The sequence below is a fragment of the Euphorbia lathyris genome, chromosome 5, assembly GCF_963576675.1.
Source record: "Euphorbia lathyris chromosome 5, ddEupLath1.1, whole genome shotgun sequence".
Classification (NCBI taxonomy): Eukaryota; Viridiplantae; Streptophyta; class Magnoliopsida; order Malpighiales; family Euphorbiaceae; genus Euphorbia; species Euphorbia lathyris.
In genome coordinates this window covers 83874019-83946107 of record NC_088914.1, presented here as the reverse complement: position 1 = coordinate 83946107, position 72089 = coordinate 83874019, and the positions used below count along the sequence as shown (strand labels likewise).

At 35.6% G+C, this 72089-nt stretch overlaps 2 protein-coding genes and 1 non-coding gene across 3 annotated transcripts in view; 1 reads left to right on the top strand and 2 right to left on the bottom strand.

The window, feature by feature from the left end:
- The first annotated feature begins 43399 nt into the window (after positions 1-43399).
- On the top strand, positions 43400-59673 carry LOC136229979 (homeobox-DDT domain protein RLT2). Its single transcript, XM_066018867.1, has 19 exons — positions 43400-43735; positions 44041-44250; positions 44540-45031; positions 48879-48952; positions 50337-50765; positions 50844-50933; positions 51020-51184; positions 51273-51495; positions 51761-51861; positions 52569-52655; positions 52750-52902; positions 52993-53148; positions 53905-54114; positions 54196-54885; positions 54958-55512; positions 55830-56459; positions 56544-56648; positions 56939-57202; positions 58632-59673. The coding sequence occupies exons 2-19, from the start codon at positions 44124-44126 to the stop codon at positions 59454-59456; spliced, it is 5376 nt and encodes a 1791-aa protein (XP_065874939.1). The 5' UTR covers positions 43400-43735; positions 44041-44123; the 3' UTR covers positions 59457-59673.
- A 1668-nt stretch (positions 59674-61341) lies between these two features.
- LOC136229317 (uncharacterized) lies at positions 61342-66250 on the bottom strand. Its single transcript, XM_066018014.1, has 3 exons — positions 65894-66250; positions 63854-64293; positions 61342-61967 (listed from the first exon to the last, which is right to left on the bottom strand). The coding sequence occupies exons 1-3, from the start codon at positions 66056-66058 to the stop codon at positions 61529-61531; spliced, it is 1044 nt and encodes a 347-aa protein (XP_065874086.1). The 5' UTR covers positions 66059-66250; the 3' UTR covers positions 61342-61528.
- A 5741-nt stretch (positions 66251-71991) lies between these two features.
- The window catches only part of LOC136231438 (small nucleolar RNA R71), a 107-nt gene continuing 9 nt past the window's right edge, over positions 71992-72089 (bottom strand). The window contains exon 1 of the small nucleolar RNA XR_010689823.1: positions 71992-72089. This exon is cut by the window's right edge and continues 9 nt beyond it. This is a non-coding gene — a small nucleolar RNA (small nucleolar RNA R71).

The window sequence follows — 72089 nt, the reverse complement described above, 5'->3', positions numbered from 1 at the left end:
ATGTGTCATGTGACTCCCAGGTATCCACTATAGTGGTTTCCACTTGGATTGGGTCGACCATAAGCTTGGCAAACGCCCCTCTTGTGATGACATTGCACGAACTCCCAGTATCGATCATCACTCTTTTCATCTCCCAGCCTTCCACCATCATAGTAATGACTAGGGCATCTGCATGAGGTGAGATCTCAAGACCGGCATCTCCAAAAGGGCGATTAAGTGAGGCTCTATCCAGAGCGGAGGTTTTGGCTTTTTTCAACATAGGTTGGTACCCAGGTCTGCCTACTATGACATTGATGGTTCCCTTTGCCCTCGTTTTCTGATCATCTCGTGATCTGTCACCATCCCCTCTCTTATTATCATTTTGAACGAACCTGTCTAACTTGCCTCTCTCGATAAGCCTTTCTATTTCTCTGGCCAACTCCCAGCATGCGTCCGTGTCATGACCATTCTTTCTATGGTATTTACAATAATTTTTGGGATTCTTCCCGGTGTTGGTGTACTCTCCCCCTTTGGTTCGGGGTATGAAATGCTCCGCTTGTGCTGGCTGTTCTCTATCCACATTAGCACTTCGCTATTAGAAGCATTGAGTGGCGTAAATGATGACACGAATGCCAATTTGTTCTTGGAATTCCTCCGCCGACCTCTAGAGGATGAATCTTGGTGCTTATCTTTCTCCCTCTCCTGACGGCGAGATTCGCCTTTGTCCTTTTTGAGCGGAGAAACTGATTCTCGGCGGATATCATCCACCTCCATGAAGTCTTTGCAGCGTTCCATCAATTCTGCCATGCTTTTGGGCTTCTTCCGAATTAGATCCTCCTGTAAACTCTTACATGTTGTGTTCTTTACCAGAGATTCCACTGCCATGGAGATATCCACATCAATAATTTGTATACACAATTTGTTAAAATTGTTTACATACTCTCGAAGGGATTCGTTCGCCTTCTGCTTTAATTCAAAAAGCTTCCGTGACTTGACCACTAGAGGGATACATCCGGCGAATTTAGCACAAAACTCTCTGCTTAGTTGATCCCAACTGTCTATCGATCCAGGAGGTAAAGATTGGAACCAGTCATAAGCGGGACCCCCTAATATGGTGATAAACATCTTGCATAGCACCGGTTCCGTTGCACGGTTAAGGCGAAGCAGTATTCGATACTTTCTGGCGTGGGCCTCTGGGTTGTCAGCACCCGTGTATATTGGGAGATTAGGTATTTTAAAATGCCTATCCGTTTCCTCTGCTTTGATCCAAGCCGTGAAGGGCGAATCTCTATTGGCGAATGGATTATGCCTGGCATTCTCCTCGTTCATGTGGAGCACCGCTGCTCTAACGCGATCATTGAAACTTAACGGTCCAGCTCTGGGGCGTCCATCTTGTGGTGGCCTATGTGGAGGTCTTCGAGGGGGAGATCGACTCGGAGAAGAGGAGGAGTTGGAGTCGGATGACGGATCTGATGGTGAACACCCTCCTCTGGCGTTGCCATTACCTCCTCCGCCGTTGCCATTACCTCCTCCGCCGTTGCCATTACCCCCAGGGGGTGCTTGTCCATTACCACCATATTGACCTCCTTGAGGAGTAAACCGATCCTCCCCTTGATTCGCTGATGGTGCTGATCTGTCCGAACGAGGCGTATCCACTAGCCTCTTGCTTTGTCTCCTACCGGAGGCTGGGGGCGATCTACCTCGACGTGAGGATCTGTGCTTAGGAGATGAAGGTGAGTTTGACCGCCTACTTTTCTCCTTTCGGCGCTTTTTGTGCCTTCGGCCTTCCGATCCGCCCTCAGGGAGGCTCGACCGCGGGCGGCTTGGATTACCTGATCCGCCCAGATTCATCCTTTGACTTCCACCAGCTTCATCAGAAAATAATTGCCGATTGAGTGGCGGGTTATTACCAGCTACGGTAGTAGTCACTATGGAATCCGTGGGTTGAGCTTGGAAGAATGAAGAATCAAGGGCGCCAGATCCAACAATGGCTTGTTGTTGCCATTGAGATGACGTAGGGTTGGTGCGCCGAAGCTCTAGTACTATCATGAATGACCTTAGGCGTCTCTCCATATCAGGACCAAACGCTCTTCCTATGGCTCCCGCACATGTTTCAACGAATGCATCTGGCGACAGACTCCTTCCTTCCTGAGTTGCCGGAGTGCTCCCATCAACGCGTCCAGCGCTTGATTCAGGTTGGCTAGAGGGTGTTGCCAAGGGCGTTTCAACCCCTGAGTACGGGTTCTGCTCTCCATTTGTCATATCTTTTCTAATGTGAATGGAAACCCTTTATTTGATTGAGGATTCCACCTTCACCGCACCAATTGATGACTCGTGGAGAATTTCCTATGAACTTCCGTCTCTGTGGGGGCGTCGTTGGGTTCGACGGGGGGAAGCTCCGATGCCAAAGTCAGTAAGGAAGAACAAGAGAGCAAACTGAATTGAAAAAGGGCAAGTGAATGTGTACCTTGATAGCCTGAGACACAGGCTATATATAGTTATGAAGTTGTAACTTTCAGTAACTAGAAAGTCTCCATTAATGTCCCATTAATGGCGGTTACAGGTTACCTTTAAGTTGGCGTTTAGCTAATTGATAGCTCATTAATGGTCTTTATTGCCGGATCGGCCCAGCCGTTCTAATGGCGGATTGAGTGTTTATGGAGATTCGCCTCACAGGTTCGCCCGCGGGTCTCTTTTGGTGAGTTCTTAGTGATCCGCCCGCCGGATCTCTTTGCTTCAATACGTCGTGGTATTTCCGTATTAGGTGACCAACACGTGACGTTCTTAGGCGAATATCTCTTTTGATCCTTGAGATAATATCACAATGTTATCATAAAATATTATTACATATATTTTAGAGGTGTTTGGTTAGATAATTTTTTTTTATATAGGAAATGAGAATGGAAATGATTAATTACCTTTTTTAATGTTTGGTTTTATAAAAAAAAAAAAAAAAATTAACCAATCAGAATCACATTAATTATTGATTCCTCCCTCTCTTCCCATTAATCAAATTGCATTGCCATTCTTTCTAAAATTTAATTAAAATAAATTGATTTTCACTATTTATTTGTGCAATTAAAAAAACCCACGTTTTATGTACATAATATTGAAACCACTTCAAATGCCTCCACTAACTACCATATATATTTTTATAAATAAAATAATTAAAAAAAACTACATGTATACACATATTAATTCATATCAATTGATCCTTTTTAAACAAGTTTTATGTAAAATATGATATACTATTATTTTTTTTATTAGTTTTAAATAAATAAATTTTAATTTTGTTCCACTTTGATTTTGATTTTTATTTCGATTCCGAAATTCGAACCAAACAATTTTAAAAATAATTAGATTTTGATTCCGGATTAAACCAAACAAAACAAATAAATAGTCATTCTGATTCTAATTCCTATTCCGATTCCGAAGTTTGAACCAAACGCTTTCTTAGAATATGTAAGTGGTTTTTTTTATAATAAGTGGTTTTATTTGTTTATTACTTAATATACGTAAGGATTTTTTTTGTAAATAAAAAGAAAGGAAGTTACAACTTTGACATTTAAACTAGGATAGGAGGTTACGGTTTTGGCAAGCACTTTACAAAAGAAAAAAAAAACTATTGGAGATTTTAGGGATTTATCTTTTGTCAAGTTGTTATTGGTACCATTAATTTGTTGTACACTTTTCCAAAATAGAATTTCTTAGGTATAGATCTAATCCATATTTTTCTTCTTCTTTTGGGTCTAAACAAACTTTAAAACTGTAATATTTTAATATTTTAATCGGATGTTTTTTCCATGTAGTTTGATTATTATCATTGCTATATATTGTTGTCAGTAGAATTATAAATTTAATCATTGCTATATATTGTTGTCAGTAGAATTATAAATTTTGACTTGGTACTTATGTATTTATATCAAATTAAAGTTCTAGAACTCTTAATTTAGAGGGTTTATTTCTTTTAAATTATGGTAAACTATTAATTATGTAAATATATTGAATAACGTGTTAGAAATTATGGTATATATAGGATATGAGGATCAAGCGGACGATAGAATTGGAAAAAATAGTTAGTTAGATTTTCTGCAAGTGTTATAGGTGAGTAGTTAATTAAATATACGGTACCTTTGATTGTATGTTTGTTGCTATATTGACTAATTGATATAAATTGTTTAATTGGTTTGATCTTTGTGTTTGACATGTATATATGATACATTGATGACGATCATGTTGGTAGAAAAATATTTGAGAATGATATTAACATGAGAATGAGAAATGTATCTATGGTAAATGTAAATTTGATTATAGAAAATGTCAGGGATATGAGAATAAGAACTTAAACTAAGATAGTATATTCAATGGTTGCGATTGAAATAAAAAAAGTGAATATTGTGATTACATGAAATATTGACACCGAGTATTTGTTACGATAGAGTGTCTGGTACCGAGTATTTGTTACAATAGGATATGCCCATGATATAGATACTATGACCATGCAACCATTGAGTATTACTAGACTAGGGTAAACAGGGCCCTTAAATTAAATGACTATTAAATTGCAATTTGTTGTACATGTTGCTTGATAACCTATTGTTAGCGATATTTTCGAAATATGCTAATTTCAACCTTGTCACGTGTGGTTAGGGTGCGAGCGTGCCAGAAAAATTATTTCTCAATTATTAAAGACGGTTAAGTTTGTGAAATTATGCGTCGAAAACATGAATTCTAATCGAAGCGATTGACGAGAGACGCAAGGATTGAAAAAGTCTCTCTTGGGTCTCTAGCGCCGTTATAAAAACTTTGCTAGATTAATTATTTTGATTTAAACTAAGCGTATAAATTGAAGACGGGTAAAATAAAGAAATTAAAGGTGTGAAATTGACACGAGATTTGGTGAAAATTTGGTATTTTATTGATTTGATCAAGGTTTGAATACATATGTTTAAAAAGCATGAAATTGAAAATGAATTAGAATTGAAACATTTCTATACTAAACATATACACAATCAATTGAATTGGAAAAAACAAATCAATACAAGGAATTGAAATGCAATTAAAATAAAATTGAAATTCAACGACAAACTCGGAGCCACAATAGCTATCTCAGCTGGACGTTGAACTTTGATGTCGGCTTGAAATTCTCGGATGCACCATGGTCGGTTGGGCCCATATGGTATACGATCTTGGCAATATCAAAACGTGTGGTAGGCAAATGGGGTAGATTTAACCCTTGACTTCGGTGGGATCGATTGAGTGCTTAAGAACCCGAAATTGGACGAGTAAATAGGCTAAACTTAATTTCAGAAAGTGAGGAACAAACTTCTATAAGGGACCGAAGGCTAAAACAGACTCTAAATGGACGAAATTGGGAGTTGAAAATAACTGGTCAAATCTGGGAAATTCTGGAAACATAATATCTACAAGAATTTGGGTTGTAAAGATTGGCTTGTAACTATAGTTTCTGAGCACGGAATTGGGAAAATAAAACACTTATAAGTCCATATATTTCGGAATATTTTACCTGAAATGCACGTAAAATGTTATTGAAATGCTGTTTAATTATAGTCATATTCATGCCCAACAGAAACTATCAGCTATAAAAACCAACTTTATTTAACATAGCTACATATATACATTTATAAAGGGATTTAATCAAAACTTTATAAAATATACTCAAAACGTAAGTTCATATAAATTTATATATATAATGCATCTTATCAAAACAAATCAAAACAAACAAACGTTTTATCAAACCAATTCATAATCAAATAAATGTTTTATCAAACCAACTTGCAATCAAATAAGTGTTTTATCAAACCAACTCGTAATCAATCAAACATAAAACCTTATATCAAAATCAATCATAACTGAAAACATAACCCAAATGAACTTAAAATATTGTATCCATCCTCGAGTTTCTCCTCTTAAGTATCAATCCATAACCACATATATAGTCGAGACGTCTCTTAACATTGCCTATCCCATATGGTCTTACCCAACACTTCGCTGCCATACCCAATAGGTCTTCAGACTGTGTACACAGGCCATGTCCCTCACTGAACATGGTCTTCAAATATAAAACCACCGATCCGGATAACTCTAGATGGATATAAAATCATAAAATCATAACGTGCTCAAATTTCCTTTCACAATCAAATTTCAAACTATTTCATAACCATAAATCATTTGACTTCAATTAGCTCTTTTGTAAAAATAACCAAAGTTAATCAATCAAATTAAGCCTTAAATCAACATAATCAAGTTAAATCTGAAATTCACATAGAAGCATAGTCAATAACTTCATTTTAACCATAATTCACAATAAAAAGCAAAATCATGAAAAACCCCAATTGTACAAAATTTTTGCATAACCCTAAAATATCACTTTCTGAAAATTCTTTGATTATATATATATATAACTCAAAATATAGTTGATAGTTACTTACCTTGGTTACTAATTGTAGAAAATACACACGTTCAATTTTTCTCTAAATTCTGTCTAAGATGTTTCCCTCCAAACATTGCCGAAACTCAAAAACTCTTCAGTTAGGACCGAGATCTATGCATAAGGATGCTATGTTTTAAATTTCGAGTGATTCAGACGGTCGAATCTCCGTAAATCAAAGAAATAGTGGAGAAACGATTCGGAGAAAACTGATGATAAGAATGAAAGAAAAAGAAAAAGAAATGAAAATAAAAGAGATAATGATGATGGAGCATTTAGATATCATCGGGAAGATTTGAAGAAAATTTTGATAAATATCACGTTTGATCCTCCATTTTTATATAATCTTTTAAAAATTATCTTAAACTTTTAATTTACACATAAAACCATCGAATTAACTCCAAACTTTTCCTATAGCACCGAATAAAAATCACACACCTAATAATTATAATATATATTACTATCAAGGTATAAATTCTAGAAATTTAGACACGGACGTGACATTTGTGGTTAAGCTAAAAACACAAAAAATGTCCCACTGGGCGTGCCAAAAATTGTTAGCATTAGCTAATAAATTTTGGTAAAGCGGAAGTGGGGCAAAAAAAATATGATATGAAAAAAGGTTATGGAAGAAAACAGGTACAAAAACGGGTTCTAAATTTTTTGGCAAAGCTTAAAAATCAAAAGGTCCCACTGGGCGTGCCAAATATTGTTAGCGTTAGCTAATAAATTTTGGTAAAGTGAAAGTGGGATAATGAGTGTAAAAAAATTAAGGACTTAAAAAACGGGTATAGACATAATTTTTGGTAGCTAAAAAAAAAGGTCCCACTGGGCGTGCCAAAAATTATTAGCGTTAGCTAATAAATTTTGGTAAGGTAAAGTGGGGCGAGAAAAATGCAAAATGAGATCCGAAAAATAATAAATTGTGTAAAAAAAAAGTTTTAGGTCCTATATGCAATTTTTGGTAGCCTAAAAAAACAAAAGGTCCCACTGGACGTACCAAAAATTGTTAGCGATATTTTCGAAATATGCTAATTTCAACCTTGTCACGTGTGGTTAGGGTGCGGGCGTGCCAGAGAAATTATTTCTCAATTATTAAAGAAAGTTTAAGTTTGTGAAATTGTGCGTCGAAAACATGAATTCTAATCAAAGCGATTGGCGAGGGACGCAAGGATTGAAAAAGTCCCTCTTGGGTCTCTAGCGCCGTTATAAAAACTTTGCTAGATTAATTATTTTGATTTAAGCTAAGCGTATAAATTGAAGACGGGTAAAATAAATAAATTAAAGGTGTGAAATTGACACGAGATTTGGTGAAAATTTGGTATTTTATTGATTTGATCAAGGTTTGAATACATATGTTTAAAAAGCATGAAATTGAAAATGAATTAGAATTGAAAGATTTCTATACTAAACATATACATAATCAATTGAATTGGAAAAAACAAATTAATACAAGGAATTGAAATGCAATTAAAATAAAATTGAAATTCAACGACAAACTCGGAGCCACAATAGCTATCTCGGCTGGACGTTGAACTTTGATGTCGGCTTGAAATCCTCGGATGCACCACGGTCGGTTGGGCCCGTATGGTATACGATCTTGGCAATATCAAAACGTGTGGTAGGCAAATGGGGTAGATTTAACCCTTGACTTCGGTAGGATCGATTGAGTGCTTAAGAACCCGAAATTGGACGAGTAAATAGGCTAAACTTAATTTCAGAAAGTGAGGAACAAACTTCTATAAGGGACCAAAGGCTAAAACGGACTCTAAATAGACGAAATTGGGAGTTGAAAATAACTGGTCGAATCTGGGAAATTCTGGAAACAGAATATCTACAAGAATTTGGGCTGTAAAGATTGGCTTGTAACTATAGTTTATGAGTACGGAATTGGGAAAATAAATATACTAAATTGAACCTCAGGACGTCAGAAACAACTTTATTGAAGGGATCGAAAGCAAAAAATGAATTTAAATGGACGAAATCGGGCTTTGAAAATACTTGGACGAATCTGGAAAAATTAACTTGCAAAATAATTATAGCTAAGGAGTTGAGTAAACTAAAGGCTTAGGAATGCTAAATTGAATCGAAAAACTTGAAAAGAGGCTTGAATTAAAGCTAAAGCACACTAAAAGAGCTAGAAAAAGGAAAGGAGAACTAAGAACTTGAAGAACAAAGAACAAAAACTAGGAATTAAACGTTGGAGCTTTGAGAATGATTAAATCTTAATTTGGGGTAATTTCTATAAAAAATTATCCTATAAGATCTGGTTGGGAAATTTTTCCCTAAAATGGGCTGTTTCCCAACCAAGGTTAAACTTATTGTTTTTTTTTTACTAATGGCAGGAATCCCATCATTTGGGATTCCTGCCAAATAAGTGGGGGCAGTGGCTTCACGTCACTGCCCCTAACAATTATATAAAAAAAAGAAAAAAATTTATTATTTTATAAAAATATAAATAAATTTTATAAAAATAAATTAATTTATTATTTTATAAATATAAAAATAAATTTATTTATTATTTTATAAAAATAAATTATACCGTCGTATTTGTATAATTTTCAATCAAAATCAATTTTAACCATATATTACCGAAAATTTGAAAAGACTTGTTTAACTGTTATTTAACTACATTGAACCTTCTAAATTAGTTTGTCGATAAATTAAATCAGTTTTATATAAAAAATTTTTGTAACTATATTAATAATACAGTAAAATATTGTAGGCAGTTTAAAAAAAATAAACCTGCTACATATAAATTAATCACAGTTTTATTTAAATTGTCTAAAATATTTTACTGTGTACTACATTAAATATTTTTTTGTTAGTAATACATTAAATATTTAATCTTAACGTTTCAAGCGAAGTGCAGATTAACGTATGAAATTGTGCAAATTTAACATTAACGTTTCCAAACAAGATTAATTTTAACCATACGATACTGAAAATTTGAAAATACTTGGTTGACTGTTATTTAGCCACATCGGTCATTCTAAATCAGTTTGTAAATAAATTGAAGCAGTTTCGTACATTTTTTTTGTAACTGCCAATGTTAGGGGTAAAATTGCATCATTTTAGACATTAGAGGTATTTTTGTATCTTATCACATATTAGTAATAAAGTAAAATATTTTAGACAATTTCAATTATGACTATATTGCTCTTGACTGCCATATTAATAATCACATATAGATTCTTACCAAAAAAAAAAAATAATCACATATAGATTAAATTTATGTTTTATAAATTATTATGGCTAAATCTGCACTTTGCTTGAAATTATCTAAGATATTTTACTGTGTTGTTAACGTACTAAATATATTTTTTTGTCAGTAACGCACTAAATATTTAGCCTTAACACTTCAAGCGAAATACAGATTTAACCTTAACATATGAAATTGAGGTAAATTACATACGTGGTGTACAACATTTACCTGTTATCACATTTTGGTGTACAACTTTTAATTTTGCACACTAAAATATACAACCTTCCGTTGACTTCCCACTAAAGTGTACAGCAGGTAAAAATGACCGGTCAACCCTGTTAACCACTTGGTCAACATGACACCTCATCAATTTTCACTACTTAAAAATTAAATGTGGTCCCTACATATTATTAAATTACTTTTATACCCTTGATAAAAATAAATTTCCCAATTCCATCTTTTCTATTTTTTCACATTTTCTCCCCAAACTTTATTTCTTTTAATCCATCCTCCCACTGATTATATAGCTATCTCTCTCTAAAACCCCTCTCTCTCCTCTCTCCGGCTGCCATGGTCAAAATCAACTCCGACTGCTTCTCCCGGTCCAGTTGTCACTTTACATGGTAGATTTGAGATTTTACCACTTGCTGGATCATTCTTGCCACCACCAGCGCCGCCTGCTGCCACTGGGTTGACTATATATTTAGCCGGCGGACAAGGGCAAGTGGTCGGGGGAAGTGTTGTTGGTAGTTTGATTGCTTCTGGTCCGGTGGTGATTATGGCTGCTTCGTTTAGTAACGCTGCTTATGAAAGGTTGCCGTTGGAAGAAGATGAAGCGCCGCTGCCTATGCAAGGCGGAGGAATGGGATTTCCGGGACCCGTAGGAGGAGGAGGAGGGCAGCAGAATCAGAAGCAACAACAGCAGGTTTTAGGAGAAGCAAATGCTCAGTTATTTCATGGATTGCAGCCTAATCTTCTAAATTCAATTCAGTTACCAACTGAGGCTTATTGGGCAACTGGTCGTCCTCCTTACTAATTATTCTCCTTTTCTTCTTCTTTTTGGAATATTGTTGTTCTTGCATTTGATGATTATTAACTTATTATAATTATATTGCTGGAGGACTGTAAATTTTAAGGCTTGATTTCATGTTAATAATTGCTGCAAAATTTCCCCCAATTCTCCTCAAACTAGAAGAAGAGAAAGCTATTGTTTGAGCTTAATCTAATACAGATTTTATGAAAAGAATACATATAGTTTTTATGAGGTCAGCGGCGGCGGAGGCACAGGCACAGGAAAGCAGTCGGAGTTGATTTTGAAGCAACTTCCATGGCAGCCGTAGAGAGGAGAGAGAAAGGTTTTAGAGAGAGATAGATATATAATCAGTGGGAGGATGTATTAAAAGAAATAAAGTTTAGGAAGAGAATGTGAAAAAATAGAAAAGATGGAAATGTGAAATTTATTTTTTTATTAAGGGTATAAAAGTAATTTAATAATATGTAGGGATCATATTTAATTTTTAAGTAGTGAAAATTGGCGAGGTGTCACGTTGACCAAGTGGTTAACAGGGCTGACTGGTCATTTTTACCTGCTGTACACTTTAGTGGGAAGTTAACAAAAGGTTGTACATTTTAGTGTGCAAAATTAAAGGTTGTACACCAAAGTGTGATAACAGGTAAATGTTGTACACCACATATGTAATTTACCCTATAAAATTGTGCAAACTTAATCCTAACGTTTCCAAGCAGGGTTAAATTTAATTTTAATCAAAATTTTATAAAGTATAAATTTAATCCACATCATTATAATTTATATGTAATTTTATTTTTATAATATAATAAATAAATAAAATAAAAAAGATATATTAATAATTCAAAATATTAATATATATTTGTTTGAGTAGTGGCGTGAAGCCACTACCCATTAAAACAGTGACCATTCCGGCGCACCTAGCGCCGGAATGGTTACTAACTTACTTTGCACAACTTGTGTAAACAATAACAGTAACCATTCTGGCGTACCTGGCGCCGGAATGGTTATATTTGTTAACCATAGTTCAAAAACAGCCCCTTTTTTGAAAATAAATTTCAACCCAACCCAACTTTATAATAATTTATAATTTAAGCCCCAAACAAAGGTTTAATCCCTTTGAGGGGGGGTTTGTGTATTGAATGAGTGTGATTTTTATGAGAGTGAGATGGTCTATTTATAGTTTTTTGGAAGGACATTTTGGGTAATTAATTATCAACTAACCCTTATTTTTCTCTCTAACTTTCCCACTAACTTGTCACCTCACTAACTTCCTCAACCTCCACCAACCACTACCAACTTCCATGCCACATCATCCCACTACCTTGTGGTTAGAGAGAATTCTAAGGCTTGGGCCTAGGTGTGGGGATGGGCTAGGCTTCGTAGGTTAGCTCGTGGTTGTGTTCGGGTAAGTTTGGAGAAGTCGGGTGGACCGAAACGGGCTCCGGGCGAGGACTGATCTCTCGTTCGCCGTACTGACTTCCACCTCGCCGAGCTAGAGGTTAGTTTACATATATATTTATTATTTTTATTTTTCATCATTTTTATTTCTTTTATTTAGAAAAATAGAAACTATACCCTAAAATTAAATATAAGCTTTCTATATACATGAAAATAAAATTTATTTATTTTGGGCCAACAATTGCTCCCCCCTCTTTTGTGTATAAATTGACTAGGATTGAAAATTTGTACACAAAAGAATGTATTTAGGATTTTTTTAACCAATTTTTTTTCTTTTTCTTTCTTTTTTTTTTTTATTTTGAGGATTTTTTTTAACCATTTTCTTTCTTTCTTTCTTTCTTTTTTTAATTTTGCTTAGTTTTTTTATAAGAGCCTCATTTGAGCTCATGTAATTTTTTTTTTGTGAAAATGTGAGAAATAAAGCAGGAAAATTACAAAGTAATATGTACGACGAAATTAATGGAGATAATTGTGCAAAAATAAATAAATATTAACAAACTTGACCTCGTGACTGATGAATGGTCTGAGATCAAAACAGTTGTTTGATGGGATTAAATTTGATTAAGATCAAATAAATACCAAAAGTTTGGTTCTGAGATAATTGATACTTTAGAATCAGAGATTGCTTCTGGAAATGATATGGAAATGGCTTGAAGGATTTCAGGTTAATGAAAAAATAACTTGAAGCTATGATGATGATGAAAATTAATTCGGACACGATTGCCTTGAATTGAGGAGTGTATAATGTTTATCTAAGCTAAATGGACTTCTAGAATAATCAGATTGGAATTTGTTGAATTGGACGTAGAAATTGGACGTGTCAGAATCATTTTAAAATTTGAAGGAATCGAATGAAAATTTGCCAATTAATTGAAAAATAACTACACGAGTTATCTGATGTAAGAAAAATCAAATGACAATAGGGTGATTTTGAGTGAGAAAATTGAGGTTATAGGAAATCGTTTTGAACAAAACAAAAGTTGAGAGTTATAATTTGGATATCAACAAAGAGATTGGTTTTGAAGGAAAATGTGGCTTATGGCGGCCGAAATCAATTTTGAAAAAAAAAGGCTAACCAGAACAATTGTTTGATGGAAATTGTGATTTTGAAATCAATAATTACCAAAAGCTTGGTGCTGGGTATTTTAATTAACCGAAATCAACTAATAGATTACAAATACGATTTAGAAATGATAATAATTGAGTATTCCGATTTGTGAGTTAGAGTTTGAAGCAAATGAAGAAGATGGAAAAACAAAAGTAGAAACATGAACATAAATAATTTATTTTGAAAACTGAAATATATATATATATATATTTTTTTATGATTCTTTTTTTTTGTGCTGGCAAAAATGCCAACTTATTTTGGCCATGAATGGTCTTATGGGGTATGTTGTAAGTATAAAATCATGTTATAGCCTCATATAATAAGATGCCCAATAATATTTCTACAAGAGGGATGCGAGTTTCCATGTCGATGATCTTATTTTTATGACTTTCTTTCCGCTTAATAAAGTATAATTGTAAACTAGAGTTTATATAAATAAACAAGGTTAAGAAGTAGAAACCTCGTGACTTGTCCGGATGGTAGGAAAGTTGAAGTAGACTGGCGAAAAGAAGAATCATGGCCTGCAAACTTGGTCCCCTATTTGAGTTAACAAATTTCATAGTGATCACAGGCTCTGGAAAAACATGAGTTGTTGGAAGAATCATTGGAGGTATTTCTGGGGTGGATTCTCGATTAATCTCTTGATCTTGACTGCCCCCCAAATCAAGATCATAGAAGTTTTCTTCATCCTGAATGAGTTGCGAATTACAGTCGTAGAAAATATCTTCCTTATTTTCCTGAGTCTCTGAAGCCGCTTCTTCTTCAATATCACAAATTTTCATATAATCTTCTGATTTTAAAGACTTCACAAGAATGAGAGATTCTTCTAGAATAAATTCTTGCACCTCTTCCAGTTGGATGCCCCCCGAGTTGGATATCTCATCCTCTTGACTAGATTCTGAATCATAGCTCCAAGAAACGTCTTCCTCATCTTCTTGAATTTCTACAGGTCCTTCGTGGATTCCCTCCGAGTTAGAAGTGTTTGATGGGTCGTCACCCTCCCGACTGAAATCTAAATTGAGGTTATGAGATATATTTTCCTCCTTTTCCTGGGCTTGTACAACTGTCTTATTGTTCACGTCAGGACTCCCTGGAAATTCTATTGACTTTGGGGGATTTGCATCTATGGGCAATACTTCTAGAGTAGGTTCTTACTGAATTGCTTCCTCTTTACTGCCCCCCGAATTAAGATCATTGGACATGACATCATCCTCTTCGTTGGATTGTGAAACACAGGTCCTAGAAATACCTCCTTCATCTTCTTGAATTTCTATAGGTGCTTTGTGGATGCCCCCGAATCAAGATCATTGGAATCATTGTCATCCTCTTCCCTATACTCAGAATCATAGTCGTTGGAGTCGTCTTCATCCTCTTGACTTTCTATTGGCATCTCATCATTACGAATCTTTGTTTTTGGAGGAGTTGGGCCTGTGGGAGATGCCTCTAACTTCGTACTGTGATGAAATTCTCCTTTTTGGATGCCCCTCCAATAGCTTTCAATGCAGGCTCTTAAAGAAGCTGCTTTATTAGCCATCTGTTTCTCGAGTTGATCCATTCTTTGATGATATTCATCATCCGCTGATTGTTTCTCCTCCATAAGTAATGATTCTCCATCATCCTCGACAATTTGGTCTGCTTCCACCTTTGCTACATGACTGGAATCCTCGAGAGAATTTTGGTCGTAGCTTATTTTAGAGCACACAATATTTTCATATGTCTTATGCTCGACTGAAGCCATGACCATACTTCTTTCAAAGCAAGATTGCCGACAAGGACGATGAAAATGGAGGTTCTCATCCCTATAATTACAAATATAACTATTTCGGCAATAAGGATTACTCATCCGTAGATGCTCCCATACTTCAACATAATCAGGACCATGTAGATTTTTATGGGACTCCTGGACTTTCTCCACATAACAACCATATCGATCATCATAGAATGATGTAGTTTGAACATAAGCACGACACTTGAAGTCAATATTATGTTTGTCACTATGAATGAACTGAATATAGCCATCATTGTAGCATATAAAGACGGTGTACCAATGGACCCACAATCTAGTTGCACTTATTATAAAATGTCGATCTCGATTGAAACCACCAAAATACACCGGTATTGTAGCATCCCTTGCATCTTCATATGTTGTCCTCGTCATGGTTTGATTGCTTTGCACCTATTGATATTCAGAGGCATTCTCCGTGAATAATGGTAAAAAAAATGATGAAATTGAATTAGTAATTGGAATTAAGCAAGAACATAGACAAATAAATAACTACTTATTAATGCAATAATAAAGTAAAGCATGAATAACAAGCTAAAAAAAGGTTTTAAAATTTGTTGTCACACCCGACCCTAGACGACCTTAATCGGCATCGGGCGTGAAATAGAAAGATCATAATCAAAACTTAGGAGTCTCCAATTTATCCAAATATCATAATATCATATTTATTTATTTATTTTGGCCTTCCTCTTCAATATATATTCTAAAATAATTCATATTCCTACTACCTTAGTTATTCGAGGACCTCAACATATATGTACCAACTCCATTATATTACAATTGAAATACCAAAGTTCTAACCATAATTCTATCAATAAGTAACCAACGTCCAAACCTTGCCTAAACGGTCGGTAACCTTCTCTATATCCTGTACTTTCTCACCTAAAAATATTAAAACATTTAAAAATGTGAGACAAAAATCTCAGTAAGAAACTGTTGTCCTCAGAATAAACTCTAGCAAGTGCACTAGATACAAGTAATAAAATGATAAGTCCAGTATCGTATCCACAGGGATTGAGGATCAAAGTTTACAAGAAATACTTTGTAGAACAGGGTGTGTGGTGTGTGTCAATTCTTTAATTTGAGAGGTGTTGTTCAAACATAAACAAGATCAAAGCTTTAGTTGATTTCAAGAGAACTTAATGATAAAAAGGCAGAACAGGTCAAGCACAGCAGAACAGGTTACTTTCAGTCTCTAAACACCCTATTTATTCATGAATGACGTAAAGTGAAGTCAAGGTCTCTGCTTTAATGCTCACTTAAGTCAACTCTCGTGTGTTCTTAAGATTCTAAGACGTACTATAACTTCAAGCGTCCCTAAAGTTAGTTCTTTCTTGCATTATGATCGAAACAACATTTCTATTTAAGAAAACCCTTGATACAACCTCCTGACATCTCTGTTTCGGGGTTGAATGCTTGATAAATAGTTCCGTGAAGATGAAAGCAGTTTCCTATCATGCATCTAACACTAACATACATGCCTTAAGCAATGGAGTTAAAAGTTTATCAAGCACAACATAATATATCACCATTCATTCATAAATAAGATAATAGAAGACTTACATAACCGGCCCTAACTGACCAAACCCATTCAAAATGACTACTCACTCATGGTAAAGAGTGAATAGCCTGAGTTAGTTCCACAGACCTCCATTGGAGGCGTCATCGTCCTAAGAGAGCTTCGACTCTCTTCAAAAGTTCTCCTAAAACTGATTGTCTTCCAAAGTAAAAAGGTGGTCTTTTTCCTTTCCTCGACTACGTCTATATAAAGGAAGAAAAACGAACCATTCACCAAAATATTACAAAATAAGATTGTTTTCCTACAGCTACTAATACTAGGGAAATGATTAATTTAAGTTGACCCTTGAACACTCAAGGGGTGATCCATCTTTTCATCATGTTGCTTTCCTGCCTCCCTGCGTACTCTGCACCTGCCGCGCCGCTCCTAACACTTGTCTAGTCGCTATCCTTCATCGGGTACACAACGAAAATCCGCTAGATCAAAGGGCGCTCAACTCCTTACGGTTTGCTGCAAAACAGGCTGTGTTCTCGCCCATTTTGACTTGATCAATACAATCTGCATAAAACACTTATAAGTCCATATATTTCGAAATATTTTGCCTGAAATGCACATAAAATGTTATTGAAATGCTGTTTAATTATAGTCATATTCATGCCCAACAGAAACTATCAGCTATAAAAACCAACTTTATTTAACATAGCTACATATATACATTTATAAAGGGATTTAATCAAAACTTTATAAAATATACTCAAAACGTAAGTTTATATAAATTTATATATATAATGCATCTTATCAAAACAAATCAAAACAAACAAACGTTTTATCAAACCAATTCATAATCAAATAAATGTTTTATCAAACCAACTTGCAATCAAATAAGTGTTTTATCAAACCAACTCGTAATCAATCAAACGTAAAACCTTATATCAAAATCAATCATAACCGAAAACATAATCCAAATGAACTTAAAACATTGTATCCATCCTCGAGTTTCTCCCCTTAAGTATCAATCCATAACCACATATATAGTCGAGACGTCTCTTAACATTGCCTATCCCATATGGTCTTACCCAACATTTCGCTGCCATACCTAATAAGTCTTCAGACTGTGTACACAAGCCATGTCCCTCACTGAACATGGTCTTCAAATATAAAACCACCGATCCGGATAACTCTAGATGGATATAAAATCATAAAATCATAACGTGCTCAAATTTCCTTTCACAATCAAATTCCAAACTATTTCATAACCATAAATCATTTAACTTCAATTAGCTCTTTTACAAAAATAACCAAAGTTAATCAATCAAATTAAGCCTTAAATCAACATAATCAAGTTAAATCTGAAATTCACATAGAAGCATAGTCAATAACTTCATTTGAACCATAATTCACAATAAAAAGCAAAATCATGAAAAACCCCAATTGTACAAATTTTTTGCATAACCCTAAAATATCACTTTCTGAAAATTCTTTGATTATATATATATATATATCTATATATATAAAACTTAAAATATAGTTGATAGTTACTTACCTTGGCTACCAATTGAAGAAAATACACACGTTCAATTTTTCTCTATATTCTGTCTAAGATGTTTCCCTCCAAACACTGCCGAAACTCAAAAACTCTTCGGTTAGGACTTATATCTATGCATAAGGATGCTATGTTTTAAATTTTGAGTGATTCAGACGGTCGAATCTCCCTAAATCAAAGAAACAGTGGAGAAACGATTCAGAGAAAACTGATGATAAGAATGAAAGAAAAAGAAAAAGAAATGAAAATAAAAGAGATAATGATGATGGAGCATTTCGATATCATCCGGAAGATTTGAGAAATTTTTGATAAATATCACATTTGATCCTCCATCTTTATATAATCTTTTAAAAATTATCCTAAACTTTTAATTTACACATAAAATCATCGAATTAACTCCAAACTTTTCCTATAGCACCGAATAAAAATCACACACCTAATAATTATAATATATATTACTATCAAGGTATAAATTCTACACATTTAGACACGGACGTGACATTTGTGGTTAAGCTAAAAACACAAAAAATGTCCCACTGGGCGTGCCAAAAATTGTTAGTGTTAGCTAATAAATTTTGGTAAAGCGGAAGTGGGGCAAAAAAAAAATGATATGAAAAAAGGTTATGGAAGAAAACAGGTACAGAAACGGGTTCTAAATTTTTTGGCAAAGCTTAAAAATCAAAAGGTCCCATTGGACGTGCCAAAAATTGTTAGCGTTAGCTAATAAATTTTGGTAAAGTGGAAGTGGGATAATGAGTGTGAAAAAATTAAGAACTTAAAAAACGGGTATAGACATAATTTTTGGTAGCTAAAAAAAAGGTCCCACTGGGCGTGCCAAAAATTGTTAGAGTTAGCTAATAAATTTTGGTAAGGTAAAGTGGGCGAGAAAAATGCAAAATGAGATCCGAAAAATAATAAATTGTGTAAAAAAAAAGTTTTAGGTCCTATATGCAATTTTTGGTAGCCTAAAAAAAACAAAAGGTCTCACTGGGCGTGCCAGCGATATTTTCAAAATATGCTAATTTCAACCTTGTCACGTGTGGTTAGGGTGCGGGCGTGCCAGAGAAATTATTTCTCAATTATTAAAGACGGTTAAGTTTGTGAAATTGTGCGTCGAAAACATGAATTCTAATCGAAGCGATTGGCGAGGGACGCAAGGATTGAAAAAGTCCCTCTTGGGTCTCTAGCGCCGTTATAAAAACTTTGCTAGATTAATTATTTTGATTTAAGCTAAGCGTATAAATTGAAGACGGGTAAAATAAAGAAATTAAAGGTGTGAAATTGACACGCGATTTGGTGAAAATTTGGTATTTTATTGATTTGATCAAGGTTTGAATACATATGTTTAAAAAGCATGAAATTGAAAATGAATTACAATTGAAAGATTTCTATACTAAACATATACACAATCAATTGAATTGGAAAAAACAAATCAATACAAGGAATTGAAATGCAATTAAAATAAAATTGAAATTCAAGGACAAACTCGGAGCCACAATAGCTATCTCGGCTGGACGTTGAACTTTGATGTCGGCTTGAAATCCTCGGATGCACCACGGTCGGTTGGGCCCGTATGGTACACGATCTTGGCAGATTTAACTATTGACTTTGGTGGGATCGATTGAGTGCTTAAGAACCCGGATTTGGACGAGTAAATAGGCAAATGGGGCAGATTTAACTATTGACTTCGGCGATTGAGTGCTTAAGAACCCGGAATTGGACGAGTAAATAGGCTAAACTTAATTTCAGAAAGTGAGGAACAAACTTCTATAAGGGACCGAAGGCTAAAACAGACTCTAAATGGACGAAATTGGGAGTTGAAAATAACTGGTCGAATCTGGAAAATTCTGGAAACAGAATATCTACAAGAATTTGGGCTGTAAAGATTGGCTTGTAACTATAGTTTCTAAGCACGGAATTGGGAAAATAAATATACTAGATTGAACCTCATGACATCAGGAACAACTTTATTGAAGGGATCGAAAGAAAAAAATGAATTTAAATGGACGAAATTGGGCTTTGAAAATACTTGGACGAATCTGGAAAAATTAACTTGCAAAATAATTATAGCTGAGGAGTTGAGTAAACTAAAGGCTTAGGAATGCTAAATTGAATTGAAAAACTTGAAAAGAGGCTTGAATTAAAGCTAAAGCACACTAAAAGAGCTAGAAAAAGGAAAGGAGAACTAAGAACTTGAAGAACAAAAAATAAAAACTAGGAATTAAGCATTGGAGTTTTGAGAGGGGGTTTGTGTATTGAATGAGTGTGATTTTTATGAGAGTGAGAGGGTCTATTTATAGTATTTTAGAAGGGCATTTTGGGTAATTAATTATCAACTAACCCTTATTTTTTCTCTAACTTTTCCCACTAACTTGCCACATCACTAACTTCCTCAACCTCCACCAACCACTACCAACTTCCATGCCACATCACCCCACTAACTTGTGGTTAGAGAGTATTCTAAGGCTTGGGCCTAGGTGTGGGGATGGGCTAGGCTTCTTAGGTTAGCTCGTGGTTGTGTTCGGATAAGTTTGGAAAAGTCAGGTGGACCGAAACGGGCTCCAAGCGAGGACTGATCTCTCGTTCGCCGTACTGACTTCCGGCTCGCCGAGCTGGAGGTTAGTTTACATATATATTTATTATTTTTATTTTTCATATTTTTCATCATTTTTATTTCTTTTATTTAGAAAAATGGAAATTATACCCTAAAATTAAATATAAGCTTTCTATATACATGAAAATAAAATTTATTTATTTTGGGCCAACACCTATAAATTAAATGCATGAAACTATTGTATGCGCATGTGGTTGAAGTGTGTATTTAATTAACTATCTTATTGAGTCGACAGCTCACCCCTTGCCACCACCATTTTTCATGAATAAAAGATTAGGGACGCTGGTTCCAATCGTTTAGTATGTGAAGTCGTCAGTATTAAGTTATTATTTTTACTACCTTGATTAATTACTGAGACTTTGTATGTCAATTTATATATTATTAGTTCAATCGACATCGAAACTATGTTCTTGTGCGGTGATAAGTGCGGTACATTTTAAGCTCAATATAAAATAGTATTTTGAAATTGAATGTTTTAGTTAACTAATTTTTTTTTTTAATTGAAATGTTACTATTTTGTTTAATTTATTTTATCTATTTTATTATCAAGTTTATTGTAAAGATGGTTAGAACTTTTTTCAATTTCCTATTAATGATCTACAGGTATGTAGTCTATAAGAATGATGATTTTTATACTTGACTTTAGTAAACAAAATTGTGTTCTTTTCTATTTTATATATATTATATTATATAATTACACCATATTTTTTTATGATACTTTGTTTGTAATTATGGTTTATTTCATTTTAATTTATTTTAATTGAAATAAGCGTCGCATGCGAAGGAGCACATACGGCCTGGGTAGAATATGAGAAATTTGTCATGTCCACTTAGGGCATCACGGAAAAATTGTTGGAGAAGATCGACTACAGGTTGGCTAAAGTGTAACGTGGATGCTGTTGAAACACCTTTCCACAAGATTTTGATTTGACAAAATCATCCATGATTAAGAGGAAATTAAATTTAAATGCTTTGATTTAATTGTACTAATGTGTTTGTTCAATATTGAGTGCAAAAAATATATATAAAGTTAAACAGGTCAAAAGTTAGCATAAGCCAAAGCTGAGTGGAACGGAACTCAGCATGAAAGAACAGAAGCTGAGTGAAGTAGAACTCAGCATCAAAAGCTTTTTTCATAGTTGCCAGAACGAAGCTGACTAATAAGGAACTCAGCATGAAAGTTGAACATTCAAAGATAACGAATGAAGCTGAGTGACAGTCAAGACAGCATGAAGGATCCGTTTACTAAAAGACAAAGTCTGCCAATCTTCTACACCAATAATTGAAGCCTCGAAAATACAAAGTAGACTAATTCCAAGAATCATGGGTCAATGGATTATTGGTAAAAGACAACTGGCACAAAAAGACAAGTCTGATGAAAGAAGACAAAACCTGACGCCTGAAGAAAACAGAGAAAGGGAATGGCGGAACAGACTGAAGCTGACCAGAAGCTGTCTGCTAAAAGAGCCGTTTTGGACTTAACGGCTAAATCATCTCAAATGATCCAATCTTTAGAAATTCATCTATAAAAGGACAATGATAGTTCTTGGATCATTTGCCGAAGTATCAAAAGAAAAATACAAGAGAGAAAATCTTGAAAGCACTCAAATACAAAAAGATCTTACACCAATTTTTTCTATTCTGTGTAAATGCTAGATTGATTGTTTTGTAATCATCTAAAGTGTTCTTTACTTGAAAAAGAACAAATGTGTAATCAATAGGAATATTGAGAGTGTTGAGCTGAGTACTTGGTTATAAGTATTCAGTGGTAGAAAAATCTAAGTGCTGGGTTGTAGTACTTAGTAGGAGCTGAGTAGACGAATAGAGGACGTACTCTTGCATACTCACTGCCTTGTAAAGGGTTTGTGCTCTACCTTGAAAGAGCTCAGTATTGGATTGAAAATCCCAGGAGGAACTGGGGACTGGACGTAGGCAGAGAGGCCGAACCAGGATAAGTCGTGCTGAGTAACTTCTAAACTCTTTCTCTCAATATATATATATATATGTGCATGTGTTGCTTGTTATATTTACTCAGCTTATAAAATTGTTAAAACTGAAACTGAGTAAATCTGAGTGCTGAGTTGGAAGCTGACCTTTCAAGAGTCAATTCCCAACTCTCAAGTCAAGCCGTCTTAGTCAGCATAGAACTAAAACTGTCTGACTAATCACTCGGCCGTGCTGACCAACACGCTGAGTTATCAAACTCTTAAAATAACATTAAGTCAGCATAATTAAAAGCGAAAAAAGTTACATTAGTTCCTAACCCCCCCTTGGAACTAATCACTAGGGACCAACAAGTGGTATCAGAGCCTAAGCTCACTACTCAAAGATCTAACAATCTTGAGCTGATCCCTAAAAATGGGTGAGAATAGCACTCGTTTCCTCCCAGGAAACCAAACAACACAGATACTCCCTGAAGGATTATCAATCACTAGACCTCCCCTATTCTTTGGGTCAAATTATACATTCTGGAAAAATAGAATGAAGAACTTTATACAAGCCACAAACATGAGTGCATGGCTTGCAATTGTTCAAGGTCCACATGTGCCATACAAAACTGTTAACAATGAGAAAGTTGTTAAAAGTGAAGCTGAGTGGACAGAGGATGACCTCGGAAAATTACAAAATAATACTTCGGCTATCAATATGCTTCACTGTGCTCTAGATGCTGCAGAATACAATAAGAATTCAGGTTGTGAGTCAGCACAGGAGATCTGGAAAAAGCTGGAAGTAACCTATGAAGGCACCAGCAAGGTCAAGGAATCCAAAGTGAACCAACATATGCGATTGTATGAGCTGTTCGAGATGACTGACAATGAGGACATCTCAGCAATGAATGCCAGGTTCACCAACATAATAAATGAGCTTAAAAGACTCGGTAAGAATTTCACTGAAGAAGAACAAGTGAAGAAGATCTTACGAAGTCTTCCCAAAAGCTGGCAAGCTAAGAAGACAGCTGTAGAGGAAGCTCAGGACCTGACCACATACAAATATGATGAGCTGATCGGTTCCTTGCTGACCCATGAAATCTCCATGAAAAACTTTGAAGCTAAAGAAAAATCTGAGGACAAGAAACAGAAATCACTAGTGATGAAAGCTGACTCCACAGAAGCTGAGTCAACTGATGATGAGGAAATGGCCATGTTTACTAGAAAAATGAAAAAGCTGTTCAGAAGAAATGAAAGAAATAGTAAGCGGCCATACAAGAGAGGAGACAGATATAAAGCTGAGTCTAGTGACACCAGATACAAAAAGGACAGCTCCAAGCCTGTCGCATGTTATGAGTGCCATCAAACTGGGCATATTAAGTCAAACTGTCCTAATCTGAAGAAAGATAAGAATGGAAGCAAAAAGGCAATGGTGGCCACGTGGAGTGACAGTGATGAGTCGATATCATCTGAAGCTGAGCAAAATGAAATAGCCAACATATGTTTCATGGCAGATGATGGAGCTGACCAATCTCAATCTGAGCAAGCTGACCTCTCTAGAGATTCTGAACAGGAGGAAAACAACAATGAGGTAACATCCTTACTTTTGCTTAGAAACGAAATGGTAAATGCCCTGAGTGACTTATATACACTAACTAAGAAGTGTAACAAAAAGATTAAGGCACTCAGCAGGCGTTGTGACGAGATTGAGGAGGTCAAGCTGAGTGATCTCCGATATCTCCTCCAGGACAACTCAGATTTACATACCAACATGCAAATCTTACATAAGTTTGTCACGGAGGTTCAAACTGAGTCAAAGAAACTTAGAAAGGATGTCACAACTTTACATAACCAAATAAAAGGTTCAACAAAGAATAAACCCCATGCTGAGTACTCAGGTATTGGTCAGCATAAACAGTTTACTCAATGTAGCTGTTGTGGGAAGAAAGGACACACAAAAGCTGTGTGCTGGCATAACAAACAGACTGTCCAATGTGACTTCTGTGGTAAAAAAGGTCATACTACCAAGATATGCTGGCATGCTCAGCACAACAATGCTGACCACACTCATCATCACCCTCAAAGGGTAACTATGTGTGGCTTTTGTGGTAAAAGTGGCCATACTACAAATGTATGTCGTCACAAGTTAAAATATGACTTTGCACCTGTTTACACTAACAAGAAAGGACCCAAAAAGAATTGGGTACCTAAAAACGAATAGTTTAAAATGCAGGTCAGCTTGACATGCGTGGAGAAATCAAAACTCTGGTATATAGACAGCGCATGCTCAAGACACATGACAGGTGATGAAACTCAGTTCATCACACTAGAGCACAAACGAGGAGGCAGTGTAAGCTTTGGAGACAACAAGAAGGGCAAGATAGTTGGCTCAGGAACTATCAGAGGTAACCCTAAAATTGAGTCAGTCTCCTTAGTTAAAGGTCTAAAATATAATCTTCTAAGCGTAGCTCAGCTTTGCAAGAGTGGAAGGAAGGTTATATTTGATGATACTAAGTGTCAGATACTCGAGGGAAAAACAAATGATTTGATTTTAATAGCCCCTCGTGTAGAAAATGTTTACATGTTGAGTTTGGAAAAACAATTTTCAAAAAGTATATGCTTAGTGTCTAAAGAAGACAACTCCTGGCTATGGCATAGGAGACTTGGGCATGTCAGCATGGACCTCCTTGTCAAACTAGCTAGAAAGCAATTAGTTGAGGGATTACCCAAATTAAAGTACGAAAAAGATCAACTTTGTAATGCTTGTCAGCAAGGTAAACAAACCAAAAAGTCTTTTCATAGCAAAGAGGTTGTCTCAAAAAAAAAACCATTGGAATTACTGCATTTGGATCTTTTCGGACCTACCCAGCCACTCAGCATGGGAGGTAAGAAATTTTCCTTAGTTATTGTGGATGATTTCTCTAGGTATACTTGGGTCATCTTGCTGAGTAGCAAAGATGAGACATTTGAGATGTTTACCACATTAGTCAAAAAGCTTGAAAATGATAAAGACCTAAGAGTAGCTCACATCAGAAGTGATAATGGTGGAGAATTCAAAAACCAATTGTTTGATGAATTCTGTGAAACTAATGGTATTGACCATAATTTCTCTGCCCCTAGAACTCCTCAACAGAATGGAGTTGTTGAAAGGAAGAATAGGACAATAGTAAAAATTGCTAGGACAATGTTGAGTGAAAATAGGCTTCCAAAGTATTTTTGGGGAGAAGCTGTCAATACAGCATGTTACATATTGAATAGGGCCTTGGTAAGACCTATATTAAAGAAAACTCCTTATGAACTTTGGAAAGGACGAAAGCCCAATATTGGATACTTTCGTGCCTTTGGGTGTAAATGCTTTATACTCAACACTAAGGATAATTTGGCAAAGTTTGATGCCAAAACTGACGAAGCAATCTTTTTAGGGTACTCAACAAATAGCAAAGCATATAGAATTTATAATAAAAGAACCCAAGTTGTAGAAGAGTCAGTCCATGTAGATTTCGATGAAACTGACCCTGCAGGTAAGACAACTCAACCCATGGAGGACGAGCTGAACTCAGCTTCTGTTGACCAGAATGGACATGCTGAGTCATCAGCACAAGAACTGACCAAAGGTAAAATCGAAACTGAAATTACCTTTGCTGACCAATCTGTTCCTGCAGAGATTGTAGAAACACCTGCTCCAAACAACTCAACATTACCTAAGGAGATAAAAATTCCAAGAGGACATTCAGAAAAGTCCATTCTTGATGATGCAAATAATAAAGTAATGACTAGAGATCAGCTTAGGAAGTTCCTTAGCAACGTTGCTTTCGTATCAATTCATGAACCAAAGAACTTTGCTGATGCTGAACATGATGAGTATTGGATCAATGCCATGCAAGAGGAGCTTGACCAATTCACGAGAAATGAGGTATGGGATTTAGTACCTAAACCTAGGAATCAAAAATCCATAGGAACTAAGTGGGTTTTTAGAAACAAACTAGATGAGCATGGAAATTTAATCAGGAACAAAGCTCGACTTGTAGCCCAAGGCTATAGTTAGCAAGAGGGCATTGATTATGGGAAACCTTTGCACCAGTTGCTAGGTTAGAAGCTATACGTATATTGTGTGCATATGCTAGCTTCATGAATTTTAAATTGTATTAGATGGATGTTAAAAGTGCATTTCTTAATGGTTTTATAAACGAAGAGGTATATGTTAATCAACCTCCCGGTTTTGAAGACCCAAAATTTCCAAACCACGTTTATAAACTCAAGAAGGCCTTATATGGCCTGAAACAAGCTCCAAGAGCTTGGTATGAAAGGTTGACCAACTTCCTGCTAACCAGGAATTATGTCAGAGGAAAAGCTGACACAACCTTGTTCATTAAGAAAAAGGGTAAACATACCCTACTTGCACAAATCTATGTAGATGACATAATATTTGGTGCTACTGACGAATCCTTGTGTCAAGAGTTTAGCAAACAGATGCAGACTGAGTTCGAAATGTCTATGATGGGAGAACTCAGCTCCTTCCTTGGACTTCAGATCAAGCAAGGTAAGAACGGCATCTTCATTAGTCAGTCAAAGTACACCAAGGAGATGTTAAAGAAATTTGATATGGAAGACTGTAAGCCCATATCAACCCCTATGGGTACTGATACTGTTCTATGCAAAGATGAGAAAAGTAAGTCAATAGATAGTAAACTTTATCGAGGTATGATAGGTTCCTTACTTTATCTCACTGCTAGTAGACCTGATATACAGTACTCAGTATGTTATTGTGCAAGATATCAAGCTGACCCAAGGGAATCTCACTTAATTGCTGTAAAAAGAATTTTTAGATATTTACAGAGCTCAGTTGATGCAGGTTTGTGGTATCCAGCCTCAAATGACTTCACACTCATAGGATACACTGATGCTGACTATGGACGGGATAAGCTAGAGCGTAAGAGTACTTCAGGAGGATGCCAATTCCTTGGAAGCTGTCTAGTATCCTGGTTCAGCAAGAAGCAGTCATCAGTTGCTCTGTCTACAACTGAAGCTGAGTACGTTGCTGCTGGAAGCTGTGTAGCTCAAGTCCTTTGGATAAAGCAACAGCTTGAGGATTATGGAGTAAGAACTAAGACAATAGAGATCAAATGTGACAACAAAAGTGCCATTGATCTATCCAAGAATCCTATTCAACACAGCAGGATGAAGCATGTCAGCATAAGGCATCATTTCATCAGAGATCACGTACTAAAAGGTGAGATCAAGCTGACCTATATGCCAACAAATGAACAGCTTGCAGATATCTTCATCAAGCCCTTGGCTCGTGAGCAATTTAACATACTAAGGGAAGCTATCGGTATGTCTAATCCTCTTCAATAATTCTAAGTATTTGAATAAATGTTGAGTGATTGTTATGCTGACCGATATCAATCTAGTAACTACTACACATTGAGCTTAATAGTCTATGCTGAGTAGATATAAATGTTGAGTAAATACTCTGTGCTGAGTAGATAGGCATATTGAGTAATCACCCTATGCTGAGTAGATGCACATGCTGTGTGATTAATGTATGTTGAATTACTAAGAGATAGGAAATCCATCTATGTAGAATTAAATACTCAGTATCGTAAACGACTCATATTCTGGCAAACTGAGTAAATGCCCACTTGCACCGATTAACAATGACACGTGTAACAAATCATACCTAGAAAAACGCAAGTAATAATGAATACCCATGCGCCGAACCTGTCATAAATGGCAGAATCATTGTCGATTAAAGTCCCAAGATGAAAACGGCTAGTTCATTAATGATTCAAAGTTCTATAAGTAGTGGAAGAATCCCCACTCATTACTCTTTACGCTTACGATCTTCTGTAATCGAATCCTTCTCTCTCCCTAAACCTCAAAACCTTCATCTGCAACAATGACTTTCGGCAAAAATGAAATCTCTAACGTCACCACTCAGCCTGGCCAAACCTCTGGCAAACCCACTCAAGCTGACCCCGCTGGTCCTTCAAAGCAAATAGAAAGGAATATGATCAAGGTCCATAAAAAGGTCAACAATTTGGAGGTTCTGAAGTGCAGATGGTTTTCTCCAGGATTCGTCACTTCTGAGAAGCCATTCTGCGACTGGATCGAGAAGAACAAATGGACCGGTCTCTTCTCACTCGTCGGAAAAACATACCCTAGACTGGTCAGAGAGTTCTATTCCAACATGTTTGTTGACGAAGAAGATGCTGACTATTTGGAAACTACAGTCAAAGGTCAGAAAATCACCATAACCCCTGCCTATCTAGCTACTTTGCTTGATTTACCAGACGAAGGAATAGAATTCAGGACAACAAAAGAGAAGTTACCTAAAGAAAAGCTTGACAAGATCAGGGGGTTCTGCAAACCCAAAGATCACAAGGGAGAAATACCCAGCACGTGTATGGGGCAAGAACAGAAGATGGCTCACTATATGCTGACCAACTTCATCTTCCCCAAACTCAACTCAGCCTCATCTGCCTCAAATTTTGAACAGTGCTTCATATGGCACATATTGACCTACACTCCACTCAACATGCCCGTCTTTCTGGTTGGGGCTCTTCAACGCAGTGGAAAGAAGCTCAGACTGGGTTCTCTGATCACTAAGATCATTAAGGACAAACAGATTGAGACAATCAATGAAACTGACACTTTGGGAAGTGAGATCACAGCAGCTCTACTGGTTGGACTGTTGTACAATCAACCGTTGAAAAGATATGAAGAAGTTGTAGATGCTGAGGAAAATGATGAAGCTGAGCTAGAAATTGAGCCTGAAAATGAGCCTGAGAAAGAAGTAGAGGCTCCTACTGAGTCACCTAAGGAAAAGAAGAGGAAGAAGAGAAAGGCCATTGACACATGCTCCAAAGACATCAATGCTATTCCAAAGAAAGTGAGACTAGTGTCTCAAGAAAAGGTCAAAGCTGACAAGGCTAAGGAGAAAGCTGAGTCGGCAGAGAAGAGAAAGAGGCCAGAAGAGCCTGAGGATGAAGAAAAGGGAACTCCAGAATCCCCCTTGATGAAAAGGAAGAAGGTTAACTCCTTAAAGATAGTTGAAGCTGATCCCCTAGATTGGTTTGTATCGTCCAAAGGTCATGGAACTGACCTAGAAAAGGAAGCTGAGAAAGAAAATGAGCAACAAGATGAGAAAACAAATGTTGAAGTAGAAAGGGCAGCTGACAAAGAAACTCATGTTGAGGAAGACGTCCATACTGAGCAGAAAGAACCTGCTGATGTTGAGCAACCTTAGGGTGATGCTGAGCAAAGAGTTGAGGAAGAAGAAACTGTTGCTGTTGAGGATCACGATGAGCAATATGAGCATCCAACTATGATAGAAGAGACCATTGATACTGATGAGGAGAACATTCAAGCTGACCCATCTCCTGCCAAAGAAACAAAGTTCAAGCGGCTTAAGAAGAAAGCCCATAAAACTCAAGTTATTGATCTTCTTGCAGACTCTCCTCCTTAAGATATTGATGCTGAAATGTCCAAAATTCAGTTCAAATATTTCTCTCATGATGCTGAGCTTGAGTCTCCTCCAACGGATCCTGTGCAAAACCAAGCCTCTGTTACTCATATTGAGGAACAAGCCAAGACTCCGGAGAATCCAAAAACTGCTCAAGTTGGACCAAATCCTGCTTCAACTTCATCCACTCAGAATGAGCAGGTCAACATGACTAACCAAACTCCACCTCCAACTCAGCATATTGACAACTCAGCCCCTGAAGATACTCCGCATCAAAGTCCAGTCACCAATCAAGGTGATCAATCTGGCAAAGAGCCAACTCCTCCACCCTCAAGCTCAATTCCAGCCTCTGAGACAAATGCGGCTCAATTCACCTACTTGAATGCCACTGAGTCAGGCCGACGCATCATTGCCTCTGCTCAGTCCTTGCTTCAAGACTTGAACCCTTCTCAAGCTGATGCTGCTAGATCTTCTGATACTGAGTCCTCTCAACTGCCTGGAATCACTCAGCTCCTCCATGAACTAAGAGGACTCAAGGATCTAGTAAGTGTTATGACCACCATTCAAACTCAGCAACCAAGGCAAGACCAAATCACAAAGTTGACTGAATTGGTTCTCACAATGGTGAACCATCTGAACTCGCTTGAAGGCAAAATCCCACAACAATCAGAAGTTAATTTAGGGTATGCCACTTCTGCTGAACTTCAAGGATATCTTGCTAAGTTAACTGCAGAACTGACCAAATCAAGCGCATCTAGCAATGCTGAGTTTGCCACCTCTGCTGAACTTCAAGAATGCTTTACCAAGCTTAATGCTGAGCTGACCAGTACGCGTGACTTAGTATCCTCCTCCTCTCAGTGTACAATTGACCAACTGAGTGAAGCAGTCAGCCTACTCAACATCAACAAAGCACAGATGGATGTTGATCCAGTTTCCAACAGTGAACTCTTGAGCTTTTCCCAGGCGATTATGAAGGCAATGCGCATCAACAATGCCCAGCGCATATTTTATGACTCTGCCTTACTCAAGATGTACCACCAATCATTTGGTCAGCTCACCAGCTCGCTCACCTAGCTTAGAAAATCTCATGAATGCCTGCTCAGCATGATCAGCAGTTCTCTTCGGGTTCCTCGCCATGTCCAAGATGACAGTGTTCCTATAATTGATGGCTTGCGCGAAAGTACTAGGAGGCTCCAATGTTATTCAACTCACCTCTCCTCTCATGCTCGCACCGACACATTCATTTATAAACCCGATGATGGAAAAACGGGGGAGACAAGTCAAGGAGGAACTCAGCTTAGAGGTAATGCCTCAGGAAGAAAAGACAAAGGCAAAGGAATAGCTCAAGCTGACCACCAAGCTCAGAAGAAGTAGAACTAGATTTAGTCTAGTAAATTTTAGAACTTGCATAGAAACTTTCATATATGTTTTTTTGCTTTATCCTTTTGTTTAATCTATGTCAAGTACTACTTCCTCAATTTGGTCGATAAAATTAAACAAACAAATTAAGAAGTAAAACATACTCAGTATACATTAACACTAAAATACTCATGCAATAAACTGAGTAGCAACATACTTCTAATATTTTTGAAAACTGACTTAAATCAAATTAGCTCAGATCTTGAAAAATCTAACATTAAATTAAGTCAGTATACACAAATGTCTTAAGGATAATTCAATTAAATCTTGGAAGGTTTAGAATTAAGTTAAGACAATATGTGCAACCCTTACGGGGGAGTCATTTCAAAAATATATCAATCATGGGGTAACTTATAACTGATAACAACCCAAATTATTCTTGAATAAGGAATAAGGGAAAATTAATAGAGATAATGACGAACCATTATTTCTTCTAAAAGAGATATTTATGCATGATTATACGCCATAATGAGATACGCCCGATGAGAGCGAGTAATGGAGACCCGCCATTGTTCTCAAGGAGAGCGTACATACGCCTTGACGGATCCAAGAATACCAAAAGGCGCCTTTATTACCATCCATGAATGAGAATAAATACAATTAAATGGCAATTAATAGCCATTAAATGGGAATAAAGACTTGACTGTTCGAATACTTCAACTCTGAGGGTTTCAATGCTAAATGCTGGGATTAATGGAGAATTGATAGCAATAAAAGATGAGTAATGACATGACTCTTCACCTGCTTCCCCATTAATGCTGAAGGTTACAGAAACTTATATAAATACCCCAGCTTCCTAGGATCAAAGGTACACTTACTGATTCTCTACTTTTGTCCTTACAGTTTATTCTCAGAAATATTACTGACTTTGGCATCGGAGTGTCCCTGGCCGATCCCAACGGCGCCTCACAGGGAAGTGCTCCGATCAAGGATTTTTCTACAAGTTATCAATTGGTGCGGTGAACGTGGATTTCTAACAAATAGAAGATCACAAAATCTTGATTGTATAGAGTTTCACAAAGAACAAAACATTGGAGTCAACAGAATAGAAATCACAATCTCAAACTTTGGCTCAATCAGTACAACAAATCTATCCAAATATATAGTTCTCCATATATTGGTGGGAAAGAGTTTTCTACATTAAATCTGGAATTTTATGATGAAAAAGATAAGTTTCCTCCCCTTTCTTATTCCATTTTTAATTAAAGAAAATTGAGATCCTTCACTCTTATAAAGTGCTATGAATATCATTACATGTTATTATGATAAATCTAATAAACTGTGAAAGATGAAGTCATAAACACAAATCTTTCATTAAATCTTGCATGCTTACTATGCCCTCATATTTTTATGCATGACAAGTATAATATGATATTATTATTGAATTAGTACAAACGCATGAATAAGACCCGTAATCTTGGGATTTACAAAAAAAATGATCCATTCAATGTGATTTTGTCATTTGATATTAAAATAGCATAAAAGGGCTCATGTAATTACAAATGATTTAGATCCGGTCGGTCTTTTGGATGAACATGCATATAACTATTAGAAGAAATTACAAAAAAATCATATTTGGTTTTTTGTACAATTCACCATCTATATATGCCTTTTCTCCTATATAGTACTTTTAATATCAGAAATTCATATTTTTGAATATTGTTTTGTCAAACAGTTATTTCATTCCCTTTTTTTACAAGGATGTGTCTATTCATATAAAAACTGTTTATTTGACATTGTTAGAATTTCTGTTACCAACACAAGAGACTTGAAAATATTGAGTCTATTTGTAATTATCCTGTAATTGTCCCTAACCATTAAGGCCATTATGGGTTGATGAATTACCAAATTGGATAAACAAAACTTTAATGTCCTGAGCTAACTACAAAATAGTGCAAGTGTCGGTTTCGGATCAGAACATTAATTTATGCGAAATTCTTAAGATATACATGAGAATTCCTTAAAAATTGGAGGATTGTATGTGAAGGTAGGTGAGAGTGGATTTTGAGTAATTTTCTTTACACTCCAAATTGGAGGAGAATCATGGTACATGTATTTTTCTTCCAAAATTACCCTTTCTCTTTTATTTTATTCGTACAAATGAAATAATATAAGAGTAATTTTATATATAACTATATTATTAAATCATCACTTACCTTTCTTTAATTACACCTCATTCAAATGAGGCTTTAATGATCTCTGAATGCCATTAATATATGGATGCACAATATTAATTGCAAGTAAATAGCAACTATGTAAGATATCTTACCCAATATAGAATGTCATAACTTTTATGACGTTTAAAATAAATATGTTATCGTGGATATTAATGTGCATTGAAATACAAAAGGACATTATTCTTAAACCATTCTCATTATGGTTATTTATTAAGAATTCATTATGATATTCATGTGCAGTAGCAATCTTTATGGTTATGACCGTTATACGTGATATTATTATTAAAACAAGCACGATTAAAATTCTATTATGAATTTGTTTGACATATAATATTTACTCGGTTTTATCCTTTGACTAAGTTCATTCTAGAGTCAGGGACCAACGCGAAGGAATTATTAAGTTGATTCTAAGATGAATTAAAAATTCCATAAAGAGAATTGCATCATACATGATATTTGCCAACAAGGCAAATTTAAACATTCTTTTGCTATGGAGTATGTTCCATGGATCAAGCCATTGATCCCCAAGGTAAGTGAATATAACTTTTATGACTTACCACAATCTTTTAATAATGGACAGAGTATGCCCCACTTCTGGAGTTCTTTCAGTGCTAACCCACAGGTACAAGGGAGTTGCTAATACTACAACTAGTGCAAACACTGATATGAAAAATAAAGCTCAATCCAAAGAAGTGTATATGCAGAGTCACTTCAGAAAAATTCCTTGACTATGTCATTGGCCAAAAAGGAGTTAGAGCAAATCCAGATAAAATAAAAGCCTTGCGAGGAAAAAGGTGAAAAGAGCGCCTAAATAAAAGCCATGCGAGGAAAAGGTGAAAAGAGCGCCTAAATGAAAACCCCACAATGGGTGAGAAAGATCCAGAGGTTGAACGGGCGGATCATCATACTAGAAAGATTGTCAACAAGCATATCAAGGTATAAAACAATTCCTAGCAGAACCACCCTTGATGAGCAGACCAATCTGAAGGGGAGACCTGCATTTGTATCAATCTGTCATGGATAAAGCTATATGCACCATGGTTATTCAAGAAGAAGAAGGTCAGCAGTTCTCCATCTATTATGTTAGCAAAATGTTGAAGGATGCGGAGACAAGATATTCGAAGCTAGATAAAATGGCTCCCACGGTTGTGACAACATCCATCCGTGTTAAACCATAGCTCCAAGTATAACCTCAACATGATCGATATCAAGATCAAGAGCTGGATTTACCATCACGATTCAACATTGAACACACGGATGATGAGATTGAAAGACGAGGGCATACCGCTCTAGATAGACAAGAGAACAATGCAGAAAGATATGCCATCCAGTTAATAGGAATTCGCCATTCACAGCACAGATCTTGAGGTACGAGGCGGACAGAATGTTTAAAGCTTCCAACTTGCCACAATATAAAGGAGAAGAGTCAATATAAACGGGACATTACATATCCCGAACCCAAAGGAGGGGAGCATGTAACCGTTGGAAGAAATGCCAAAGCGTACTACAAGTTGGCCACCACATTGAAGCTTGCTGGGAGCTGGCAAACTAGATAGCTTTGTCCAGAATAACAAATAACAAGATGACAAGCAGAAGACAGATCCCAAAAATAAATTCAAAAGTGTCATTAATGTCATAGCAGATGGACTAGTGTATCAGCCACCCGTGGAAAAAGCAAAAATATCCGCTATGGATAAAACATCCCTCCATTGCTCCTTTTGCAGAAACAGGTCGAGTAATCTCTCCACATGTAGATGCATTGGTAGTAACAATGGCAATTCAAGGATGGGAGATAAAATAAAGCGAGTAAAGACACGGGCAGTTCTCGCAATGTCATCGCCAAAGGTGCATTCGCCAAACTAAAGGTTGATCCGATCTAAATAGAAACAACCATTATTGACATCATTGGAGTGACGGGTCACACTATCCAAACCAAGGGCCAGAGGTTGCAGCCCTAATTTCCATCCGTCGTCTGACAATGTACATTCCCACCAGCAAATGAGGAGTAATGATTAGCGGGAACCAAAAGGTGGCTAAAGAGACTTATACTCGACGTCACTATCAATCCACCCACAATCCAAAGAGGACGAAGGTGAGAAATATTAACTTGTCACTACAGCTTTAGGTGACACAGAAACGCTCTTTATTGCTGATGGAAAGCGGGTGCGGATCGCCAAAGGATTAAAACTTGAGATCAAAGAGGATGTTAAAAAAGTTCTCATTGAGTCTGAAAGCGTATTTACATAGGAGAATGAGATCCCCACAGGAGTAAGCCCAGATGTGATTACTCATAAGTTAAACATCATTGAGGATGCGGTTCTAGTTGCTCAGAAAAGACGGAACCATGGGCCTAAAAACCAGTATTTTTACATATTCTTATATGTGCATTAAACTGTTATAGTATCCTATATTTTATAATTTATTCTTTCTCGCCATACTTCTTATATTCATTTGCCTAGCTTTTAGTGCTGATATACGCCCAGTGGCTGGCGAATGAAAAGTTCCACAGGTGGATCAATTACCTCAAAGATAGGACAATTGATCCCATCACGGGCGGATCCCCTTTCCATAAAGATAAGAAGCACAGACCCTCAGGAGCTTTCAAATAAGCTCAACTCTCTCCTCAAAGACAGGAAAAGGATTGACCACCATCAAAAGCGGGTTAAAATCGTCTCAAACATGAGATCATTACACCCTCAGCTTTCTCCTCAAAGATAGGAGAACACTCTCATGGGCGGATCCATCTTTAGATGATCACCATTCGAGAAAGAGTTAAAACATTCCTTGGACGCAAGGACTTTACACTCTCTCACTCCCTTCCCAAAGAAGGGTTCACAAGTCCTACGGGCGGATCGATCCACCTCAAAGATAGGTAGCAAGTTGATCCCCTAGGCAGCTTTACTTCCTCTAGAAGGAATAGAACAACTTCAAACCTTCACAAAGGTTCGCACAACGGAGTATGGCTGGCCACCTACTCCATATTAAATCCTACAAACTTATATATTTACTTACGCAAACGTAAAAGTAAATGGCGACCATAAGGATTAAAACAATTGTACTTAAGTTTTACAAACAATCGGACAATAATCTCAGCGGCGGATCGATCTACCTCAAAGATAGGAAACAATTGATTGCCGTCAGAGACAGAGTTAAAACATTTCTCAGACGTGAGAACTTTACACTCTCAAATACTCTTCCCAAAGAAGAGTCTCAAGACCTGGCGGCGGATCGATTCACCTCAAAGATAGGAAGCAAATCGATCGCCTAAGGCAGCTTTACTTCCTCACCAGGAATAAAAGCTTCTAAACCTTCACAAAGGTTCACACCTTGGGGTACGGCTGGCCACCTACCCTAAAAAATTAGAGAAATCCTAAACCAGATTCTAGAAAATCACTTGCTAAAAGATATAATGCATTAGTAAAAATAGTTCTGGAAAGCAAAGGGTTCATCCAACTAATGAAGCCTCGTCTTCATCCAATTTATGAAGCCTCATCTTCATCCAATCAATGAAGCCTCGTCTTCATCTCCAACTAATGAAGCCTCGTCTTCATCTCCAAATAATGAAGCCTCGTCTTCATCTCCAACTAATGAAGCCTCGTCTTCATCTCCAAATAATGAAGCCTCGTCTTCATCTTCAAGTAATGAAGCCTCGTCTTCATCTCCAAGTAATGAAGCCTCGTCTTCATCTCCAAATAATGAAGCCTCGTCTTCATCTCCAACTAATGAAGCCTCGTCTTCATCTCCAAATAATGAAGCCTCATCTTCATCTCCAACTAATGAAGCCTCGTCTTCATCTCCAAATAATGAAGCCTCATCTTCATCTCCAACTAATGAAGCCTCATCTTCATCTCCAAATAATGAAGCCTCGTCTTCATCTCCAAGTAATGAAGCCTCGTCTTCATCTCCAAGTAATGAAGCCTCGTCTTCATCCAATTCATGAAGCCTCGTCTTCATCCAATCAATGAAGCCTCGTCTTCATCCAATTAATGAAATCTCGTCTTTATCCAAACAATGAAGTCTCGTTTTCATCAAAGTAATGAATCCGCATCTTCATCATAGAAATAACAAAGTCTCGCCTCCACAAAATGCACAAAAGTCCCTAAATGGCTGATCATTCTTACTGATCCCTAAGTGCGGGTCATTCTCCTCAATATGGCAGAACTGAACAAAAGAAGTCCCTAAGGCGAATCATAATCCTATGTCGTAGGAACAAATGGTCCCATAAAGGGCGGGTTATTCCCTTTCTAAAGGAAATATAACTCTCAAGAAGCCCCTAGAGGATAACAATGGATACGGTTGGCCACCTATCCACAAGGAAGCAAAAACCCCTAAAAGTGCATCATATCCATATATGATCCCACATAGGGCGGATCTTGTTCATAAGATCCCGCATAAGGAAGCCCCAAAAGGCGCATCATTTCCATATATGATCCCCCATCTAGGGCGGGTCCACTTTCCTCCAAGATAGAAAAATAAAACACCATTTAGACAGCCCTAAAGAGCTTTTTATACCTTTAGGAGGGGCTTCTGATAACAACCCAAATTATTCTTGAATAAGGAATAAGGGAAAATTAATAGAGATAATGACGAACCATTATTTCTTCTAAAAGAGATATTTATGCATGATTAATGTGGAATTAATGATAATTAATGCAGGGGTGAATATGCAAATAATGAGGAAAAGGAAGGAGTTTCTAGCATTATGCCACACCATGTGGACCATGGCGAGATACGCCATAATGAGATACGCCCGATGAGAACGCCTTGACGGATACAAGAATACTAAAAGGCGCCTTTATTACCATCCATGAATGAGAATAAATACAATTAAATGGCAATTAATAGCCATTAAAGGGGAATAAAGACTTGATTGTTCGAATACCTCAACTCTGAGGGTTTCAATGCTAAATGCTGGGATTAATGGAGAATTAATAGCAATAAAAGATGAGTAATGACATGACTCTTCACCTGCTTCCCCATTAATGCTGAAGGTTACAGAAACCTATATAAATACCCCAGCTTCCTAGGATCAAAGGTACACTTACTGATTCTCTACTTTTGTGCTTACAATTTATTCTCAGAAATATTACTGACTTTGGCATCGGAGTGTCCCCGGCCGATCCCAACGGCGCCTCACAGGGAAGTGCTCCGATCAAGGATTTTTCCACAAGTTATCAATAACTGAGTTCCATAATTACGTATTTTGCCAACATCAAAATGGGGGAGTTTGTTGAAACACCTTTCCACAAGATTTTGATTTGACAAAATCATCCATGATTAAGAGGAAATTAAATTTAAATGCTTTGATTTAATTGTACTAATGTGTTTGTTCAATATTGAGTGCAAAATATATATATAAAGTTAAACAGGTCAAAAGTCAGCATAAGCCAAAGCTGAGTGGAACGGAACTCAGCATGAACGAACAGAAGCTGAGTGAAGTAGAACTCAGCATCAAAAGCTTTTTTCATAGTTGCCAGAATGAAGCTGACTAAGAAGGAACTCAGCATGAAAGTTGAACATTCGAAGATAACGAATGAAGCTGAGTGACAGTCAAGACAGCATGAAGGATCCGTTTACTAAAAGACAAAGTCTGCCAATCTTCTGCACCAATAATTGAAGCCTCGAAAATACAAAGTAGACTAATTCCAAGAATCATGGGTCAATGGATTATTGGTAAAAGACAACTGGCACAAAAAGACAAGTCTGATGAAAGAAGACAAAACCTGACGCCTGAAGAAAATAGAGAAAGGGAATGGCGGAACAGACTGAAGCTGACCAGAAGCTGTCTGCTAAAAGAGCCGTTTTGGACTTAACGGCTAAATCATCTCAAATGATCCAATCTTCAGAAATTCATCTATAAAAGGACAATGATAGTTCTTGGATCATTTGCCGAAGTATCAAAAGAAAAATACAAGAGAGAAAATCTTGAAAGCACTCAAATACAAAAAGATCTTACACCAATTTTTTCTATTCTCTGTGTAAATGCTAGATTGATTGTTTTGTAATCATCTAAAGTGTTCTTTACTTGAAAAAGAACAAGTGTGTAATCAATAGGAATATTGAGAGTGTTGAGCTGAGTACTTGGTTATAAGTATTCAGTGGTAGAAAAATCTAAGTGCTGGGTTGTAGTACTTAGTAGGAGCTGAGTAGACGAATAGAGGACATACTCTTGCATACTCACTACCTTGTAAAGGGGTTGTGCTCTACCTTGAAAGAGCTCAGTATTGGATTGAAAATCCCAGGAGGAACTGGGGACTGGACGTAGGCAGAGAGGCCGAACCAGGATAAGTCGTGCTGAGTAACTTCTAAACTCTTTCTCTCAATATATATATATATATATATATATATATATATATATATGTGCATGTGTTGCTTGTTATATTTACTCAGCTTATAAAATTGTTAAAACTGAAACTGAGTAAATCTGAGTGCTGAGTTGGAAGCTGACCTTTCAAGAGTCAATTCCCAACTCTCAAGTCAAGCCGTCTTAGTCAGCATAGAACTAAAACTGTCTGACTAATCACTCGGCCGTGCTGACCAACACGCTGAGTTATCAAACTCTTAAAATAACATTAAGTCAGCATAATTAAAAGCGAAAAAAGTTACATTAGTTCCTAACCCCCCTTGGAACTAATCACTAGGGACCAACAGATGCAACCTCATTCAATGAATGTGATGCCTTTGGAGCTGGAGCGATGCTACGCGATAGTTCTGGAGCCTTTATAGCAGGCTACAATACACACATGACCGGGACAGTAACAATAAAAATAGCCGAGACAATGGCATTGAAGACAAGCATGGAATAGATCCGAAGCCTTGGTCACCAGAACGTAATTTTTGAGTCGGATGCTAAAGCAGTTATTGATAGCATCGGTACAAGGAGCAGGGATATCACTAAATTCGGTAAATATTATTGATGATGTGAGGTCCCTGCTTAGTAATCACGTTAGTTTCTTAGTGCTTTTTGTTTCAAGGTTAGCGAACGAAGTGACCCATTTATTGGCACGAAATGTTCGTTCCTATGTTAATTATTTCATTCATTATTCTTCCCCTGTATTTATTGGAAGCAACCTCATTCGGGATGCTTCCCTAAATTTTGAATAAAGATCGGTTCTACTTCAAAGAAAAAAAACCCAGGTTTGTGAGATGATGGTGGAGATATAGGGTTAAACCCCAATTTGGGGTTTTTATGTAAATTATTACCCAATCGATCAAAAAAAAAAACCTAATTGGTCTCCGGTTAAAAAAATAGCACTATTACGGCACTAGTTGCACCCCCTAATAGACTTGATTGGACCGGATTCGGGTCTCCATATTATATTCACATCGAGTTTAGATCGGGCTGAACTGAGTTAAAGATTTTAATTCTCAACACCTGCCAACTAATATATAAATTAAAAATAGAATTAACTATAATTATAAAAAATAAAAATGTAACTGATATATATTTAATAAATTAATGAAGGTGAAAATTTGGTTTCATTGCACCGGTGAAACTCAAATTTATATTCAGGTTTTTAGTTTTAACAAAATCAATTTTATTTCATTAAAAAAAGCAAAATCAATTTTATTCGCTGAAAAAGTTAATATTTGATTTCATTTGGTTAACAAGCAAATAATTAACAATCTAATATCAATCCAGATTTTCGAAACAAATTCCAAACTGAACTCATTTTTTGTACGGGTTTGTACAAGTTCAATTTGAATTGGGTCAAATTAGAAATATACATATCCAAGACTCACCCATAAAGGACGGACTTAAACGGACCAGTGAATTTATGAACAGGTCTAGTCGTAATGGTGTGCAAAGCAGAGTTGCAACCATTACGGTGTACATGTCACCCTAACGATAAAAAGGAAAGACGAAAACCTTTACAATATGCATGGCAATGTAATGGTGGAGACATAAGCCATGTCTCTTCTCATCTTCACGAGTCTTTTGGTCTGTGAAGATGAGGACCCCTTTCTCTCTATTGTTTTTGTTTTTTTTAATTAATTAAAACTATTTTTGATATATTAGAAGTAAATTAATGTAATTAGAATTATTTTTATTTTATATTTAGGTTTTTTTAAGTTAATTATCTTAATTAGACATGTAGTTCTTTTAATTTTTTTTGCAAATTTTTTTTTAGAGTTTCATATATTTGTAATTTCAATTTTAACTTTTTTAATTTTGTAAGACAATATTATAAATTTATATAAATTTCTTTATAATTATTTTTTATTATGTTTAATATATTTGCAAAGTCTTAGATCGTATGGCGCACCAATAATACCCCTCTTTGAGGGACACAAATATTCTCAAGTCATAAGGATTTCTAACCAGAGAATGGCTTAACCTAAAACTCCTATATATAAACAAGTATAGACACGTGATACAGTACGTTATTTGCTATCTCACAACTAGTCCATACCATTTAATCCGGTCTAAATCACAAACTGACTTAGGTATCAGAGCACATTCGCCGGATTCTAACCCCATCTGACCTACATTTTTATTTTACAGATTATTAACAACGTCGGATTATCAAGACGATTTGGATACATTAGCAACATCAAGTAACCAGTTATCAGTAGGTCAATATTTCACAAAACTCAAGAAGATATGAGATGAGATTGAGTTTCTGCGTCCTACACCTTAACCTTATTGCACATGTAATGTAACATCCACAAAATAATTTATACATATATTTATTATATTTATTCATGTAAATCTATTTAATTAGAATCTTAAATTAATTATGGTGATAATTTAAATTGTTAAAATTAATCAAGGTTGTAATAGGAATTAAGTAGTAATTATATTTTCAAAGAAAGTTGTAATGTTATATATAACTTAAAAAAAAAAAGAGACCACATTGTAATGTGTGTTTACTTGGATAAATAATTAATAGTATAATTAATTAGTCTCTATGTTTTTACCTATTATACTAGTCCACACATATATTTTAAGGTTTTTATATTTTATATTAATCAATTATTTAGTTTTTCTTTTTAATTTTCTACATTAAAATATAAAAATACTCTTAGTTATATAAATAAAAATTTTGTTTTTTAATTTTTCAAATTTAATCAATATAATTATATTAAATTTGTATAGTACATATGCACTAACATTTTTCTACCTATACCTATTAATATTAGTATATAAAAAAATTTATTATTATTTTTTTTTTATTAAAAACTGTGGATAGAAAACTGAACCTGAAAATATTTAAAGAACGAAGGAAAAATAAAGAAACAACGAATAAAAGAAATTAAGTGAAACGAAATAAAGGACGTCCTATTGCATTATCACGAATAAACAACAAATAGAAACTAGGTGCTGAACCCTAGAAGTGACGGTAAGTACTGACATGACCAAAATTAATAAGAACATCCGTAACCTAAGAAAAGATATAAGAAAAAACTACAATCATATCAGTCATAATCTCTAAACAAAAATATCACTCTGTATGAGGTACTAATGTAGAATGAGAGCCAAATAGATATCTCTTAAAGTTAAGTTACTGTTGTATGGCGAAGTTTAAGGAAGAGACTGAGACTCACGCGCGAAATGAGGAAGTGGGGATGACAAGTGGATGGAGAAACAAGCGCGAAAAGAAACGGTAGGATTTAGACCTAACTTGCGAGAAAACTGCAAAAAAAAATCCCAAAATCCAAACGCTCTCATCGCTCTCTCTCTCCGTATAAAAACCCAAACGCAAACACACTCTTCCAATTTCCAAAGCTGAAAAAGAATTAAAATTCAATCCTTTCTTTCTCTCTCTAGATTTTCGAAAACAAAAAAGTATCATCTCATCTGACAAAAACCTCTCTCTCTCTATTCAAAAAATTCATTTTTATTTCCGAAATTTCTTTCTTTTGTCAAAAAAGAAATAAACAAACAAAAGAAAAAATAAAGAAAAAAAAAATATGGAAACAATTAGAGAGAGAATGACTGTTCCTTCACCTGATTCAAATCAAAATTCACAATCATCTCATTTATCAATTTCATCTCCAACATCGACGAGGACGAAGACGAAGAAGGAGGAGGAGGAGGAAAAGGAGGAAGAGGTTTTGTATTTCTTTTGCATTTTCTTTTCTATCACTTCATTAATTACTGATGATGATGGTAGAATAGAAGAAAAATGCTTTGGAAATTTTTTTAATTATTATTCTTCCAAATCTCTCAGCCGCACATCTCAATCACACGCACCAAATACACCAAAAAAGAAATACTACTCACAATACGATACTATCGATTTCTCTCTTTCTCTTTGGAGAGAGAGAGAGGGGAATTTTTATTCTTAGAGAGAGAAACTCTGTGAATCAATCTATCTGTTGATTTTTTGTTCTTCGTTCAATACCTAATTTTCTAGGTCTGGTGCTTCGATCTCTCTCATTTCTATGTGAGAGCCCCGATTTCAGTCTGGTAGATTCGATTTCTAGGGTTTTTTTAGCAATGGATGGAGCTTCTGCTGCTTCTGGAGGAGAAGGAGAGAAGAAGAAGCCTCCTGAAGGAGAAGTTAAGTCTAAGCGGATAATGAAGACTGCTTCTCAGCTTGAACTACTCGAAAAAACATATGCTGGTTTGTTTCTTTTCCTTTTTTATTTATTTTTGAATTAGGTGAATATACGTGTTTGTTTTTGAAATGCAGCTCTCTACTTACTCTCTACTTAAATTTCTTTCTCCTTTTTGTATTGCTTGTTTCACTTATGTTAGATTGTTAATGTTTCCTTTGAGTTTCAGGTATATATTTACTCAAGTTTTGAAAATGTAGCTGTAATAATTCGTATCTTCTATGGTCGTTCTTCTTTGAATTTAGATTAGCTTAGCAGCATGCTTATACTTTAGTTTTCAACTTTTCTGATATTCAGTTGAGACATACCCCTCTGAGGCATTGCGTGCTGAGCTGTCAGCCCAATTAGCACTCTCTGATCGCCAGCTGCAAATGTGGTTTTGTCATCGGCGTTTGAAAGACCGGATGAAAGACCGGAAGCAAGCAGAAGGGAAACGCCAACCGAAGGATTCACCAACTCCGTCTACAATCCCTGGTGCTGAGGAAACGGGGCCAGCAACTGAGGTTGGAAATGAACACTTGTCAATAGCTGCCTCTAGCTCAAGTCCATTTGGTCATGGAATTGATCCGCGAAGGCCAGTTGTTCACAGGACTCCTGGGGTGGCCGTTGCGAGGATTGGTACTGATATGTCTGTAATGAAAAGGTATTACGAACCACAGCAGTCAGTAGCTGAGCTCAGAGCCATAGCAACTGTGGAGGCTCAGTTGGGGGAGCCACTGAGGGAGGATGGTCCAATTCTTGGAATGGAATTTGATCCTCTGCCTCCGGATGCATTTGGTGCTCCTATAGGTAAAGTTGGTTCTTAAACCCTATTGTTTGCTCCTTTCCTTTTCGAAAACTGTGCATAGAATAAGTAACCAATCATTGAGTTGGGAAAACAAATTTAGATCACAGGAAAATAAAATACATGGATAATAGCACACTTAAGTATTTAATAAGATATATGTGGCTCTGAAACATCCGATGCATTTAGCTGATAGATAGTTGTTATGTTTTAAGATGGAGGTGATGGATCTTATAAAATTTCATGTATGAGGTCAACGAGGAGATGATATTGGTGCTCTTTTTTTTATCGTATAGAAAATATATTTAACTGAGATAAACTAATATTATGTGTAGCCCACCCATCTGCCAATAAGCATTAAATGAAGTGTGAACTTGAAAATAATTTTTATGGATACTTTTGCGACTTGCAAGGGCAGATGAATTTCATCAAGCTGTAACAGTAAGCAATTTTAGCTGGATTTTAATTAGTATTGAGTGATAAAATCAGCAGACCACTCTAGAGAGACTTGCATTTTCTTTTTGCATCAATGATTTGGTACCGGAGACTTTTGGACTTTTTGGACAATGATGTAGTTGGCATGTTTTGGAATTACTATATCATAACTGCTTAATCCTTGAAGGTATACTTGAATTTTTTCCAAATTAAGGTTTCCATTATCCTGCGACTCAAGGAATGATCCAGGAAAGGAAATGAAGAGAGAGAAAGAGAGTTGGATCAATTAAATTAAATTTGTTTCCTTTCCTTTATCATTCCCTGAGTTGATACTTTGTTGAGTGATGATCATTTTGGAAAATGGAAGATGTACTGTATTGCAACATCGCTGCCTTTACTTTGACAGAGATGATTCTTATCTTTTTTACGAAATTGCATGAACTGATTTTGCAAAGCTTGGGTTAAGTGCCAAATTGATAAAGGATTATGTGTATCTGTTAGCTCTGAATTCAAAGGTGATGGACTAAGATAGCTGTACTGTCCAAACCTGCTCATTGTTAATCATCTGGTATTCTATTTTTACCTCCTGTATTACTTTCAAGAGAATGATTCAAAAATATAAGCCGGTTCAAAAATATAAGCCGGTTTACCTTGAATCAAGTCTGGTTATCACGTTGACTCGTTTTAAAGGTTTTAGTTGGATATGTCAATGTCTCCATGAAATCGAGCCGAGATGTTTTTGGAAGTGACAGTGCTGCTGTGATAAATTGATTTGAGTGTTTCTTGACAATAAATGTTGTGCATTTTCCTTTTAGGTATTAGAACAATAAGGTAGATGAACCAACATTCAAGCTGTTAGGATTGGAACTTGGGATATGCATTTGCATGACCAATATGATAATGAAAAGGAGTGAATGGATGAGGATTCTAGGTTGTGATTTTGTTGAGATGGGGTGTAATGGGAGAAGGGAATGATAGAACCATATGGCTTTTATAATTTTGAACTTCTGCAGAACTCAATCCCCGCTACCCTCTTGCTACCATGCTGAAGAGTTTACCGGTTCTCTATTTATTAGGCATTCTTGTTCTCTCTTCCAAAAGAGGAAATTTTCATAAGACCAACTTATCTTATTTTGTCTGCAAGGAGCCCAACCTTAGAGTGAGAATTAGTGAAATCAACTTGTTAACCTTGATGCTTTGTTTGTTTAACTTTCTTAGCTCTTTTTAACTTGTGCCCAAGATACCTGCATTTTGACAATAAATAGTTATTAGAGGCAAATCTGGTTCCAGAACATGTCTCAAATCTTAGGAAGAGCTTTGTTTGCTAACTAGAATATATATAAAAAAATAGTGGTCAAAGTGCTGAGTTCATTGATATCAGATATTGTTCTGAATAGTTAGAACTGTTATTATAATTGAACTGCATAGACCGTCTCATTTGGTATTTCTAAGAGTAATAAGTGCAATATATATGGTAATAATAGCTTATATTAACTATGTTTTTTTATTTTATTTTTATTTTTTTTTATGATTTTGCTCATGGCCTCAAAATTCTGTATATTTTCCTATTTGCATTTTGAACCATATGGCTTTTATAGTTTTGAACTTTTGCAGTACGCAATCCCAGCTACCCTCATGCTACCATGCTGAAGAGCCGACTGATTCTCTATTTATTAGGCATTCTTGTTCTCTCTTCCAGAAGAGGGAATTTTTTTATCTTGTTCTGTCTGCAAGGAGCCCAGCCTTAGAGTGAGAATTAGTGAACTCAACTTGTAACCTTCTCTTAATTTGATGTTTTGTTTGTTTCACTTTCTTAGCTCTTTTTAACTTGTGCCCAAGATACCTGCATTCTGGCAATAAATAGTTAGTAGTGACAAATCTGGTTCCAGAACATGTCTGAAATTTAGAAATAGCTTTGTCTGCTAACTAGAATATAATATATAAAAAATAGTGGTCAAAGTGTTGAGTTCATTGATTTCATAGTTATTAGACTCGTACGAGTCGCGAGTCGACTCGTACGAGTCGATACGATCCAGGAGGATTTCGAGTCGACTCTATGGTCTGACTTGAAACCTTCCTGAATCGGCCATGACTCGGCCGAATCGTTGGTGACTCGGCCGAGTCGGTCGAGTCATGGCACTGCTTGAAAGAAAAAGAAAAAAACTTACAGACAGGGGGCGGCGGAGCCAGAGGAGGCGGGAATGGTTGGCCGACCCTCCGGCGCCGGAAAGCCCCATGGAAGGGAGCTTCACTAGGATCTGTCATGGCTGGATCCAGCCCTGGTTATATTTTGAAGAAAATGAATTGGCGAGGAGGAAGAAGAAGAGACTGTTTAGATTTCTCTTTTCTTGCCAATTGACCATTATATCCTTAGTTATTTTGTAATTTACTACTTTTTAATTTAAAGTTACCAACCAACAGTCCCTTGACTTGAATATAACAGTAGATAGGTGTACTCCTTTATTTCGAATTTAATACAATAAAGATAAATTTAGCTCCTATATATATGGCTGCTCTTCTAGGAAGGAGAGATAACTTTAATTTGAATTTTAATTTAAGTATTTAAATGATAACTTGATATAATTTCTATTTTGATATTAAAATTTCATTTTTAGACTCATATTTAAAGTTAAATATGGTTAATATTTTATTTTTTTATAATATTTTAAAATTGATCCGTATCTTACGATTCGATATGATTCACGAGTCTCGATTCACAAAATGAGATTTCGAGTCACGAGTCGTATCTCGATTTAACAACTATAAGGTAGAACTGTTATTATAATTGCATAGACTGTCTCATTTTGTTTTTGTATGAGTAATTAAGTGCAATATACATGGTAATAGCTTATTTTAACTATGTTTTTTTTTTTTATGGCTTTGCTTGAACTCAATGGACGAGGCACCTTTCTTTTGGTCAACATTTCAATTGCTATTTCATATGTTTGAAGAAAGGAAGACTGCTACTTTATTGCCTGCAATGTCACAAATCCATTAGAAATGAAGTTATTGTTATCTTTTAATTTTCTTTTTTGCTGGATGCATAAAATCTATGTTTGGCAGTATATTAAATGTATAATCTTGTGCTAGCATACTTGGAGGCATACATCATTGTGGGTAAAAAGAAATAACACCTAAAAAGCCTTTAGCGTAATTTTGAATTGCAAGCTTTATCTGAGGTAATTGTAGTTACAAATTAGGAAAAATATGTAAAGTGAAGCCTTGATATCATGTTTTATAAGGTCAAAATTTTCCTCATCTGAGTAACTATTGTCTTACATTTATATTCTTCTGTTGTCAATATTGATAATGCGACTGAAACTGTTTATAATTGCTTTAGTAGGGTGGATTTCTTGTTCCTAGCATTTTATATAGCATGCTGAAGTCGGGCTCATGTTTTTTTTCATATTTCTACAGTAGCGCAGCAGAAGCAGCCTGGGCGATCATTTGAGGCCAACCTCTATGAGCAACCTGATCTGAAACCTATCAAGGTTAGGTTGCATTATTTCATTTAGGGTGGTAAATAATCTATTAGTCCCTACATTGATACCTAATACATTGTTTAGTCCTCGTATTTTCAGTAATACATTACGAGGTCCTTAACTTTTATTTTATTCAACATTTTAGTCCTTTATCTATTCAAATTACTGATTTGCCCTTTACTTATTAGGTTAGTATATAAAAATAAAAATATTAAAAATACTATAATTTTAAAAATATTATTCTCAATATCATTTTGTATCTAAATTTTAATTTTACACTTAATACTGCTATTATTTTAAATATTAAAAATGCACTTCTATATATTTAATATTTTTATTTTTATATTTCTTGAAAAAAATATTTTTACTTTTAATACACTGAGACATTTGAATTTTATTTTTATTAAAATTAGATAGGAAGGTGTAAACATACTAAAGTTTAGGTATCAAAAATGCAATTTACCTTTAATAAGTAAAGGTAAAATCAGTCATTTAAAATGGATTGGAGGACTAAACTGTTGAATAGAATAGAAGTTAAGGACTTTGTAATGTATTATTGAAATACAAGGACTAAAGGTAACACTATAAGGACTAATAAATTATTTACCCTTTCATTTATGGCATATCTAGATATGATGTTGATGAAATTCATATCTCTATCCTTCTTTTTATCTTCATTTTTCCTTGAACTTGTTACTATGGAATCATATGTTTGATGGTGGTAACAATTTTTTTTTCAATTGAAAGCATAACTGCTGGTTTTAGAAGTATCAGTACTCAACTATAGAAGTTATAGTTATAAGTCAATGCCCACTTTAGACTCCTTGGTTCATCAAGATCTGCTGGGCTTTTTAAGTAGATTGAGCCATATTAATGTGGAAGTCAAACCTTTAGAAGTGTTGATTTCTCTTTTCTAAGTTTTTATGGCATATTTCAAAGTTTGTTTTTCTTAGATTCTCAATCAATGACTGTATTTTACATTACTAGGTAAATGTTATTGTTTAAGTAGTAGTACTTAGTTTCTGTAGGATTCTAAACTTCCTCAGTACTGTTTCTGCAACTTGAAATAAGTAGAACTTGAAAGTGACTAGAGACACTAGTGAAATAGATAATGCTGCCAGAAACATGAATTTGGAGGTTTACTAGAAATCAAACTGTTCTTTTTTCTACCCAACTCTTTTTTCTCATTCTCTCCCCCCCTCGGCAACAACTGCTTTCATTTTTTAAATATTTACTGTTAGCTTTTACGATCCTTGTTATTGAGATACTTCATTTTTTCTATTTTTATCTTTTGAGTTACACTGTGTTCTTCATGCATTGTGATCTTGCCCCGTATCTAATGTTTGTAAGCACTCTAAATTGGTAAATTCCATGTTTACACATTTATCCTCAGAGTGCTACAAGGCCCTTGCATGAATACCAGTTTCTTCCGCAGCAACCAACTGTCAGAGCAGATGCATATGAAAGAGTTGCCCCATCCTACCAATATGGTTCACCAGCTGATGGTCATAATGCCAAGTCGGCAGCATTATCTTCAGCGCGCCCATTCATGCATGCAAATGAGCAAGTTTCCTCTGGATATGGTTTTCCAAGTCCATTGCCCAGTCTAAATCTCTTGCCCCAAGAAGGCAGGCAGGTCCACCTCTTGCCATCTGCAACAGCTGAATATGAGACTGTACTTCGAAAAAGTTCTTTAACAAATGTTGGTATGGACACTCAATTGGGTAGTCATCCAATTACTGCATTGGAAAATCCATTTGCACCATCTGATAGGAGGGTTAATCATGATGAAGATGTTTTGCGCATTGAGAGGAAGCGCAAGGTAGATTTTTTTTTTTAGTATATCCTGTTCCTTAACTGCAAAATGGTGACAATTTGAACTTACTTTAACTTATTCCAGAGTGAGGAGGCAAGAATAGCACGTGAAGTTGAAGCGCACGAGAAGAGGATCCGGAAAGAGCTTGAAAAGCAGGATATCTTGAGACGAAAGGTATTGTCTTACCATCCATACGATTTCTTCAGAAAATCAGTATGTTTTATGCTAATTGTAACATATTAATTATACTATATATTCAGAGAGAAGAACAAATGAGGAAAGAAATGGAAAAGCATGACCGTGAGAGGCGGAAGGAAGAAGAGAGGCTGTTGCGAGAAAAGCAACGAGAAGAGGAGAGGTTCCAGAGGGAGCAAAGGCGTGAGCTCGAGCGTAGGGAGAGATTCTTGCAGAAGGAGTCTATGAGAGTGAGTTGGGGAACAATGTCTTTTACTTGGTTTGCATTTACTGATGCTTAAGTTAAATTTTCTCACTTACATTATTCGTTGCACTCAGGCTGAGAAAATGAGACAAAAGGAAGAACTACGCAGAGAAAAGGAAGCAGCTAGGCAAAAAGCTGCCACTGAGAGAGCAATTGCACGCAGAATTGCTAAAGAATCAATGGAATTAGTTGAAGATGAACGTGTAGAACTCATGGACTTAGCTGCTTCAAGCAAAGGACTGCCTTCAATAGTTTCTCTTGACTTTGAGACTTTGCAGAATCTTGATATATATAGAGGTTGGCCATGTCTTGTTTCTTGTCCCAGGATATCTGTTTTTCTTGTAGTTAGTATCTTCTTAGGGTCATATTTACACTTTCATCATCTCCATTGGTCTGTCTTGAATTTTTGGCCTTCAACTGTAGTGGTAGTTCAATCAAAACTTTAGTTTATTTATACTTGGAACTTTCATATGTATTACTATTACTAATGATAATATAGGTATGAACTCTGTGTGCTTTGGTTTCTGTTTTAAGTTTATTCTTTTATATTCTCTGTCTATAGATAAGCTGGTCGCATTCCCTCCCAAATCTGTGCTCTTGAAGAGGCCTTTCGCCACTCAACCTTGGAATAATTCTGAGGAGAATGTTGGCAATCTTCTTATGGTGAGCTTTGGTGGTTCTAAATTTTCCTTTTATTATTGTGGTTATGGATTCAGTAGCCTCTGTAATAATTGTAATGTTCTCGTGTTTTCAACATATTATGGACAGTGGGTAGCCGCTGTACAGAAAAATAATAAAAATAGGATGTTTTGATATTTCCTTTTGAGCATATAGTAATGTCGAGCCTTTTTATGTTTGGGTATCAAGTATTAATGTTTGCACAGACATCTTTTTCCTCTCAATATATTTTGGTGTGAATTCTTAGATATGTCTACATTGACTTCTCTTTCATAGCTGTGAACTATTTATGGTCATTTGGGTCTTCTAGGCAGTTCGATTATGAGTGGAATGGAACCAAGTTTTGACAGTAATTCTGTTAGCATCTTAACTAAGAAATAGTATAGGGGAGCTTTTTACAAACTGAAAAGTGAAAAGTGATTTTGACCTTGACGAGGTTATGCTCTTCTTTTTTCCGCATAGGTCTCACATTAAGTTGCAGTGTGGTATTGGGTTGTTTGCTTGCTTTCTTTTATTACTTTTTGACATGGAAAAGCTAGTGAAAGAGCATGGTATTTTAGGACTAGTTGTTGGAACTTTGAAGAAACTTTTTACTATACTGATTGCTCTCTGCCTTGAAAAGAAAAATATTTTTTTGTATTTCCTTTCCTTTTGGGCCTCTATTAATATCTTCCAGTTTTGTAAACTTTCAGGTTTGGAGGTTCTTAATTACATTTACAGATGTGCTTGGGATATGGCCATTCACCCTGGATGAGTTTGTCCAAGCTTTTCATGATTACGTGAGCATCTGGGTCCTTCATTGAAATGTATTTAGAGCTTGGCTGTCGTAATTTTTCTTCTTGTTTGTGTATTTACTGGTCTATGTTCTATCAGGATCCAAGGCTATTAGGTGAAGTGCATCTTGCACTTTTGAGAATCATAATTAAAGATATTGAAGATGTTGCTAGGACACCTTCCACTGGTTTGGGGGGACATCAGAACAGTGCTGCTAACCCTGGAGGTGGCCATCCACATATTGTTGAAGGGGTAAATCCTACTTGATTGAATGTTACAGTCGAAACTTTATATTCTCACAGGGTTGATAGTTTACCAAAATTGTTTTGGCTCTTCTTTCAGGCATATGCATGGGGTTTTGATATACGTAACTGGCAACGTCACCTGAATCCCTTAACATGGCCTGAAATATTGCGGCAGTTTGCCCTTTCAGCAGGCTTTGGACCACAACTTAAGGAAAGAAATGCTGATCAGGCATATCTTCGTGATGATAACGAGGTCCTTCCTATTTCATTAAGCTAAACATGTCTTAACAAAAGCTGTTTGTTGTCATTATGCTTGTTTGAGATGTAAAAATATTCTTGGGTTGTCTGTACATGTCTGAACTTTTAGATTGCGTAGTACTTACTTATGGTATTAGAGTCACCTAGACAAAAAGATCCAAAGTTCAAATCTTGGTCGGTTCCATTTTTATTAACTCAAATTTCAGCACAAGATAAATTTGTCTATACTTGTGGTCTTCGTGCTCCTCACCCGAGCAGCACTCCACCTCCACTCTATTGCTTTCTCAGGCTTACCTTCGAGCTACCATACCCTCTCCTTCATCTCCGAACTCACCTTCTTCGATTTCTAACGAGACTTAGTAGCAGAGCTATCAAAGAATGTATTTACATTATCTATCCCATCCTATCCTATTGGTACGTGAAAGAAAGCAGAAACGAGGTCTCATCTTCATCACACTTCATGCTTAATTGGTATTTGTATGTGGAAGTGTCATCAAGAAAGAAGTCTATGTTTGGATCACTGGCTGATAAAGCTTTAACTTTTAGGTTTAGTGGTTGTGTTATTTTAGAAAGAAATATAATTAATTCAAGGAAAATGATCCGTTTTGTATTTTGGACTCTTCTTTTGTTAATTTGAACTTCACTTCATTAGTCAGAGTGCAAGTCATGTGTTTTTATTTTGCGTGTTTATTATTTGTTTTGTGTTTGGTTTAATTAGATTCTTTTTTGTTATTTCCATGTTATATTTCAGGGAAATGATGGTGAAGATGTAATTACCAATTTACGCAGTGGAGCAGCTGTTGAGAATGCTGTTGCTATAATGCAAGAAAGGGGGTTTTCTAATCCTCGCAGATCTCGGCATCGTTTGACACCTGGTACTGTAAAATTTGCTGCATTTCATGTTCTTTCTCTTGAAGGAAGTAAGGGTCTGACAATACTAGAAGTTGCAGAAAAGATTCAGGTTAGTTAAATTGCATCTCCACACAATTTTTCATTGCAGTTGGCTTGCATTTATTCAATTTTTTTTTCCTGCTAAAAAAAGATATCTGGACTGAGGGATCTCACAACAAGTAAGACACCAGAAGCTTCAATTGCTGCTGCATTGTCGAGGGATTCAAAACTTTTTGAGAGAACAGCTCCATCAACATACTGTGTGCGTCCTGCCTATAGAAAGGATCCGGCTGATGGTGATGTACTACTTTCGGAAGCCAGAGAAAGAATCCGAATATTTAAATGTGGTTTTGAAGATGGGGAAGATGCTGATGATGCTGAAAGAGAGGAAGATTCTGAAAGTGATGTTGCTGATGATCCTGAAGTTGATGATCTAGGTTCTGACTTAAACCCTAAGACAAAGGCTTGCAACTCTTCAGGAGCAAACAGATATAACACAAATTCTCTCTTTGAAAATGGGAATATGGTTGATGATGTGATTAGAACTCCTCAAGTTGGACTGCAGAAGACTGGTGAGGCTTTCTCTTCTGTGCGTTCTGACAGAAATAATGAAGTAAAAAATCTTGGTTCTTCCATTGGACAATCTGTAGATATTGCTGGTACATCCACTAATATGGATCAAGAAGATGCAGATATTGATGAAAGCAATCTTGGTGAACCATGGGTTCAGGGACTAATGGAGGGGGAATACTCTGATCTTACTGTTGAAGAGCGACTTAATTCACTTGTTGCGTTGGTTGGTGTGGCACTTGAAGGAAATTCAATCAGAGTTGTCCTTGAGGTATCACGTTTTCCTTCTGGTGATTTTTTAAACTATTTTCTTCTCTGTTTTCTTAACCTAATGGCTTTTTAGGAACGCCTGGAAGCAGCAAATGCTCTTAAGAAGCAAATATGGGCGGAAGCACAAGTTGATAAACGTCGCACTAAAGAAGACTATGTCATAAAGACTCATTATTCTTCACTTTTAGGAAACAAGGCAGAACCTAACCTTACAATGTCTATGGTAGAGGTTAGGCAGAGCCCGTTGGTTACTGTTGATGAAAAAATTAACGTGTCATCTATCAATCCTTCTGCTCCACAAGAACCATTAAATGATCCACAGAATGATATGAATTATCTTAATATTATGCCTTCTGAAGGGAATCCTCAGATACAAGATAATGGTCTGGATAATCTGTTGTATCAGCAAATAGGGAACACTGCAGACAGGTCACGCTCACAGTTAAAATCCTTCATTGGCCATAAGGCAGAGGAAATGTACGTGTACAGATCATTGCCTCTTGGTCAGGATCGCAGACGCAATCGTTATTGGCAGTTTATCACATCTGCTTCTTGCAATGACCCAGGCTGTGGCAGAATCTTTGTTGAGTTACATGATGGTCGCTGGAGGCTTATTGATTCTGCACAGGTTTCAATTTTTCTCTAATTGACTCCCTTTTTGCTTTACAGGTTTATTTATGAGTCTTAAGATGCTTAATCTGGTTTCTTATGTGTGCATTTGCGCATGATGTTGTATTTGCAATATCCTAGCTGGGGCACACATTTCTGCCTTTTCTGTTGCTAGAATTTTCTAGGGAAGCAAAAACAAGAGAGAGAGAGAGAGAGATGTCTGCCGCATGCAATATTTGTCATTTTCAGAGCTAGCATTAGTAAACTTAACTCTACAACAAGGATTTGTGCACCTTCTTGTCTCCCATTATCACCAATTTAAAAAAATTCATGCAGGGTTTTGATTCTTTGCTGGCATCTTTGGATGTACGTGGTGTTAGAGAATCCCATTTGCATATGATGTTACAAAAGGTCGAGATGTCCTTTAAGGAAGCTGTCAAGAGAAACATCCTGCGAGCCAGCACAAAGAGACAAAAAGGTGACATTGTCAAAGCTGAGGCTGTGGAAATGGATGCTGTCCTTGATTTTAGTCCTGGTATTGACAGCCCAAGCAGCATTATATGCATTGCAGATTCTGATATGTCTGAGACCTCGACATCTTTTACAATTGAGCTTGGGAGGGATGAAACTGAAAGGAATCATGCCTTGAAGAGGTATCAAGATTTTGAGAAGTGGATGTGGAAGGAATGCTTTAGTTCTTCAGTATCATATGCAATGAAGTATGGGAAGAAAAGAGGCAGACAACTACTTGATTTTTGTGATTACTGTCGTAATATTTATTCTTCTGAAGATAATCATTGTCGTTCTTGCCATACAACATATGAGCACTCTGGCAGTGACTTCAATTTTTCCAGACATGTGGTTCAATGTGAAGAGAAACGGAGGTTTGGGTTTGATCACAGTTTGTGTGGTTCATCTTCTCCATTGCGGATGAGGTTACTTAAATTGCAGTTGGCTCTCATTGAGGTGAGCACCTGCAATTTGTTTTTATTTTTTATTTTTAATCATTTGAATGATGTTGTTGAAATCATCTTTGCTATGGGGTTGCAGGTTTCAATTCTACAAGATGCGCTTCAACCTGTTTGGACTAATGATAATCGAAAATTGTGGGGTAAAAAGCTGGGGTCCTCAGCATCAGCTGAAGATTTACTTCAGGTTTTTATGTGGCATCTTTTGAACTTCAGTTTATCTGATAGGACATATGATTCAGATTCTGATGTGTTATTACTGCTTTTTTCTTATCCTTCTAGATTTCATATTTGGTCTTTTTGTGCCTAAGATATAAACTTCTCAGATTCGCATAATTTCTCAAGGATTATGATTGATTACACATATCTATTACATTAATATACCCGTTTATCATGAATGTAGCCTTTTCTCCACCAGGTCTCTTTTTTTCTCTCATTTTTCTTTCCAAATATACTAAATGCATGTTTTCTCCTCAGGTTCTGACATTGTTGGAGGGTTCTACGAAGAGGGATTACATGTCTTCTAACTTTGAAACAACCAGTGAACTTTTGGGATCAGATGATCTGTCTCGAAGTGCTGTTTATGATTTTTCCAGAATGCAAAAGGTTCCTGTACTTCCATGGCTACCACGAACAACTGCAGCTGTAGCTCTAAGGGTTCTGGAATTAGATTCGTCCATTTGGTACACACTACATCAAAAAGCAGAGTCTCTGAAGGAAAGGGGCAATGGAGATTTTAATGTAAGTACTTACACCCAAAGCATAATTTTATCTCTGAAAAATGTGGATCCCTTGCCGCAAGTGTTTTTAACCAGAGGCTGCTATTGTGAAGTGGATGCAAGTCTTGTTATTCCGTTTGCTATTTCTTTTAATATTATTATTATTATTAATTTTTTTTTTTTTGCGATCATTCAATTGGCTTCTTGGTGGAAATGGCACTAGACTTTACTAAGTAATACATTAATCCTGAACCAATAACCGTTTCAGGCACTGAGTGGCTGTTCACATACTTGAAACTCACACTTAGATTTATGTAAGTTAGTCCTATGCTTCGAAAGCAATCATTTCAAACAATCAGCTGCCTCGGATAGAGACATAGGTTCCATATCTTTTTTATGGAAGATATAAAACAATCCGTATTATTCCTTCGTCCCAGGAATATATATATATATAGGGAAGAATTTACCTTTTTGATGTCCCATGAAATAGGTAGGACTCCTTTAACTATTTAATACTTTAGTTTCCTAATATACCTGTATTTATAATGATTTTATAATTATTATGTTTAAAATAATTAGATGCTCTATTCATTAAATCACTTTGTTAAAAGCTCTATTCATTAAGGATATACTAGAAAAATAACGATAATATTTGTTGTTTTCTTAGTGTCATGGAAACGTTTGAACTAAAAGCTTAAGCTGATAGTTAAAGGTCCACTTCATATTAATATCTTACACACCTCCACACGCCAATGCCCACTGGGCTTGAAGCGTGCACAACATAGAATACTTGAAACGAACACTTAGATTTATGTAAGTTAGTCCTATGCTTCGAAAGCAATCATTTCAAACAATCAGCTGCCTCGGATAGACATAGGTTCCATATCTTTTCTATGGAAGATAAAAAACAATCCGTATTATTCCTTTGTCCCAGGAATATAGGGAAGAATTTACATTTTTGACGTCTCATGAAATAGGCACGACTCCTTAGACCACTTGGTCAATTTGGTTCTGATACCATATCTTGGAACTATTTGAACTCGCTTAAGCTGATAGTTAAAGGTCCACTTCATATTAATATCCGGCACTTAGTATGCGTGTTTTATAATTTGTGCCTATATTTGAGGGACGGAGCGGTTGTGATTTGATAGGGAGATGCTTTACTACTAAATTTCAGCAAAGGTAACTTCCTCATTTGCAAGTCTAGTCTAGATGCTTGTCATATGTTCATACTTTACAAGCATTGATCTGGTGTATGAGTTTGGTTATTTCCAAGGCGTAGTGAAACATAGCTTTTTTACTAGAAAGCCAACCGGCCTTTTGCTTTGAACCGCAGTGCTGTTTACTTTGTTATTATAATATTTTGTTTCCGTGAGACGTTATACTTGTAAATGGATATACAGTTTGTTCAGTGACCGTTCTCTAATCTTTTCATCTATATTCCTTTGAAGTTTCCTTCTAAGTTCGCACTAGTGAAGAACACTCAATATAATGAAGCTACAGAAACCCCTCATCAAGCTGGATTATTGGAGGATGAGAACTGGATTGATGGAGCATTAGGTTTAACTGGATTAAGTCGTGGAAAGGGAATCCGAGGCAGAGGTCGTGGACGACTGACCCGAGGTGGGAAATCTCAAAGAAGACTTGCTGGTTCTAGATCAGAATCAAGCAAGAGAAGTAGGACCAGGAACAGAAGATTAGGACAGGGCCTTTCCTGGAAAGGGCAATCACGAGCACGAGGAGGGCGCCGCAGTGCTAAAAGCAGGCAGGAACCTATTGAGAAAGCCATAAACATTACTGTCAAGACAAATATTATCCCAAAAGAACCAGACTACGGTAAAGCACCACAAATCTTGGAAAGGGACGAGTGGAATGGTGATGAAACAAGATTCCAAGTTGGGGATGCTGAAAATCTCAGCAGCTCAGAAAGATCCGATTACGATGACGAAAACGGTCAAGCCTCAGGAGATGAATATGATGATATGGCAATTGATGACTATGGCCGTGGTTTTCATGGAAAATCCGATGAGCTACTCGAAGGAAGCGATTACAATATGAATGCCAATTACAATATGGAAGCCAATTACGAAGATGATGAAGAAGAAGATGATGAAGAAGTGGAAGTAGATCAAGTCGAGCAAGGGGATTTGGATGTTGAGAGATACATGAGCGAGGACTCGGATGAGGATGAAATGAGGGAAAGAGATAGAGAGCTAATCGGGGACCCGGATGAAATAGAGGGCACTGAATCTTCCTCCTCAGATTACAGTGAATAAAGAGAATTATAACCAATTTCAATTTGCTATTTCTAATTTGTTTGTATCCCGTAGCTGTCTGCAGCATATGTAAAATTAAGCTTAAGTGTATTTAGATCAATAGCTATTAGCATCTTCTTCACTGTGTTGTGATTTGTCAATCATAGTCGTTAAGTTAATTTGCCCTTTTGGGGTGATTTTATAATTTTATTTATAGTATCAGGTTGACCTTTGAGAAGGCTCATTTTACAGGAACTAACCTAACAGCCTTCTTTCTTTTATCTTCATCAGACTTGCTCTTCGGCTTTGCAAGTTTTATTAGTAAACAAATTTCTCTTAAATGTCTCATTGTTTTGTATAATTTATAAATTTAAGGAATAATGTACAAAACGTCCCTATTGTTACCAACCAACCAAAAGTGTCACAAATCATATAAAATGATATTCCTGTGAGAGCCTAATATTTGGTAAGTTGGATTAGTTTTAGACATCATTTCCCATCCGTTTTTATATCATCTTATCATACATCAGTAAGTACATCATATTTTATTATATATCACTAAGAACTTAAAAGATAATCATATTTTATTATATATCACTAAGAACTTAAAAGATAATCATATTTTATTATATATCACTAAGAATTTAAAAGAACTAAAGAACTCTACCGAACTTATATATATTTCATTGCAAAAGCTCAACTTATACGAATAAGTAAATGTAATTTTTAAAATTTTAGTGATATTTAAAATTGGTTGAACTTGTTACTTTAGACTTTTAATTAAATTAGGTTTAATACTTCAAGAGTTCTATATGAACTTCTGAATTTATATATATACACATTTTAACTTTTTCAAATATTTCTTATTCAATCACGTCTTATGGTATTGATTATATATACATTTTAACTTTTCCAAATCATTTCTTATTTTATCACGTCATCGGTGTTGATTATATCACTTTAAACAAATTTGGAAGCTTACAAAATATTTTAAGTTTCGGATCAATTTTTTAAACCAAGTTTAGAAAATTCTATTATATTAAGCCATATTAAGCCATTGAACTATTTATCATATCAAGGGTAAAATTATCTTTAAAGCCGTTTATGTTGGTAAGATTATCTTCAAGGCTTTTTATGTTGCTGTTATTGACAAGTTTATGTTTATATTGCCGCCACTAAACTATTTATCATATCAAGGGTAAGATTATCTTCACGGCCGTTTATGTTGGTAAGATTATCTTCACGCCATTGAACTATTTATTATATCAAGGGTAAGATTTTATTATATTATCTTCACGGCCGTTTATATTGGTAAGATTATCTTCAAGGCCGTTTATGTTGCTGTTATTGACAAGTTTGTATATGTTGGTAAGATTATCTTCAAGGCCGTTTATGTTGCTGTTATTGACATAATATGTTGCTGTTATTGACAAGTTTATGTTTATGTTGCCGTTATTGACAAGTAAAATTATCTTCAAGGCCGTTTATGTTGCCATTATTGACAAGTTTATGTTACTGTTATTGATAAGTAGTAGATATTATGGTAAAAAATTGTTTGAGAAAAATATTTCCAATCTCTTATCAAGGAGAGACACTATGGTTACTTTATTTTTGATAAAATAACCATTACTTGATAACTTTATTTTTTTTTCCAGGTTAATTTTCTATTTCATTATCCAATGCTGGTTAATTTTCTATTTCATTGGATGAAAAAAAAAAAACAAAGTAACCATAGCTTGTACCCTTATCAAATATTGTTTATCACCCTTATCAAATATTGTTTATCAAATATTGTTTATCGAGAAGATATCATACATATGAGATTTTAATAAGAAGCCCTAAAACAATAACAAAGTGTAAATGAACTTGCTAAGTTCCATGCCCATTTTAAAGAAATGCATTACACTTGCTTAAATAAAGATTTTCTGTGAGAATAATAAAACTCAAATACTTGGAAAACAAAAATGTACAATCTATTACAAAATTACATGATTGCATATGGAAAAACCACTCCAAAGTACCTCAACACTTTTTCATGTCTCTAAACATATATATACTCTTTAACTGTAGTTCTGTGTCTATGGAAGTTGAATTCAACCACCTAACAGCTTTTTGATGCCTGCCTTCTGCTCTGATGTTAACCTTGTTGGGAACTTAATGTTGAACTTGATTCTCAGATTCCCCCTCTTCGTTGTGTCTTTCTGGATCGGCATCCCTTCACGCGGGACAATCTCCTCGTAGGTCGGATTTATCACACTGGTAATTGGAATGGATAAATTCCTTCCATCTAAGGTTGTGAGATGGACAGTGTAACCTGTGAGAGCTTCAGCTAGAGATATCTTTTGTGTGACAACTAAGTCATTTCCATCGCGTGTGTACACAGGGTGGGGTTTTTCGTCGATTATGAAGACGAGATCAGCTGGTATGACGTTTGGTTGTTCGTTTCCTTTCTCTGGAAAGGTTATCTTTGTTCCTTTCTTCCATCCTGGCTTTACATCAATTGTTAGGATTTCTTCAACCTGCATTGTCTTCCTGCAACCACAAGATAACATTTTACGAAAAAACGAATCAACATCAACATCGAATACAAGACTAGAAGCAGAGAAAATGTATGTTTCTGTGAATTACTATTGGATATTTCTGATAATTCATGGTCTACGGAATTATATTTAGCTTCAAGTATTAGAGAACTTTCTCATCCTATGTCTCTCTTTCCATGTCGTTATAACAGTCATAGTATTTTCCAATTTGATTCAAATCTCATACTTTTGGACTCACAGTGTTATGACACGTCTACATAGTATTGGATACTGGTCTTTGGATACCAGTCAGGTGGCGCTGGGATGGAAGGCCTAAACAAGAAACGACCTAAACAACCTAAAGGATGACTTAGGTGAAATCCCATATCGGATGTGGAAAGGGAAAGACTGGTGGCCTCCTGGGGGGCTGGCCTGAGGTGGAAGACTTGAACAAGAAATAACTCTAAAGAACGACCATGATGACACGAATGAATGAATTTCACATTTGGAATGAAAAGGGATGACTGAATATACTAATAAGGTGTTCTTTCAATATGCATAGATGCTTTTTAAAGCCATGAGGCCTAATAAGTTGAATTTGAGGCAAAACAAACAATGTCCACATTCTCCACGTACGAAGTGTTGGTTCGGGAATGAACCATGAAGGAACTGGTGGGCCTATAACAACCCGGTCTTGAGGGATGGTACCGAGGTGAAAGACCAGTGCAAGAAACAGTCCTAAAAGACGGCGATAAGTGCTGAACTGTATATATCCCACATTCACATCAGAATTGGGGGACTGAGCTATATTAGTAAGGTGTATTTCCAATACATGTAGACGAGTTTCAAAACCGTGAGACCGAATGGGACTTGGACCAAATGGATTCATACCAAAACGGACAATATCTACATGGTACTGCCATGGTATGGTATTGTACCAAACTTCTAAAGCCAGAGAAAACAAAGTGATGCTTAATTTCATCAAACAAAGACATGATGATTACTCAAATTCACAACTAAAGTAACAAGAAACAACTGTTCAATACATATATAGACACATTAATAACGTGTGTGTCCAATACATATAGGCGCATTTTTTCATGAGACGCAAAGAATAGAACTTGGGTCAAGCAAACAATATCTACGTAGTATTGAACTAGACTATTACGATACCCTTCTAAAGCCAGAAAACAAAGTGATGCTTAATTTCAACTAACCCAGGATGATTGCTCCAACTCTCAACTAAACTAACAAGAAACAACTAGGTAGCAGCGAACTTAGGAGGTTAAGATATGAGTGCCGGACACTTCGACACTTAGCGGTGAATACAGGATTGCTCCGCCAGGGGGCAATTTTAACTAACTACACTTTTTTGCATCAATTTTTTTTTGTTTCAATCTCATTTTACATCTTACTCAGCTAAATTTTTGTCAGCAGATACTTATAAGGGACCATCTTGCACCTCCAAACCCTGAATTTTCCAGAGACAAAGGGTCGGAACCACCACTGGTAGGGGTGATTGCCCCCCCCCCCCCCCCTGGCTGGGACCCCCTGTCTCCGCCCCTACTCGGAGAACACACCCGATACTCCAAAATAAGTGTCTCCTCTTTTTCTTTTCTTTTTTAACGGGGACACTTCGGGGACACGGATCCTAAGTTAATTAAGTAGAATATAGAAGTTTATAGCAACCGCCTTTTTTGGTAGTTTTAAGTAGTTTGAAGTATTAAATGTTTTTTTTTTTTTTACGAATTAATGACTTATCATGGATGTTATTTATGATTATATATAACAAATTTGGCGTGTCCAGCGGTACCCGTGTCTCATTTTATAGGTGTGAGTGCTTCCTAGGAAAAAACAGTTTAAAAAGAAAGAGCAAAACAAAAAACAGCATAAACTTACCCACTTATATCAGCAATCTCTCTAGAAATCTTCATCTTCTTAGTAGTTCCCTTGTAAAGCTCCTCAAGACTACAAGGCAGCCTATTCTCAATTGCAGAAGCTTTTCTAGGACCAGCATTATGATGCATTGATGCTCCTCCTCCACCTCCTTCACCAAATGAACCAAACATATCATCACCAAATATTCCACTTGTAAACCTTGTTCCTCTCATGCCTCCTCCACTTCCTCCCATTCCTCCAAACGGGCTCGAATGCCCAAAAAACTCAGCGAAAATATCATCAGCACTTCTCGGGTTGAATCTGAATGATGTGGGAATTTCACCAGTTGAGAAGTAGTTACTTCCACCTCCAGCTGCTTCAGGAGGAGGTTGAAACTGCCCTTTCAACCCCTCTTCTCCATATTGATCATACACTGCCTTTTTCTGTGGATCACTTAGAACCTACAACAAAACAAATCATTCAATTCCAATTTAGAAATTAGGAACTATTAGAATCTGTTTTAGAATCAAACTCGAAATTGTTAAGGATTGGATCGGTTGTTGTCAGAGATTAATATAAGATCTATGATTAGGCTTTAACTATAAGCTTGAGCTTTTAGTTCAATCGGTTCCGTGACATAGTATCAAAGCCTGTTTGTGCACACTTCAAGCCCACTGGGCATTCGTGTGTGGGGTGTGTCAGATGTTAATATAAGATATATATGATTGGGCCTGAACTATCAGTTTGAGCTTTTAGTTCAATCGGTGTATAAGCTTGAGCTTTTAGTTCAATCGGTTCCATGACAATTGTTGATTATAACAAGCTTGATATGCGGAACAAAACATTAAACATGCAATCACAAGAACAAGAAATTTACATAGTTCAGCCATTTTTAGCTACATCCACAGGCAGATTCATTAGTAATCGGCATTAGTAATCGGCAAGTTGATACAATTGTAAGAAAATCTCAATCTTTTACTCAAATCATTCAATTCCAATTCAGAAAGATTACAAAATCAGGAAATATTAGATATAGTTTTGGTAGATGAATCCAATTAATATGTTTTAAGGTAGATCAGCCAATTCTAAGTACACGAAACTCGAAATTGTTAAGGATTGGATCGGTTGTTGATTATAAAAAAGCTTGATATGCGGCGGAACAATTTTTTTTAAAAGAATTTAAACATTGCAATCACAAGAACAAGAAATTTACATAGTTCTGCTACTTTTAGCTACATCCACGGGAGTATAGTAATCAGCAATAGTAAGAAAATCTCTATCCTTAGACCCGGTCCAAAACAGAATCAGATATGGCAGTGAGACATTATCACAGACATGTACGAGTCGGAAGTAACATCTTATCATTAAATTTTAAGAAATTACCTTAAGAAACATCTTAAAACTTAATTTTAAATTTAGAATAGGTCAAAAATCAATTACAATTTCCAATTACGAATACTTTTCTTTTGCTTTTTACTAAAACGAGTTTAAAACATAGAAAATAGACCCAAACTCACAAACTAATACCATAATTCAACATTTCAATCACTCAAATCCCTAACTCTCAATCCCATGAGACCCGATTACATCCAAAACTCGCACATATACATATCCCAAAACCACAAGCACCAAACCTCGAACAAAAAACCCTAAAAGTATAACATTTTCCTAATACGATTCAATTAAAAGGAAGTTTTCAATTCAGAACTTCTATTTATATTCTAATTAGTAAAACCAAACTAAATAGGATTCTAGACATACCTTCAGAGAAATCCACCTAAACAAACCTTAATTGGACTATTAGATAATGCATAGCAGCAATATATGCATCAAATTGTCAAAACAGGTTCCAAAAAAACTTCGAAATTGGGACTATAGATCAGAACATATGACAGAATCTCTCATGCCAATCTTAAACTACAGCTAAGCTACTTGAAACTTGAGCATCAACAACAATTTCAGAAAATTTCATCACAATAAGGCAGATCAACAAAAACCCAGATCCAAAAATTGGAATATGAAAATAAAACAACAAAAAAGAAGAAGAATTAGATAGAATACCTCATAAGCTTCAGAGATTTGTTTAAACTTAGCTTCAGCCTCTTTCTTATTATTGGGGTTTTTATCAGGATGCCATTTCATAGCTAGTTTCCTATAAGCTTTCTTCAAATCATCATCTTTTGCACTCCTTTCTACTTGTAATATCTTGTAATAATCAACACCCATTTCACCTCTTTTCTCTTCCCTTCAATTTCACCTTCAAAACTATTTCTTTCTTTCTTACCAAGTTGGGATCTTTTTGCTTCTCTTGTTGGGGGTGATGATGGCGGTGGTGATGTTATATGTATCTAGTGTGTGGGCAAATGGCAATGGTACCGGTTTCATCTAATCTAATGATGATTTGAGAACCCTGTGGAAGCTTCCAGAAATAACTAGTCACATTTAATTTGGGAACCGATGTTGAATCTTTTTTATGTTTTGCTTATGTTGAAAGACTAGTGATAGCTGTAACTGTAATTCATTCAAAGTTCAATCGAGAATAAAATTTGTTTGGTATCGTTTGGTATTTTATTGGGATAAGGATAATGATAAAGGTTGGGATAGAGACGATGATAAATGGTTGAGATAAGGATAAAAATATAATAATCGAAAATTATTATTCAATATTTGGTACGCGGGATAGAGATAGAGATAAATAATACATTTTACTATTTTAATTTTATTTAAACTGCATAACATTAATTTGAGAGATAAGATGGACTTTTCCATCCTATTAAAATCGCATGAGCTTATCCCGCCTCCTTATACAGGGTATAAGATTTGAGGGATAAGAGGCTTATCCCTCGTCTGTCTCACTCGTCTATCTCCCAAATAAACACGGAATAACTTATCTCGTGTTTTTTTTTATCTTTATCCCACCTCATATATCCCCCCTAACAAACACCCCGTTTAGGCATATAGAATTTTATTAATTTATAGAGTTATTAATTAATTAATAATTACCATTAATTTATAGAATGATTTTAAATTTTTTAAAAATAAATTTTAAATTACTAATTTAAATAAAGTTTTTTTTGTTAAAATCAATGAACAAATAAAATTAAATGTGCATTATATAAATTAATTGAACTTGGAAGTTCGTTGTATTTAGGCTAAAAATATTCAATGTATCATAGCTAATGAATTACTATATAAATTTATATGTAGTGTTGTTTGAAATCATACCAAAAATAGGTTTCTCATGAATTTATCACAACAAATTTAGAGGAAGCAACCACTTAAGACATTTATAAACTTGAGGAAATGATTGGGCAGCTTGGTTACCGCAATCCAATGGATGTCAATCAAATATTGGATTATCCATGTGAAAACAATGAATGTTCACAAATCCAAAGTTTAGAAGAAATTTTATCGAGCGTTATGCAAAATTCATTTGAGGATGAAGCTGAAAATGATTCGATACCTTTGAAACCAGTCACAAGAAAGAAAGCAATTATAACATCATCCACTCTTTATAATTTTTTGTTACAATTTGATAAGAATACACCGGAACTTTTGAATGCACTGGGAATAGTTAGAGATAAAATTCAATTAGATTTAAATTTCAAGAAAAAACAAAATACTATAGATTCATATTTTGCTAAATTATCCTAAGTATGTATATCTATATATATTTCGCATATGTATTTTAGAAATTATTAATTTATAAAGGTAATAATATAATATATTTATAAAGGGTTGTTCCAGAAAATGATTATCTTATTAATTTATTAAAATTGATCATTTTTTGAACTAGCTCAAATCGGGACCATAAGAAATTATTATTTTAAAAAATTTATTAATTTATCGAATATTAATTTATAGAGGTTTTACTGTATTTACCAAATCTTAATTAGATAGATTCTTGATAAAAATTGGAACCGGATTTTGAGAAAGTTTTGAAACCTTGGGTTCCAAAATTTTAATATATTTTATTATTAAATTGCATCTATTCCCTCATCATTATAAGGATAGTAATATTATTAATATGGTATTAAAATCGGGTTAATTGAGGTAATTTTTTTAAAAAATTATCCAATTGGATTTGGTTGGGAACAGTCCCGTTCAATTGGACCCTAATGACCAAATGAAATTTGGACCTTCACCCTTAGATCTAGCTTTATATTAATCCTATGATGATTAAATTACTTGATTAAAATATTAGTTAACAGATTTCTTTCTTTTGCCTTTTTATCTACTATTAATCCTAATTAACTCCTAAAAACGAGCAGCAACAACGATAACGAACGGTATTCTTCTTCTTGGAGAAATCGATGAAGAATGTGGAGTTTATTCTGGATGATTTTCTAAGACTTTTTGGATGCCATGCCCACTGTTTTACATCATCCAACAAGAGATAATGGGTTTTTTCAGTTCTCAATTCTTTTAATCAATTTTCTATTCATCTAATTGAACGAATAAGTGCCTAAATTTTTCTGACCCGAAATCCAAGAAGAAGACTGAGCGACGAGACAGACAGTTTCCTATTCATAACTAGGAAAGGGAGATACCAAGCAAGGATAGGTCTGAATGAACTCTTGATTCAAAAAAAGCCATATCTGGCTTTTGCAGTAATATATTATTTGAAATAGATATTCATCGTAAAAATGGAGGCAAATAAGTATTCACAGCATTGAGGGAAATTGACTAGCTTACAAAGCCATCAAGCTTGAACAACTCCGGGAACATGATTTCTCCTCAAGACAAAGTCAGTGTTCGCCTTTAAATCAGGAATAAAATAAGAAAAGAAGTCGATTAAATCATTCAAAGAAAAGACCTGCTTTATTTCTGTTCATCTAATTGAACAAATAAATGCCTAAATTTGTCTCAGGCAAAGTCCAAGCAGAAGACGGTTAGAGTTTGGTTCGTGCAAAATGGAAGAATCCATATGCGAATTTCTCTCTCTACAGTTGTTGGAGTTAATTAGAATTAATAATTGTAGTTTAACTAATATTTTAATCAAGTAATTTAATCACCGTAGGATTAATATCAGGCTAGATCTAAGGGTGAAGGTCCAAATTTCATTTGGTCATCAGGGTCCAATTGAGCGGGACTGTGGTTGGGAAATATTTCCTTAGAAAGAATTATTTCCAATTACGGGTTGTTTATTAAAAGGGATATAAGAGGTGGGATAGGGATAAAAAACACGAGATAAGTTATCCCGTGTTTGTTTGGGAGATAGAAGAGTGAGACGGATGAGGGATAAACTTCTTATCCCTCAAATCCTATACCCAGGAAGGGGGGGTGGTGGTACAAGGAGGTGGGATAAACTCCTGCGATTTTAATAGGATGGAAAAATCCATCTTATCCCTTAAATTAATGTTATGTAGTTTAAATAAGGTTAAAATAGTAAAATGTTTTATTTTATCCCTATCCCACATACCAAACATTGAATAATAATTCCCGACTATCATATTTTTATCCTTATTCCAACCATTTATCCTTATCCCTATCCCAACCTTTATCCCTATCCTTATCCCAATAGAATACCAAACGCCCGTTAGAGTTTAAAAAATATATTCCGACACTTATGGCACCATAATGAGCACCTATGGCACCGTAATGAACATGTTGTCAGGAATTCCAAGTGATTCCTGTCAACTACATTTTGGGCAGTGGTGTGAAGCTAGTGTCCAAATATATAATAAAGTTTTTTAAATTTTTTTATTATATTACAAAAATAAAAATAAAAATTATATAAAAATTATTAAAAATTTTAGGGTTAAATTGGGCACAATTTCATAAATTAGAATTAAACTCCACTTCGTTTGAAATTTAAGGTTAAATATTTATTGCATTACTAACAAATTTTTTTTTATTTAGTGTATTAATAACACAATAATTTTAAACAGTTTCATAAAAAAAATGTGATTAATTTATATGTCGCAGGTTTAGCCTTTTGAAACTGTCTAAAATATTTGACTGTACTATTAATATAGTAACAAAAAAAAATATTGTTAAACCCAAAATATACCTAAAATATCATTAATATTTACATCAGTTTTGCTACGAATTCGTACTGTTTATATCTGTTTAACGTACTTTTACGTCCGAATATGTTTCTTTCATGCAAGGTACCTAAATATTTGGTAAAATCCAAATAGGAACGAAAAGAGGTTAAAAACGGAAGAAAAACCCTACAAAAGGAGTCAAGGACGACGAAAATCAAACGTGCCGAAACGAGGACGAGGACGAAGTCAGAAACGGAGAAATATCCTCCGTGTCGCGACCGAGAATCCATCATTCTCAGTCGCGACACGCGTCACCCAGTTCTTCCCTTACCATTTCGAAGACTTAATATATGTTCCCCCATTCTCGGCCGAGAATATACATTCTCGGTAAGTTCAGATTTCCAGGAAACATACTTCGCACATGTTCGTTTTCGACGAAACACGTCCTTTCGATTGGATAAGAACGCCTCTTCACAAGCAGACACGTTCCTTAGACACAGCTCCTCAACATCTATAAATAGAGAGTTGATTTCAGAGTTAAAATATATTGAAGAGAAGACTTAGTACAGAATTAATGCAGAAATTCTGAGTCAAGCGATTCAGAGTTAGAAGTTCGATTTTGTAAAAAGCAATATGATGTACACACATTGTTTATCAAATAATTACAAACACAGTAGCATTTAGATTTGTTCATATTAGTTTACATTTTGGTAGTAGATAGACCAATCTCTATTCCGAAGATTCAGCGAGAAGATTTAGTAGAGGATTCGCCCCGGAGCCTGACAAACTCTAACGAGGTTCAAGGAAAGGATTGACAAACCGTTCGCTTGAAAGTCGTCGAAAGCTTCCATGCTTCTTGTTCTCTGTAAACTTGTATCAAATTCATACTTCATCTAACAAAATTTATTCTATTCGATAGATTTTTATGTAGCACTTATAGTAAATGATCCGAAGTGAGTTCTGGTGTTTTCATTAAAACATAGTTGCATTCAAAATCTTTACAAGGAAACTTTGTTGAACACTTAGGCAAATTGGTATCTTGGATAAAGTATCAATTCGGTTAAGGAAGCAATCTAACCAGTTAGGGGATTGTTGCGTTCAATGCCTTTTAATTGAAGGAGTTTACGTTATTACATTTATTTAATTTATACAAAGTTTAAAGCTGTTTTCTTTGCTTAATGCAAACGAATACATTTATTCACTTTTCTAAAGCACTAAACGTTTCTGTCTTGTAAATTCATCCTTAAATCAGAAGTGATTTCTAACATTCTTCATACTCTAATCTAATTCTTATTCTATCAATTTCTAAACCAAATCCAATTAAACGATTTTCCATATTATAAACCTAAAACGTGAATCAAACTGAATTAAAATAAGTTTTCGTTAAAAAAGCGTTCCCTGTGGGATCGATATCTTTTTATTACTACAAGCGAAACCATGCACTTGCGGAAATCGCTCAACAAGTTTTTGGCGCCGTTGCCGGGGATCGCCAATTTTTTTAACAAAAATTTAGATTTTTCGTGTTTTATTTCGAATCTAGGTTTACACATACTTATTCAAACTTTTATATTTAATTTATTTCAAATTACTAACATATTTATTTTTCAAATTCTGTTTTGAAGGTAGTTTCGGTTCGTGCAAGATTTCAGGTTCATGCGCAGTTCTCGAAGTTCAGGCACCACACCAGACCCTATAGACCCAGAAATTGAAAGAACCATTAAAAAGAACAAGAAAAACAAGAAAAACAAAAACAAAACTCCATTAAAAATTAGAGATACCGAGCCAGAAAAAATGGCAGATCCACCAACACTTATGGATTACGCTAGGCCAGGAGTGGCCGGTGTGACCAACAACATAGTTAGACCCAGAATTGCCGCAAACCAATTTGAAATTAAGCCCGCTTTGCTTAATATGTTACAAAATAATGTGACGTTTTTTGGGTTACCTAACGAAAATCCTAACACCCACTTGACAAATTTCCTTAAAATTTGTGAAACTTTTAAAATAACAGACGTGACTGCCGAAGCAATCAAACTTCGCCTCTTTCCTTTCACTTTGAAGGATAGAGCCAAAGAATGGTTAACTTCTATGCCAGCCGCAACTTTTGAAACTTGGGAACAATTAGCCCAAGCGTTTTTATCAAAATATTTTCCTTTAGCAAAAACCGCAAGAGTCATAAAAGAGTTAACATCTTTTTCTCAAAATGATAATGAAACTCTTTATGAGGCTTGGGAACGTTTTAAAGAACTTCAACGTTTATGCCCACA

Excerpts from the sequence above, each read along its gene's own strand:
- LOC136229979 (XM_066018867.1), top strand. The coding sequence starts at position 44,124 with ATGGATGGAGCTTCTGCTGCTTCTGGAGGAGAAGGAGAGAAGAAGAAG. Across the intron at positions 51,496-51,760 it reads GAATCTTGATATATATAGAG|ATAAGCTGGTCGCATTCCCT; the intron begins GTTGGCCATGTC and ends CTCTGTCTATAG. Across the intron at positions 54,115-54,195 it reads AAGTTGCAGAAAAGATTCAG|ATATCTGGACTGAGGGATCT; the intron begins GTTAGTTAAATT and ends TGCTAAAAAAAG.
- LOC136229317 (XM_066018014.1), bottom strand. The coding sequence starts at position 66,058 with ATGGGTGTTGATTATTACAAGATATTACAAGTAGAAAGGAGTGCAAAA. Across the intron at positions 64,294-65,893 it reads AAATCTCTGAAGCTTATGAG|GTTCTAAGTGATCCACAGAA; the intron begins GTATTCTATCTA and ends GTTTTGTTGTAG. Across the intron at positions 61,968-63,853 it reads GAGATTGCTGATATAAGTGG|GAAGACAATGCAGGTTGAAG; the intron begins GTAAGTTTATGC and ends TTGTGGTTGCAG.